Source organism: Ochotona princeps, chromosome 1, assembly GCF_030435755.1.
Source record: "Ochotona princeps isolate mOchPri1 chromosome 1, mOchPri1.hap1, whole genome shotgun sequence".
Taxonomy (NCBI): domain Eukaryota; kingdom Metazoa; phylum Chordata; class Mammalia; order Lagomorpha; family Ochotonidae; genus Ochotona; species Ochotona princeps.
The window spans coordinates 132,736,540-132,808,628 of NC_080832.1; the positions used below are offsets into that span (position 1 = coordinate 132,736,540).

The window sequence follows — 72,089 nt, forward strand, 5'->3', positions numbered from 1 at the left end:
AGGGACCTCATGTGCCGAGGAGACTGAGTGTGCTGGTTGCCCACAAAGTGGCAGCAGCTGGTCAACATTCAGCTTGCTCCACTCACTGGTGAGTGAGGAAAGAAAGGCATTCCTGAGAACCATCCACTGCCTAAAGAAGAAGGGTCAGAGAGAAACCCTCCCCTCCACTCACAAGCAGGGACAGCATCGGTCTCTCTGCCTTAGCAACCCCCAGGACACCAGACACGCACCGTCATCCTAGAAACCTCTAACAACACATCAGGGGCTAAACATGCAAAGTGAGAAGAAAGCAAAAAGACATGGGAAGAGGCAGCAGGAAAGGAAATAATACAGATAAAGGACCTAACACCACCCTAAAAACTGACCAAAAAGATTCCATCAGTCTGAAAGTTGCGAGATGAAGACACAGAGGAACTTCAACATAGGGAATACAAATAAAAAATCATCATGAAACTCTAGAAACAATGAAAAATGGTGGGAAGGATTCAAGGAATTCAAGCATATCATCATGACAGAAAAACTAGGTCCAAAATGAAATAACAGGGCTAAAGAACACAACAGAAATGTTCATTAGCCCAACAAATGAATGCTGCAGAAGAACATCAGAAATAGGCTGGGCTGCTTGTGGATAGCTGCTGACATCTCAGCTAGGGACAGGAAAGATGATGCGCAAATAGGACTTCACATCCTGCTGGCCATTTGATGCTAGAGCAGGGAGCGGGCTGGGATGCTTGGCAGGTGGCTGGTGATACCCTGGCTTGGGTGGGAGGGATGGCACACGATGGGACCCTTCACCCTGCTGGCCATTTTTGGCTAATGGGGGGAAGGGCATGCACAGCCTAGCTGGGCTGCTTGGGGGTGGTCAGTGAAATCTCGGCATTGGTGGCCCGAGCACCAATGGCAGTGGGCTTTGATTTCTGCCTCTTGGTGGCAAACTCTGGGGCCTTGGGTATGTGAATTACTACCTAGGGACATCCATGGATAAGGCCACTGTAAGTGTATGTAAAGAATGAATCCTGAAGGACTCCCAGTGACAATATCACTGTACTTGCAGGTAAGTGATGGGACTGAGACCTGGGGGTTTGGAGGGCAGACACCAGATCTGTATGGGCCAAACCGATGGTCTTGTTAGCATGGAATGTCACTAATCACCACACACTGGCCCACACAAAAGCAACAGCTGGAACTGTCTAGCAGGGAGCCCTGTACCTGACTGAATGTCAGAACAGGGATGGATCACATTAGGCAGGGCCATGAGACTAATCAGCATGCAAGGGAATAACGTCAATGGCTAAATTCTGTGGGGGATATGTGGGCCCAACCATGTGGAAATACAAATCCAGCTGGTTAGCTCAAGAGTTGGGATGGAGATGGGCTGAGCTAGGTGTGACCATGGCACCTGCTGGCCCTCAGAGGTGCTGGGGCTGGAAAAAGGCTGGGGAGGTCCAGGCTGCAGCACCCACATGTGCATCCTTAAACAGGGTATGGGGAGGGCTGGGCCATCGCATTCACCAGCTCATACAAGGCCAAGATGGATGGGGTAGGGTATACTTGGCAAGGGCCTACCACCCACTGGCATGTGTGAGATCTGGGTGAGAGATTGGGACAATTGGAGCATGTTGAAAACACCCATAGTGGGACACAGCTCCTACTGGTGAGCATGTGGTTCATACCAGGGGGTCAGGAATGCTGGGCAAGGTAGTACCATCTGTTGGCAAATGGATGGGTTGGTTTTGGAAGAGGGCAGACCAGCAGAGCCAAGCAAACCTTAACCGACTGGCAAGTGCACAAAACAGTCTGGAGAGCAGCTCATGCTGGGCTGGGTTTTAACACCTATTGGTTTCATGAGTCAAGGATGGGAACAGACTGAGCAAGTTCTATCAACCACCAGTGAGAGTCGGGACTGGGGTCAGGTCAGATTAAGCTAGGCTACAGTATCAGAAGGCAAAGGCCAAAATAAGGGAGAGGCTATGCTAAGTTGCATCAGAGCAACCACTGGCATGAACAAGATCTATTGCAGGGAACAGGCCTGTATAAAGGGCAAAGGGAATACCCTGGCTGGGTTGTGGTTCCCACTGGTGATTGCGAGGGCCAGAGTGGGGGCTGCTGTCAAGATTGGGCAAGGTTGTAGTGTCACTCAGCATGAGTGTGAATTTTGTCTGGGGTTTGCCAGTCAGGGTTAGACTCCAACACCTACTGGTGCATGTGAGAACCAGGGTGGGGGTGGGACGGGCTGGGCTAGGTCTTTTCCTTGATGAGCCATGTGTGAGCTGTATCTGGGTGTGGACAAGGCTTGGCTAGGTTCTAACACCCAACAGTAAACACTGAAATGGGTGAAGGTCAGTCAGGAAAGGACACTGTTGTTGCTAGGACAGGAGATGGACTAAGTAGGGCTGGCTCATGGACCGAACATTTGGCGCAAGATCTGGCATTGGGGGTTTTTAACGGGGTGGGGTGGGGTTGGGGAGCTCCTCTGTTGGGACACAGTCCCTGCAGGTGAGCTCAACAACCAAGACAAGAAACAGCCAAAACCACGTCAGGGAATGATACCCACCAACATACATTTGGCGCAAGTTGGGATTAAACCAGGCTGGGCCAGTTCACATCACACACTGGAGAATCTGAGCACCAGAATCAAGTGTGGGTCGGGTCAGGTTGGACCCTACTAGCGTGAACTGGAATTGCAGGTGGGCAGGGTCTGGTCAGGCTATAGCACGCACCGGCAAATGCCAAGCTGAGATGTGCCATGCCAAACTGGGCCACAGCACCCAACCATTACTGTGAGTCCCTGGGTGAGAGGGAAAACCTGGTGAGGGGGGTGGCTTTTGGGCTCCCCTGTGGTGCCACTATTCCCACTGGTGAGCATGAGACCTGGGAAGGGGGCAGAATAACCCAGGATGGGCTACAACATCTTTTGGCCCCATATGAGTTGGAACAGGGGAAAGCCATCCTGGCTTGACTGCTCCTAGTGGTGCATGCATAAGTCAGAGTGGGTGTGGGTTGGTTGGGTTTTGCCACAGCATCAGCTGGGCAGATGCTGGCACAGAGGGCAAATTCTGTCAAGGTAAACTGCAGAATCACATGGATAGTGCAAGATCCAGGAGTGGGAGTGGGACCAGTAGGGCAAACAGTGGCACCTCCCTCTTGGGTTGCCACCCCCACTGGTGAGCATGAGAACTGCAACTGCACCAGGCATGGATAGACAGAATGGATCCCCGCTGGCACATGTGTGGGCTGGATAGTAGGTTGGTTGGGTTGAGCTTGGCTTCAATGTCCATTGACATGTATGAGAGTTGAGTCGGATGCAAGACAGACTGGACCAGTCTGCTATACAGACTGGCAAGCACAGGAACCAGGGCAGGAGGCAGTCTTGGTAGGGTTACTGCAGTTCGCTTTGACTGGGCTGCAGCTCCCATTGCTTTGCATGAGGGCCGAGTGTGTAGTGGGTAGGAGCAGGCTGGGCTGCAACACCAATTGGTTTGTGTAGAAGACAGGACTGGAGACACAACTGACCCAGCAATTTCAAGTACCAGCATATGCACATGCTGACTGGGACGATGGACTGTGCCAGACCCTGTTTTGGCAGGCACACGGAAGAATCAAGACTGGGATCACCTCAAAAGATTCCAAATGAATTGTTGGACTCAGAATCCCAACCATGGAGACAATTGCAGGTTCCATGGTCTGACTGTGGAGTGCATGTGTCAGTGCTGGACCCTTCAGTGTTTTACAAGGAGCAGTGGACAGCATATCCAAGTGCACACGGAGGACATGGCAGTACATTGGAGTCTTCAGAGGACACCTGGTATCATAACAGGATGTAGGACAGGAATAAGTTGCTCAGCTACAACAGCCAAGTGTTGGCAGCGAAAACCTGGCCAAATGGAGACTCTGAGGTGGACTACGTCAACCAGTAGATACTGGAGAGATTTCATTGTCCTTGGAGCAGTAACAGTAGTAATTCAGAACTGTTGAACTTGAGCAGAACCATCAGGGACCCTGGGATGGTGCTGGGTGGCTGTCCTCCATCCCAGGATACAGAGGCATTTGCCGGGCTGGGTGTGGCTTCTTCCCTTATTCACTGCTCTTCCTGCAGCTACAGGAATAAAAAAAAAAGAGAGAGAGAATATGGAAATAATGATCACACCCACCTGCCTGTATCCCTCAACCCTTTTCACCCTTTCAATCATGGAAAAATCAAAAATAAGAAAAAAATCAAGTAAAATAAAAAAAATTAGAGATAAAAAATAACTGACTCCAACTTTTTGCTCTTTACATGGGATATGATACTGTTGGTATAGGCAATGGCAGAAAGTCTCACATTTTATTCTCTACGTATATTTATAAGTTTCCTTGGAAGTGTACTTTCATGGAATAATGTTTGACAAATACATCTTGTGCTAGAAAGCAACAGAGGTATTGCTACAATGACATGATACACTTAAATTGAATGTTGGACTTGTGACTGTGGATGAAAGACTTTATTGTTGTAATAACATGGGGAAAATAATGTTGGGGAATGGGGAAGGAGGAGGAGGAAATACAGGGGAAAATCTCCATATATAAAAATCTTATGGAAAATTATAACAATGACAATAAAAAATATGTAAATGTAAGAAAAGGAGTAGATGAACAAGCGACCACATATTAAAAGATGGATAATGAAACTATGTAAGATAAGGATTTTTCAGTGATAGTTTAGCTTTCCTGAATATTATCTTAAAAATCTGATGCTGGGAATATTAAAAATGTATTTTTAGAGTATGCAACTTATTCTCACAGACACTTCACCCATTAGTCTAGTGGTTCTGTGTTTATTATGTAATCATCAATGATGCATCAAAGAATAAGCAGTCTTGCCTCCCTCAGGAAAAAAAAAAGAAAGACAGACTAACACAAATAGAAGATAACCAATACGAGAACACACAATTAATTAAACATCTGGAAGAAAATCTGAACTAAGCCAAGAAATCTCTCCAAGAAACAAACAACACCATCTAAAAGTTGAGCATCAGAATTACAGGAATTCTGGAAGGTGTGGAACAAGAGGCAAGATTCCAGGAAGAACTTCCCAAACACTGGGAATATAAGGGTAAGCCAAATTCAGGAAGGACAGAGAACACCAAACATGTTTGACCCAAAAAGACCCTCATCTAGACACAGCATTATCAAACTTGCCTCAAATGGACATAAGGAAAGAATATTGAAACAAGCACAAAGAAAAGGCCAGATAATATTTATAGAAAAACCAAACAGAATCAGTGCAGAATTCTCCGAAGACACCCTTCAAGCAAGTAGAGAATGGAGCAACATTTTCCTACTCCTAAAACAGAACAACTGTCCACCAAGGATAATATACTCATCAAAGCTCTCACTTGTATTTGAAAATGAAATAAAATATTTCCACAATAAGGAGAATTTAGAAGAATATATCAACACAAAGATGACTATAGAAACGCTCCTTTGAAATGTGAAATCAGAAAAAAAAGGCAAATCATAATCAAAAATTGCAAAGGGGAAGATCTTTTCATTAAAGCCCACAAAAGAAAACAAAATTAAGCAGAAACACCAATACACACACACACACACACACACACACACACACACACACACACACACACATACAAATAGTAGGATTAAATCACAACCTCTCAAGATTAACTCTGAATACAAATGGTCTAAACTCATCAATCAAAAAACATAGATTAACAGAATGGATCAAAAAGCAGGACCCAATTACTTGTTGCCTACAAGAGACACATCCAACAAAGATACAAAGAAGCTGAAAGTGAAAGGATGAGAAAACACATTTCATGCCAATGGAAAGGACAATAGAGCTGACATAGCTGTTCTATTACCAGATGATATAGACTTCACAGTGAAAAACATTAAGAGATATAAAGATAGACACTACACACAAAGATCAAGGGAGCCATTCACCAAGGAGAAATAGCAAAAATAACTGTTTATACACCAAGTACAAGAGCATCTAGTGATGTGAAACAATTATTGATGAGCTTAATGGGAGACACAGATGCCAATACAATAATACTGGGGGACTTCAACACGCCATTAATACAATTGACTGATCAACAAGACAGAAACAACAGAACTTACAAAGATAGATGATAGAACAAATGGACTTAATAGATATATACAGAACCTTACATCCTATGGGCACAGAATATACAATTTTTCAACTGTAAATGGTACCTTCTCCAGGACTGATCACATGATAGAGCACAACACAAGTCTCACTGACTTAAAAAAAACTGAAACATTACCATGCACCTGCTCAGACCACCATAGAGTGAAACTAGAGATCAATAAGTCAAAATACCCCAACAAATTTGTAAACTCTTGGAAGATGAACATGCTTCTGAATGAACAATGGGTTAGAGAAGAAATTAAACAAACAAAATATGTGGGATACAACCAAGGCAGTGATAAGGGGTAAATTTATTGCAGTTGGCGCTCATATCAAGAACCAAGAAAGATACCAGGTAAAAGAGCTAAGTACAAACCTGAAGGAACTAGAAAATCAACAGCAAAGTATTCCCAAGAACAACAGAACACAAGAAAAAATCAAAATAAGAGAAGAAATAAATCAAATAGAGATCAAAAGTACATAAACAAAATCAATGAATCAAAACCTGGTTCTTTGAGAGCATAAACAATCAGAGAGTCCACTGGCCCAACTGACAAAAATAAGGTGGGTGCTGGGAGAAAGAATTAATAGTATCAAAGATGGAAAAAGGAACATAACAACAGATACCTCAGCCATACAGAGAATAACTAGAAACTGGTACAAACACGTATATGCCCACAAATCAGAAGACTTAGATAGATTCCTGGATTCTCACCACCTACCAAAACATAGCTACGAGGCAACAGAAAACCTAAACAAACCTATAATGGAGGCAGAAATCAAATCAGTAATTAAAGCCTCCCAACAATGAAAAGCCTGGGCCCAGATGGTTTCACTGCTAAATCCTACAAAGTATTCCAAGTAGAACTGACCCCAATTCTCTATAAACTTTTCAAAACCATAGAAAGGGTGACAATTCTTACAAACTCACTGTATGTGGCAAACATTACCTTTATAACAAAACCAAATAGACACACACCAGAGAAAGAAAACTACAGGCTGACAGCCTTGATGAATATCTACACAGAGATCTTCAACAAAATACTAGCCAACAGAATACTAAAATAAATCAGACGGGTCATTCAACCAGACCAAGTGGGATTTATCCCTGCCATGTAGGGATGGTTTAACATCCACAAATCTATAAATGTGATGTATCACATCAGCAAACTGAAGAAAAAATAACATGATAATCTCAATAGATGCAGAGAAATCATTTGATAAAATCCAACACACTTCATACTAAAAACTCCAAAGGACACAGACAAAACAGCAACATTCTACAATATACTTCTATGAGGAAACTGTAAAATATTAAAAAAAAAAAACAAATACAAGAAGACTACAAAACATGGAGAACTATACCATGTTCCTGGATGGGCAGAATCAATATCATAAAAAAGTCCACATTACCAAAAGCAAGAAATATATTCAAGGCATTTCCAAACAAAACACCAAGAACATTCTTCATAGAGCTGCAAAAACTGACCCAAAGGTTCATCTGGAAACATAAAATTCCATGAATATCCAGAAACATCCTGAAGAATAAGAACTTAGCTGGAGGAAACACAATTCCAGACCTTCAGACATATTACAGGGCAGTAGTTATCAAAACAGCCTGATACTTGTACAGAAAGAGAGGGAGACCCCAGTGGAGTAGAACAGAAACACCAGAAGAGAACCCTCACATACACAACTATCTAATCTTCAACAAGAAAACAGGAAGCAATCCAGGAAAAAAAGGTCTTTTCAATAAATGCTGTTGGAACAACTGGATAGCAGCTGGCAGAAGTTAGAAACAAGACCCATACCTTTAACTATACACAAAAATCAAATCTAAATGGATAAAAGATCTAAACCCAGACTCTGAATCCATAAACATTTTGGAAGATAATGCTAGAAATACTCTATAAGATACAGGTGCAGGCACAGAATTCCTAAAAACATCATCAAAAGCAAAGGAACTCCAAAGAAACTTTGTCTGAGGTGTTTGTCTGAGTATGCGCTGGGCAGAACCAGGCTGGACTGCAACACCCATTGGTTAAAGCGGAAGTCAGGGCTGAAAACAGAACCAACTCAGCGATTGCAACCACCAGCTGATTAGGGCGATGGACTGTGCCAAGCCCTGTACTTGCTAGTACATACGAGAATCTGGTCTGAGAACACCTCAGACAAAGTTTCTTTGAAGATCTCCCGAACTGAAATGCTGGACTCAGAAACCTAACCAAGAAAAGATAGAAGACAGAACAGGTCCATCAACCATCTCAGCTATATGTTGGCAGCGAAATATGGGGCAAACAGAGACTCTATGATGCACTATGTCAATCAGTGGATTCTTCAAAGACCTCATCGTGCTTGGAGTGGCGAGACTGGCAGCAATTCATAATTGGTGAACCATCAAAACCACTTGAGCAAGAACCTCGGAGCATGCCCTACATCCGGGACCTGGGGAGGGTGGGAAATTGGGTGGGCCTTCTCCCTTAATACGCTCCTTTAAACATGAAGGAAACAATATGGAAATAATAGTCTTACCCACTTCCCTATAGCCCTTGAACCTTTTTTACCCTAATTAATGATGTAAAGAGTGTCAAAAATATAATAAAAAAAAGCAAAGGAAGTCAAGACCAAAATATACAAATAGGACTACATTAAGCTAAGACGTTTCTGCACAGCAAAGGAAACAATTAACAACCTAAAAAGGCAACCAACAGAATGGGAGAAAATCTTCACACACTACAAAGGAGATAATGGGCTAATTTCTACACAAAGAACTCAAGAACAACCATAACAACAAGACAAACAAATTAGTCAAGAAATGGGCAAACACTTTTCAAAGGAACAAATAAAAATGGCTAACAGGTATATGAAAAAATGCTCAAGCTTCCTAGAAATAAGGGAATTTCAAATAAAACAACAACAAGATTCCACTTAACTCTAGTGTGAATAGCCAAATACAGAAAACCAGCAATGACACCTGCTGGCAACGATGTGGGGAAAAAGGAATCCTACTCCACTGCTGTGGGACTGCGGACTGGTGCAGCCACTATGGAACTCAAGCAACTGAACATTCACCTACCATATGACCCAGCAATCCCACTTCTAGGAATATATCCAAAAAATATGAGAAAGCAATGCACACCCCTATGTTCACCGCAGCACAATCAATAACCATAAAAACATGGAAGCAACCTAAATGCCCATTAACACTAGATAAATGCACGTTAGCACCAGATAAAGAAACTGTGGTTCATCTATCACAAACTGAAAAACAAGAATCACATGATAGTATCAATAGATGTAGAAAAAGCTTTCAACAAAATCCAACACCACTTCCTACTAAAAACCCTAACCAAGGTAGGCATAGATGGAAAAATCCACAACATAGTTAAAGCCATATATGAAAAACCCAATGCCAGCATCATACTGAATGGAGAAAAACTGGAACCCTTCCCACTGAGATCTGGAACAAGACAGGGATGTCCACTTTCTCCACTACTATTCAACATAGCCCTAGAGGTACTCGCTAAGGCCATAAGACAAGAAAAAGAAATCAGAGGAATCCAAATGGGAAACGAAGAAGTCAAACTCTCACTATATGCAGATGATATGATTCTTTATGTAGAAGAGCCAAGAGACTCAATACAGAGACTGCTAGAACTTGTACGAGAGTTTGGTAGAGTGGCAGAGTACAAAATTAATGAACAAAAATCAACATCCATAGTGTATGCGAACAGCCCCAAGATGGAAAAAGACTTAACCAGCAAGATACCATTCAAAATAACAGAGAAAAGTATGAAATATCTGGGAATAAATCTAACCAAAAATGTAGGAGACTTATTTGAAGAAAACTACAAACTACTAAAAAAAGAAATTGAACAAGACCTCAAAAGATGGAGTAACATCCCATGCTCCTGGATAGGTAAAATCAATATCATTAAAATGTTTATACTGCCAAAAGCAATATATACATTCAACGCAATCCCAATCAAATTGCCCAAAACATTCTTCATGGAACTGGAAACAATGATCCAAAGGTTCATCTGGAAACACAAAAAACCACGGACAGCTAGAACCATCCTGAAGAACAGGAAGTTAGCAGGGGGAATCACAGTTCTGGACCTCTGGACATACTATAGGGCAGTGGTTATCAAAACAGCGTGGTACTGGCACAAAGATAGAGAGGAAGATTAATGGAGCAGAACAGAAACACCAGATGGGAACCCACACAGATACAGTCAAATAATCTTTGACAAAAAGTCAAACGACAATCCAGGCAAATGGGAAGGTCTGTTCAATAAATGCTGTTGGGACAACTGGTTAATAGCCTGCAGAAACAAAAAAATAGATCCACATCTCTCACCATACACTAAGATCAGATCTAAATGGATAACAGATCTAAACCTACATCCAGAAACCTTCAAACCTTTGGAAGAAAATGTTGGGAACACACTGCAACACTTAGGGGTAGGCCCTCACTTCCTAAAAAAGACTCCAAATGCAGTAGAAATCAAGACCAAAATAAACAATTGGGACCTCATCAAACTAAGAAGCTTCTGTACAGATAGAGAAACAATCAACAAAGTAAAAAAGCAAACCACAGAATGGGAGAAGATCTTTGCACACGACATAGGTGATAGAGGGCTGATCTCCAGAATATACAAAGAGCTACAAAACAACCAAAATGTCGGAACAAACAAGCCACTCAAGAAATGGGCACGGGAAATGGGCAAACACTTCACAAAGGAACAAACCCAAATGGCAAATAAACATATGAAAAAATGCTCAAGTTCCCTGACAATAAGGGAAATCCAAATTAAAACATCAATGAGGTACCATCTAACGCCAGTAAGACTGGCCCACATGAATAAAAGCACCAACAACACTTGTTGGCGAGGTTGTGGGGAAAAGGGATCCCTACTCCACTGCTGGTGGGGCTGGTACAGCCTCTATGGCAATCAGTATGGAGAATATTCAAACAAATTCAACATACCGTATGATCCAGCAATAGCACTCCTAGGAATATATCCAGAACAATTGTTTTATGAGAAACCAACATGCACTCCTATGCTCATAGCAGCACAATCAGTAATTGCAAAAACATGGAAGCAACCAAAATGCCCATCAACAGAGGATTGGATAAGAAAGCTATGGTTCATCTACTCCATGGAATACTACTCAGCTATTAAAAAAAACAAAATGCAGTTTTTTGTGGCCAAATGGGCCAAACTGGAAACCATAATGCTAAGGGAAATGAGCCAATCCCAAAAGGTTAAATACCACATGTTTGCCTTAATTTAAGATGATATGATGTTATGTATAACATGTTATATTATGAATGTTATATGTTGTGTATAAACTAAAACTGAAATGTAAGTGAGGTGGTCACAGAAGGTGGCTGGGAACTCGCATTTACTTTTAACATATTGGTTACTCATTACTATGTCAATTAATTCCATAATGATGTAAATTTTTGCTGATGGTATATTGGAGCTTTCAATTGATTGGGATGATACTCTGCTGGCTCTGTCTTCAGACCAGAGAGGGTATACCTAAGAAGCCGTTGAACTTGACTGGACAATAAGATGCTGGACTCCATGTGTGGTATACGCTTGCAATGGGGGAATCTCAACTGAACTTGAGCTGTGGTTATGCAACAAGGTGGAGGAATCCACCATGGTGGGAGGGTTTGGGGAGGGGTGGGGAGAACCCAAGTACCTATGTAACTGTGTCACATAATACAATGTAATTAATGAAGCAAAAATAATAAATAATTAAAAGAAAAAAAAAAAGAAATCCTACTCAGCTACTTTTAAAAAAATGCAAACAAGAACCAAAAAAAAAAAAAAAAAAAAAAGGAATAAAACTATATACAGTCAAATGGACCGAACTGGAAACCATTATGCTAAGGGAAATAAGCCAGTGCCCAAAGGACAGACATCATATGTTTGCTCTAATATAACACCCATTAAAAATACAAAACAACAACAACATCACAGAGGAGAACAAATAAGCACACATAACCCCAAAATCGAAGGATGTAACAGAGACCAGAAAATCAGGAATCAAGGAAAACCAACAGCATGCATTTCTACAAAAGAAGGCAGGTATATGTCATATCTATCCAATTGTAAGAAATTGTGCCCTGATGAAGCTCAATGCTGACATGGCTAGGGGAAGTTTAGCACATCATCTCAGGAAACAGCTCTTTCCTGTTTTTAATTTACACTAATACGATGTCAGATCTAATTTATCTGTGAATTTTAGCTTTTTGCACTTCCTAGATGTTTGTACCTTTTTCAAGAAGATATTGTGGGGCCCGGCGGCGTGGCCTAGTGGCTAAAGTCTTAGCCTTGAACGCCCTGGGATCCCATATGGGCGCTGGTTTTAGTCCCGGCGCTCCACTTCCCATCCAGCTCCCTGCTTGTAGTCTGGGAAAGCAGTTGAGGACGGCCCAGAGCACTGGGACCCTGCACATACGTGGGAGACCCGGAAGAGGTTCCTGGTTTCTGGCTTCAGATCGGCGCAGCACCGGCCGTTGCGGCTCACTTGTTGAGTGAACCATCGGACGCAAGATTTTCCTCTCTGTCTCTCCTCCTCTCTGTATATCTGACTTTATAATTAAATAAATAAATCTTTTATAAAAAAGAAGGTATTGTGATGTAATTCATTAACCAATCATCCCTAAGAGACTGATTGCTTAAAATCACCTAAGATTATTAAGGTCTCTTTTATCACTCATACTGCCACTTCTCATAAGTAATGATGTTGTAGCCTTTTTTGTATTTTCATTAGTGCCACATGGGTCACACACTGGCATCTATTCCTAAATGAAGATTTTTGACACTCTTTTTCACCATCCTAGCGTCACGTTGATTTCTGTTAAATGTTTGTTAACTTCATGTGGATTAAAGTTCATTATTTCTCCCCATTGTACTGGCTCTATATTTAAGCAGATACATAATGGAAGTGCAGCAGAAATTGGTATGTTCACAGATGGAGACAAAACAAACTATGTCTCTGTGCATACAGTACTCCCAGGGAGATGGCTAATAACATCCTGATGGTTAGATGTTGGACTCTCCTCTCTGACATTAACCATGGCTACATTGTTGAAAGATACCTCAGCAGCAACAAGATGGACTTGTAAAAATTCACAAAAGTTACTCATTATAAAACTGGAGGACAAATCAGTAGGGATGGAGGGAACTTGGTGGGGGGGAGGGAAACCCCAATACCTATTAAATGATGTCATAAAACAAACAAATAAAAGGAAAAAAAAGCAGGGTGCTGCACAGACCAGGTCAGGTTACAGTACTCACTGGCATACATGTGGTTCATTTCTAGGTGTGGGCCAGGCTGGGCAAATTTGTAACATCCATTTTTAGAACTGAGAACCAGGATGGGTTGCAGGCCAGGCCAGGTTGGGTCACAAGACCAACCACCTCACATTAGGGCTGGATTTGGAGCTGGGTGAGTGGACTAGGCTGTATTACATGCCAGTAAGAACTGGAACCAGGTAGCACTTACCCCTCACTTATCAGTATAAAAGCAGAAAACAGAGGAGACTCCAGATAGAGCCTGTCCAGAGTCACCTTGACCCCACATGCCCAACAGTCACAGCAAGTGACTTTAGATGTGCCTCTGGGACTGTTCAAGGTCCTTTTGCCTTTGTGTACTGGCAATGGCAGAGGTGACTCAGAATGGTGAAGCCATGTGCCAATGGCTCTGGGTCAAGTTCTCGGGTCACTTGGCGGCTTAAACTATGTGGGCTTAAACTATGCAACTGGAGATCTGGGTTATGGCACAAATGAGGCCAATTAAGGACCTGAGGCTTTGTGTCCAAGTGAAGAGTGACAACTGAGGGACCTCCATAGATAAGGCCATTGTACTTCCAGCTACATGAGGGAGCGAAAAGGAGAACAGGAAAGACCATTAAGGGTCAGACCAATGCACCAACACATGTGGGAGACCTTAGCTGGGGTAGTTAGCAGCAACCACGACTAAATATCACTCATTGGCATACATTTAAGCAAGGGCTGGGGGCCTACCTAGCAGGGATAGATCATAGTACTCACCAGTGAGAGTCAAAACAGTGAGCAGGCAATATTAGGCTGCATCATGATACAAAACAACACAAGAGAGAATCAGGGGCAGAAAATGTTGGAGGGTTATGCGAACTCATCGCTGTGCAATTGCAATCTCCACTAGCATGTGTAAGATCTGTGCCTGGGAACAGGCCTGGTTGGGCAGCTAAGGGATGCCCCAGCTGGGCTGGGGTTCCCAGCAGTGAGCATAAAAGCCAGAATGGGGGCAGTAGGCTAGGCTGGACATGGTTGCAGTTTCCCTTGGCATGGTTGTGGACTGGGTCTGGTGAGCACCTGACTGGAACAGATTCTAACATCCACTGGTAACCGTGAGAGCCAGGATGCATGTAGAATGTGCTGGGCTAGGCCTCGGTTTACACTGAACCACATCAGAGCTGTGTCTTGGAGTCACCAGGTGGGGTTGGGTTCTGAAATCCAACAGTAAGAACCAGAGAGGGTGCTGGCCAGTTGGACAATGACACTGTTCCTGCCAGGACAAAAAGTAGACAAAGTCAACTTGGGCCAAAGACCCACCAGCATGTGCAAGATCTGCCAGTAGGAGAAGACCTGATAGAGGAGCTTCACAGAACTTCTTTGTCACGATGCAATGCTTGCAGGTGAGTGAAAAAACCATGGCAAATGACCTCCCAGTTCATACTAGGTTACAGTACCTATCTGCATACATGTGGGTCTGCTCTGGGAGTGGGCCAAAGTGGGCCAATTCATAATATCCACTGGCAAATCTGACAATCAGGATGGGGTGTAGGACAAGCTAGCTGGGGCCACAATACCAACCAGTTCACATTAGGATCAGGACTGGGGGCTGTTTGGACTGGCTTTGCTACAGAATTCACCAACCAGAGCATGTTGGACAGAGCCAGGGTGTTGCACCCACTGGTGGGTGCTGAAGTGAGGCAAGCCATGCCAGCGTGAGCGTGGTGGTATAGGGGTCTGTGAGTACCAGGGCCCGGGTTGTCTAATCCAGCTCCTTGGGCCTGTCAGTGCAGGGGACCATGAGACTGAGAGGTGTCGAGGCTAGAGGTCCAGCAGATACCGAGTCACCTGGCCCACGTGCTAGGACCCGCCTGCGAAGGTTTGATCTCTACTGAGGAGAAGACAGAGTGGTTGGAGAAGATGCAGTGGATGGCAGGCTCGGACACACATGGAGGATATGGCAGTCCACTGGAGCCTGTAGAGGACATCTTATGCCACGGCAGAAGAACAATAGAGCAAACTGGAGCTCTACCCTAGCTAAACAATGACTGGAATAACTGGGGCAAAAGGCAACTCTAAGTTTCACTGTGTCAGCCAATGGACATTGGAAGGGTTCCCTCATCCTTGGATCGACATGACTGACAGCGCCTCGAAACTATCAAAATCATTTTGGCAGAACTCTCAGAATATGTGCCACATTGGGACCCTGTGTTGATACCAGGTCGTTGTTTCACACCATGAGATACAAGGGCAATTGGGAGGCTAAGTATGGCTTCTCCCCTTGTCTCCCTTCTTCCCCCAGATACAAGAAGCAGAAATGGGGAAAATGCAAACAATAACCACCTCCACTTTCCCCTAATCCTCAATCCTTCCCACTATGATCAACAATAGAAAACTGACCAAAAAAAAACCCCACAATTTGCAATCAAATACTCACAGAACTTTAAAAACAAATATATAATGTTTACAAAAACAGAAGAAAAATGGAATAGAAACCCCAGAATTGAGTCCCCAGATGTAGAACCAACAAATTTTTGACATGTGGACAGAAAATAACAAAGAAAAAGTTGGTTTCTTCAATAAATGCTGTGGGGACAACTGGATATTCTTTTTTTTTTATTATTTAACTTCATTAATTACATTGTATTATGTGACACAGTTACATAGATACTTGGGTTCTCCCACCCCTCCCCAAACCCTCCCACCATGGTGGATTCCTCCACCTTGTTGCATAACCACAGCTCAAGTTCAGTTGAGATTCCCCCATTGCAAGCATATACCAAACATAGAGTCCAGCATCTTATTGTCTAGTCAAGTTCAACGGCTTCTTAGGTATACCCTCTCTGGTCTGAAGACAGAGCTAGCAGGGTATCTTCCCAGTCAATTGAAAGCTCCAACATACCATCAGCAAAAATTTACATCATTATGGAATTAATTGACATAGTAATGAGTAACCAATATGTTAAAAGTAAATGCGAGTTCCCAGCCACCTTCTGTGACCACCTCACTTACATTTCAGTTTTAGTTTATACACAACATATAACATTCAAAACATAACATGTTATACATAACATCATATCATCTTAAATTAAGGCAAACATGTGGTATTTAACCTTTTGTGATTGGCTCATTTCCCTTAGCATTATGGTTTCCAGTTTGGCCCATTTGGCCACAAAAAACTGCATTTTGTTTTTTTTAATAGCTGAGTAGTATTCCATGGAGTAGATGAACCATAGCTTTCTTATCCAATCCTCTGTTGATGGGCATTTTGGTTGCTTCCATGTTTTTGCAATTACTGATTGTGCTGCTATGAGCATAGGAGTGCATGTTGGTTTCTCATAAAACAATTGTTCTGGATATATTCCTAGGAGTGCTATTGCTGGATCATACGGTATGTTGAATTTGAGTTGTTTGAATATTCTCCATACTGATTTCCATAGAGGCTGTACCAGCCTGCAGTCCCACCAGCAGTGGAGTAGGGATCCCTTTTCCCCGCAACCTCGCCAACAAGTGTTGTTGGTGCTTTTATTCATGTGGGCCAGTCTTACTGGCGTTAGGTGGTACCTCATTGATGTTCAACAGCCATAGTGTATGCGAACAGCCCCAAGATGGAAAAAGACTTAACCAGCAAGATACCATTCAAAATAACAGAGAAAAGTATGAAATATCTGGGAATAAATCTAACCAAAAATGTAGGAGACTTATTCGAAGAAAACTACAAACTACTTAAAAAAGAAATTGAACAAGACCTCAAAAGATGGAGTAACATCCCATGCTCCTGGATAGGTAAAATCAATATCATTAAAATGTCTATACTGCCAAAAGCAATATATACATTCAACGCAATCCCAATCAAATTGCCCAAAACATTCTTCATGGAACTGGAAACAATGATCCAAAGGTTCATGTGGAAGCACAAAAAACCACGGATAGCTAGAACCATCCTGAAGAACAGGAAGTTAGCAGGGGGAATCACAGTTCTGGACCTCTGGACATACTATAGGGCAGTGGTTATCAAAACAGCGTGGTACTGGCACAAAGATAGAGAGGAAGATCAATGGAGCAGAATAGAAACACCAGATGGGAACCCACACAGATACAGCCAAATAATCTTTGACAAAAAGACAAACGACAACCCAGGCAAATGGGAAGGTCTGTTCAATAAATGCTGTTGGGACAACTGGTTAATAGCCTGCAGAAACAAAAAAATAGATCCACATCTCTCACCATACACTAAGATCAGATCTAAATGGATAACAGATCTAAACCTACATCCAGAAACCTTCAAACCTTTGGAAGAAAATGTTGGAAACACACTGCAACACTTAGGGGTAGGCCCTCACTTCCTAAAAAAGACTCCAAATGCAGTAGAAATCAAGACCAAAATAAACAATTGGGACCTCATCAAACTAAGAAGCTTCTGTACAGCTAGAGAAACAATCAACAAAGTAAAAAGGCAACCCACAGAATGGGAGAAGATCTTTGCACATGACATAGGTGATAGAGGGCTGATCTCCAGAATATACAAAGAGCTACAAAACAACCAAAATGTCAAAACAAACAAGCCACTCAAGAAATGGGCACGGGAAATGGGCAAACACTTCACAAAGGAACAAACCCAAATGGCAAATAAACATATGAAAAAATGCTCAAGTTCCCTGACAATAAGGGAAATCCAAATTAAAACATCAACTGGATATTCTTACAGATGGAAGAAACAAGGATCCCATGCTTTTCACCTTATATAGAAATCAGCTCTAAGAGGATCAAGGACCTAAATCGAACCATTAGAGGACAACAAAGAGCGTACTCTACAAGTTGTCCCTGTAGGTTAACACAAGAAAAGTCACCAAACGCACAGGCAGTTGCAGTGAAGGAAATCACCAACAAATTGAAGAGGCAACCAACAGAGTGAGAAAACAAAATCTTTGTGTAATACACAACAGATAGGAGATTAATAACCAAGATTATCAAAGAATTTCAGAAACAACAACAAAACAGGCAACCCTTTTAAGAAACAAGTCAAGAAAATGAGCAAACATTTTCCAAAAGAACAGATTCAGATGGCTAACAGACAAATGAAAAATGTTCAGGCTCCCTAGCTATTAGGAAATAGAAAACAAACAAACAAAAAAAACCCTACATTGAAGTTTCACCTAACACCATATGTTCTCTCTGTATGCAAAATACAAAACTAATAGATACATAGATAAACAAGCATACGTATATATATATATAAAAGCATATATAGATATAAACAAGCATATATATATATAAGCACATATATATATAAGCATATATATATATATATTAATAAGTTTTAAAATAGAGGCTAGCATACAGGGAAGTGAAGATATATTGCATTATGCATCTTTGCTATCAAATAAGAAATGGATTCCCAATGAAACTGTTATATGTCTTCTGACACTATGAAGCAGGACTTTCTACCACTGTCATACATGAAAACAGCAGAATGATGGACTTGTGACTATCATGAAGGACTACACTGTTGTAATATATATGGGAAACAGGGAAAGTTGAAATGAGGAGGGTAATAAGAGAAATCCTTGAGCCTATGGAACTGATTAATAAAAAATAAATATTTAAAAGGGGGTACCTGGAGACCCCCTGGAGACAGGGAAGAGGTGGTGATGACGGAGTGGTGTTGTAGTGAACAGAAAACGCACCAGTCACCGGTAAGTGGCGATCTGGACTCCAGTGACAATCAGGGATCCAGTTATAGCCATGGATCGGCTCTTGCACCAGCCAGGAGGGAGGTTGGATTTGCACTGGGAGCTCAGGAGGCGAAGGCCGACTGAGATTGGTGAATCCCGTTGAATACCTTGGCCCAGCAATGAGCAGAGGAAGAGCAAAAGGGCAGTGAACTCCATGGGGCAGAGCAGTGGCAGGATGGAGCTCACAACACAGATATCAGGCACCAGAGTGGGCGCATTTCTGGGTGACTGTATTGAGCTGATCCCATGGGAAAGGCAGTGCCAGCTCCATGTCCTGCAGGTTCATTGTGGTCCCTGGATCTGAAAGCCAACAGGCCCGCTTCTACAGCAGTGCCCCACCAGGTGCCATCTTGTGTGTTGTATAGAGAGTGTGGAATTCAGGGAAATGTCCAGGGTGCACTTGATTCTAATCAATTGTACTGAGCTGAGCCCATGGGGAAGGATGTGCCAGCCTTGCATTCTGCAGGGTCTGAGTGGTCCCTGGATCAGATAACCAACAGTCCCAGATCTGAGTCAGTGCCTCTCCAGGTGCCATCTTGCACAGAGAGGCAAGGGCTCAGGGATCAGAAGGAAGAGTGGTAAACTGCACATGAGCTACATCAGCAGAGCTCAGAAGCCATTTTCATGGGACCAGGCACTGTTAGACTAATGGGAAGACAGCTGAGCTGCACAAGGGCTAAGCTGGGAACAAAATCACTTCCAGCTTAGAGCACTGCACAGGCTCCTCAGACTAAACAGGTCCATGGTGGCACTCTACAGACTCCAAACAGGGTAACTCCAGGTGGCACTTAGACTTAACAGCCAGCTCGTGTAGACAAGATCAGAGTCAATGACAAACCAGTTGTTTGTGACAGCTGGCATCGTCCTAATCCAGTATACTGACTGAACATAAAAACTGACTTGTACACCTAAAGATAATACATCTTAGAAATCTGCAATAAGAAGATGCCAATGACAATAGCAATGTCAAAGTTAAAAAAGACAGAGGCACAATCAATGTTACCAAACTCCCGGTAAAGGAACAAAAGTCTCTACCACCATCAGAGTTAACTAAGGAAGATATTGAGATATTGGGGAACAGAGAGTTCAGAAAACTCATTATATAGCTTCTGACCAACACAGAGAAGCAAATAATATAGTAATTCAAGCAATTTAAGGAATATGTTACACAGAAAATGAATCAAATGAAAGCTGACATTTCAGAAGTTAAGAATACATTGGGACATAATAAAAATATAGTGGAGAGTTTCAAAAAAGAATGAGTAAGAAAGAATCTCAGAATTGGAAGAAAAAGCTGGAAGCATAACTAGGTATACAAAGTATTCAAGAATCAAAAGACATGATTAAAAGGCCCAGCATAAGAATTATGAGAGTTGCAGAAGGCACAGAAAGAGAAGCTGGGATTAACTGTGCTTTTAATGAAATGATAAATGAAATGTGTCCTAATTGGAAAATAATATAGAGTCACAGAATGCTCAAATGACTTGATCAAAATTGAACTTCACCACGACACATGATAATCAAGCTCTCTTCAGTTGAATAAAAGGAAAAAAAAATCCTTAAATATTCATGCGACAAAAAAACAAGTGACCTATAGCAGAACCCAAAGCAAACTAACAGAGGACTTCTCAGAGGAAATGCTACAGGCAAGACTCTAAAAGGGAAAAATTTTAACCAATATCATATCCTACGAGCTCTCCTTTGTCTTTGAAAATGCAATAAATTTTTTCCACAATAAAGAGAAACTGCAAAAATTTGCCTCTTCCAAGCCTGCCCTACAAATAATACTCAAAAGATTTTCTCCTGAAAGAAAAAAGGAACAGCAACTACTAAATCAAAGGTAAATGTGGAGACCATCTCACTAAAAGGCTAACAGAAGTCTCAATCAAAAAACAACCCATTGTTAAAATGATAGGAACAATTGTCACCTATCTATATTAATATTGAATGCAAACGGTTTAAAAGTATCAATCAAATGCCATAGATTAAAAGACTGGATCAAAAACAAAACCCATCTATCTGCTACTTACATGAGACGCATCTCATCAACAAAGATCAAAGGAAACTGAAAGTGAAAGGATGGAAAAAGATATTCCAAGCGAATGGTAAGGAAAAACGTGCAGGGATTACCATTCTTACTTCAGCTAATATAGACTTTGATGTGAAAAATATTAAAAGAAATGAAGAAGGACACCATATAATAATCCAAGAATCCATTCAATAAGATCACCATAATAAATGTATATGTGCCAGATGTCAACGCATCTAGCTACATGAAACAAACATAAATGGATTTAAAGGGAGAAATGGACTCCAATACAGTCACAGTGGGGGACCTTAAAGTCCCATCAACATCAATGGACAGATCAAGAAAACAGAAACTCAGCAAGAAACAACAGACGTTACCCAGACACTAAAGCAAATGGACATAGCTGATATCTACCATCCTTTTATCCTATAGACAGAGAATACTTTTTTTTTTCATCAGCACATGGAACGTTCTCCAGAACTGTCCATGTTATAGGCCACAAAACAAGCCTCAGTAAATTAAAAAAAAAAGTCAAAATTATACCATGCATCTTCTCAGGCCATCATGGAGTGAAGCTAGAGTCCAAGAAATCAAAACACCCAAGAAGGTTTGCAAACACATGAAAACTGAATGATATGCTGCTACATGAGTAATGGGCTAGAGAGGAAATCAAAGGGGAAATATAGCAATTGCGTGAAACAAATGAAGGTATTAACAAACATATCAAAACTTATGGGACACAATCAAGGCATTATTATGAGGGCATAGGAAATGAACAGACATTTTTCAAAAGAACACATTCAGATGGTTAACAGACATATGAAAAGATGCTCAGGCCACCTAGCTGTCAGGGAGATACAAATGAAAATCACATTGAGGTACCACCTAATTTCAGTTAGACTGGCTTACATTCAGAACTCTACTAACAACACATGCTTGTGTGGATGTGGGGAGAAAGGCACCCTCCTTCCCTGCTGGTGGAGTACAACCACTATGGAAAAAAGTATGAAGAGTGCTTGGAGACCTGCAAATAAACCTCCCATGTGACACACCATGCCTAAGGATATACCCAAAAGAAATGAAAACTGTATATGAGAAGGGGATGTATAATCGCGTAATCACGGCAGCACGATCTACAATAGCAAAGCTATGGAAACAATCCAGAAGCCCATCCAAAGAGGAGTGGTTATAGAAACTGTGGTACACATACCCCATGGAATATTATTTAGCCATTAAAAAGAATGAAATTATACCATTTGCAACTAGATGGTCCCAACTAGAGACCATTATGCTCAGTGAAATAATTCAATCTCAAAAAGACAAATAGCATATGTTCTCCCTAATACAAGGAAACCATCATGTAAAACAGAATGTATAGTGATGGAGTAAGACTATCATATCCAGATGTGAAGACACAATGCAACATGCACCCTTACTTCCAAATCAAAGATGGACTTCCAATGAAACTGTTGACTATATGTAGACAATGAGATGATGTGCTGTCTGACATTGTACCAGCAAGCTTGGAGCACACTTAAATAACAGAGTGATGGAATTATAGCTTCTTATAAAGAACTAAGCTCTCATAACAATATGGGGAAAATCGGTGGTAGGTGGGGTGGGAATTTTGGTGGGGGAAATTGTACTATAAATTTAAAATTCAAAATAAAAATACAACAGAGAATTAAATGTGATGTAATAAAACAAATTCTGGTAGCAATCCCTCCCCCAAAAAACACAACTTCAACAGGAGCCAAAGAACACATCACATCAAATCCCATTTTCTCTGGCTCTCCAAGGAATGATAACTAGTCCAGATAATATAACCAAACAACTCACATTTTGATGAACTAGGTGCTAGACAAAACATGGAAGGCAGTGTAGACATCATGCAGGCAACAGGCTGTGGCTTTGGTTTCCCAGATCAGCACTTCCACCAGTGTCTTGATTTCACATGTCCCAGGGATTGTCTGCTGGGAGAATTCCTGTAGACACTGCAGCAGCTGCTCCAAAGGCAAGCAAATGTCACATCAGTCATAGATATCTGCTCCCCTTCACAAAAGAAGCTGCTGTGTGTACTGGACTCTGCTATCGATGGTGCCAAGACCTGGGGCATAGATCAATACAAGGGAAGGTCAGCGGACACTGCCCACCAATTCCCACAGGCCTCCTGCAGTCTTATATGCTGGACATGCTATAGGATACACTATGGGGAAAATAACCCTGTTACCATTTAGAAATACTCTTCATGGGACCCATTAAGTCATCAGTTTCAGCTTTCTGTCTCCTGTAGACCTTCCACCTCCCCCTGGAGCATGGAGGCCACTGTCCATGCAAATCTTTCCTAGGCGCATGGGGTTTTGGGACTCCCATCCTCCCTACACCCTGATTCAATCCCTGGTCCCATCTCTCACATCCATGTCAGGCACCAGCAACAAGATCTGAGGAACTGAGTATAGGGATATCGGTGCCATATATACTGCCTCTCCAGTCCCAATATGACCCCTTGTCCCCAGCCTCAGGTCTGCCAGACTGCCCCAAGCTGGCCAGGCCCAGGCCCTAGCCTGGGCTCTCCACGTCAGCCAGAGCCATGCACTCTCACTAGGGTTTCTGTGGGGCTGCATGATCCAGCCTGGTCCAAGGACCACTGTGCTCCAGGAACCATCCGACTCACCTTGAAATGCACCTGACACACTGGTGTCCAGTTTGGGAGAATACTGCTACCTGGCACTCGCTTGTCTAGCCCCAGCGTGGCACCTTCAGGTGGCTACATCTCAAGGAGTCTGACAGCTCTGGTTTTAATTTCATTTCCTCAAAATGTGTTTCTTTTCTACTACTAACTTCTTGAGTGACACATAGGTCATACAGGAGCATCAGCTTCCTCAGGAAGTTTTTTTATTTTCTTTTCCATTTCTTCAGGGAAATATTGGCCATTCAGTGGTATATTATTTAAATAGATGTAACTTAAAGTTTTTTATTACTGTTCCTGTTGATGATTTTGGTTCACGGCTTTTCATTTTAAGGGAAGTATAATAAGTGTGTAGCAGAAACTATCAAAACCAGTTGTGAAGATGTGATGCAGTATGCATCCCTACTTCCAAACCAAAGATGAACTCTGAGCAAAACTTAGAAATATGAATTGACAATAAGATGCTGGACTCTCTGCCACTGTTCATACCCGTGATGTAAGCTTAGAGTTAAGTGTCAAAATGATGTTCATGTGACTTTATATAATGGACTATACTACTGCAATAACATAGAAGAAATCAGTCACAGAAGAGGTCTTGGGGAGGAAGACAGGAAACCCTAGAGCCTAGGGGAGCACACTGCAAAATAACAATACAATCAACAACAATAATAGCAATCACAGAAAAAAAATGAAACCATAACCAGTTGAAATCTTCTGAGAAAGCCTCCAAGAACCCAGGAGAAAATCCTGAAGAGCTGAAATGGGAACAAATAAGTGTAGGAACCCAATAAACTAATGCATCATAAGAGTGATGGTGCATTTTTTTTCTGCAAAAGCTGTTTATCAGTAGCCAGCTAAAACACAAGTTGTCCACTGACTGACTCCCTGGCTTGCAAGCATAGAAATCACATCATTTTGCAGACCCTCTTTCCTTATGCCTATGTCACCCTTAGTCTTCAAAAGTCCCTCACTGCAGGACAGCAACAAGGACTTGTACCACTGTGAGTGTCTACAAAATACAGAGCTCAAAAGCAATAACCTACATGCTTTCCTGAAATACCATAAGTGCAAATAGTAAAGCAAGAACAAGGAGGAAACAGAAAGAATTGAACTGAAGTGAAACAGAATGGATAAACCACTACAGAAATTCATTCATGTCTAAAATGGACAATCAATCAGTGAAACTGAGAAATTATTCTCAAGAGTAAACAAGCAAAAATGAGAAAACACTTTTAAAATTAGATCAGAATCAAAGAAAGGAAATTTCTGCCAGCCATACCCAACAATAAATAACTAAAAACAGAGAAAGAAAGGAGGGAATCATGAGCACTGATGCCATCACGGTTCAACATTTCAAGATTTTAGGCAGTAGAGGTAACATAAATGCACCCAAGAAAGACAAATTTGCGAAAATTCAGTCCAGTGAAAGACAATCTGAACATAACTGTACCTCACAAAGAGACAGAAGACATGTTTAAAACCAGACGGTTTCATTTCTGAAAAGACTGAAACATTCAGAACATCAATGAAACTATAGAGTTCCAAACCATTCCAAGGAAAAGCAGGCAGAGAAAAAGCAATGGGATTATAAAGTTATTATATGAAAGCATCACTTGTGAATATTTGCCAAATTGTCAACACGTTGCAAAATACAAAAGCATAAACACTGTGTACATTTGGTGAATACTTCAGAATTACTCCAGGAATGCAAGGATGACATGGAAAAAAATCAATCAGTGTAATAAATCATATTAACACAATAAAAATTTATAAACCTGCAAATCTCCACCGACAGCAAAGGTATCTGAGAAAAGTCAAGGCCATTCAAATAGCGAAGCAAGATAATTTGCTTCAAATCACAACCCAGAGAACAACTTCATAATGATGATGAAAACACAAGTCCTCTGTGATATTAAAAAAAAAAAAAGAAGGTAAGAATGGAAGAAAAATCACCTCATCACATCAATCTCTCCTTAAAAGATCTCAATACAACTAATATTATACATAAACAAAATAAGTTCATTTTTTTCCTCCTAGGCCAGGTATACGACAAGCAATTCAGTGCTCTTCTTTCCATTGTTTTACGAGTTTTCAAGCAGGGAATCTGGAGGTGAAAAAAATGAAATCGAAAGCAACCATTCTTGGAAAGAGGTAGAATTAACTCCTTTCTCCAACAGCATAACCTCACACACAACAACGATCAGCTGCTGAGGAAAGGCACAATACACTATATAGAAAGGCATAGCAAGACCAGTAGAAGAAAATCTCAACAGGAAATGAGAAGAAACTTCATCACTCACCAAGAAGGGTCACCATCCTGCATCTGGAGATCTGCAGCTTCAGATGCTTCTGCAACCCTGAGTCCCACGCTCAACTCAAGGAAATCACCAGCAAGGGGCTGCAGCTGGTTGCTGCCCAGCTCGCACACACTGAGAGCTGGGTGACATCCATGGCTCCAGAGAGGTGTAGCAAAGAGGAGATTATAGCAGTTGGTCAAGTGGCTGCTCTTGGAGAAGCCTCGGCCAGTGGTGCCAGTGTCACATATGGGTGGCAGTTCATGTCTCAATTGCTTCACGTTGGATCCAGTTCCTGGACAGAGCAGCGGAGCACGGTCAAACCCTTCAACCTCGAAAACCACAAGGGAGATCCAGAGAAAGCTTCTGCTTCTTGGCTTCAGAGTGTCTCAGCCGCAGCCACTGTGGCCAAATGCAGAGTGGAACAATTTTAGACCTCTCTCCTCTGTTGATCTGTCTTTCATGTAAAACACAAGAATGAATCAACAACCACATACACAGAATGAATATGTAAAGTACACACCTCACAGATCTTGTAGACAGCAGAATAGAGGTGTGCAGCAAAGAATCCATGAACCCAGGGTACCACAACGGCACCTCCATCTAATCCTGGGTCCCTTTGCTCATGGCATGCATTAGTGGCACTGCTTTGTAACATAGATGTTCCACTTCTGATCCAGCATTCTGTTATGGCCTGGGAAAGTGGTGGAGCATGGCCCAAGTCCCTGAGACCCTTCTAGACCCATGTGAAACACCTGGGGGAAACTACTGGCACCCAGGTTCAAATTGGCTGTGATCTGCCCAACATGGCCCTATGCGCAGTGAACCAGCAGATGGAAGATCACCCTGTCTCTCCTTCTCTCTGCAACATCTGCCTTTCAGGGGAAAAAAATGAATGGATCCATAAACATCTAGTACAGGAACACAAAGACGATGCACTAAAGTATACACTTTGAACAATATGGAGAAATCAGATGGGAAATATTACAAGTCTATGATACATACAGGACAATCACAAAATGGCTACCACAATGTTAATAAAGTTCCAGAAGAGAAAGAAAAAATGAATGGAAACGTGAACACAACATTTTAGAATTAATGGCTAAAACTGCCAGTATTGACAAAAACAAAACCTCACATATTCAAAATGCTCAACAAAACCCCAGATCCTGAAGTAGATAACAAAACTGCTCAGATCTCATCGCCATCAAGCATCCTTGACTCAGAACAGGACACACAAGGCATCCCCTGAAGGGACAAGGTTCCAAACCATGCCTGCTAGGATGGCACTCATTCATCCTGCACTTGAGGCAGAAAAAGCCACCTTGATGTTATGAAACAGGAAGGAGAAGTCTGCAGACACACAGGGCAGTGAAATAAATAACGTTGTGAGATTAAGGAAACCTGTGAAGATACTGTTCCTGCAGACAAAAATGTTATATGAAGGGGTGTCACTGTAACACAGTGAGTGAAGACAACCTGTGATGATGAGATCTCATAAACGTGCCGGTCTCATGGCAGCAGCTTCCACTTCTGATCCAGCTCCCCGCCAGGGCCTTCAGAGGTAAAAAGAGATGACCCAAAGGTGGGTGCCCCTGCCACAATTTTTGAGACACCTGCAAGAATCTCCTGGATCTCAGCATCAGCCTGAATAATCCCTCTCCATTGTGGCCATCTGGAAGTGATTCAGCAGATGGAACTGGTGTGCGCATGTGTGCGTGTGTGCATGTTTGTGTGTGTATGTGTGTCTTTATTTCTACACATAAAATTTTCAAATAAATAATCTATTAAAAAAAACACATCCTCCTAGGATAGAAGTTGCAATAATAGCAGCAACAATCTTGGAACATGAGAAATGAAGAAAGAAAACAACATGGTAGGCACCTGGTATAAACCACAATCTCCTCAAGACATGTTGAGGCTGGACATAAAAACTACTATTACATTTTCTTATTGGGTTTCAGTGCTTATCCTGGCAACGTGTGACAAATGCATCATCAGCAAGTACATCAAAGGCATAAGATTTTCACATTTTGTCAGAATTTGATAAAGTCCTGATTCTAATAAGCCTGGGATAAACTTAAGGAATCCCTGACAGAAGTTAAGTAAAAAGCATCCCAAGAAGATGCTGTCAAACTCTCAGTGCATATGCAAAATGACATACTAAAAAAATGTTCAAGTGGCCTAAAACAATGCAGACTGGGCAAAATGGAGAAATGAAACTAGAACACAGCAAAACTGAAACTGAGTCCCAAATCCTAATGCCTCTGATAGAGGTGATTGGAGCCAGTCTTTCTTGCTTGGCACCCATTTCCTCTGTCTCTGAACTACTGCCAATCCTGACTTAAAAGAACTCATTACATTAACTTAGAGGCATACACACCTCTTCACCCTAAGCAACATGAATCTCAAGACTCAGAATTCAGTTCTCTCCTCTACAGTAAATATCTCAATGCTAGACCTCACTTTGAGCTATCTATGAAGTACCTCACACCCTGATCAAACTAAGCAATCCCCATCCACCCACATGCCCCAGGCTGACATGTGCCCAATCTGTCAGCCCAGCATCCTCAGAACACACTGGCTATCTGAATGCTGACAAAAAGAAACTCATAACCACTGTAAGCCAACCAGAGACACACACACCTGATAAATCAACGAGGATGTTAATGTAAAAGTGTAATCTCTATGGCGCCTGAGAAATGAGCTATATCTGTCTTTCTGCTAAATGCATAATACCACCCTAGTGCTCATGAGACTTGCTGTGTATTGGGTGAGTTTGTATCACACAGCCAGAAAACAAAATGGTCATTTTAAACTGAAAATTGAGGAGAACAGCTGGAACACACCACGTAAAACACAGAAATTGTTTCAAAAAAATACATGCCACAATTACAGCTCTCCATGAAAGTCACTTCAAATCGAATGGTGTAGGAAGGTTAATATAAAAAGACACGGTAAGCAAAATCTTTTGAAAGAACAACCAAGCGAATATATTCATATCAGAAAATGTAAATTGCAGAGAAAATAAAACTGCTGGAAGAAAATATGAACTTTACACGACAAAGAAAGGGAAAATTCACCATGAACAGAAAAACCCTGAATACACATTTTCCTGACAACAGAGCGCCTACATAAAAGACAGAAAACCTATACATACATAGATACACACATACGAGGTGGGGGGAGAGAGAATGAACAGAGGGAAGAATCCATACATTTGTAATTGCAATAGAGTCCTCAATACTTCTCGCCCAACAACCAATAATAACACTAACAGACATAAAATTCACAAAGACACTGAAGAATTCAGACATTCAACCCAGTAACTGGACCTAATTCAAAAACAGCAGAACACACACTCATTTCAAGTTCCAAAGAATTATTTACCAACACAGACCACTCCCTGGATCATGAAACCAACTGATTAACTGAAGTGATTTAAAATCACACAAACTATCTTCAATACCTAACTGTATGAAAGTAGGAGCTTTAGTAACACCAGGAACTGGGCAAACCTCCCAAAAATGGGAATTCACACAATAGAGTTCACTTGTGAATTCAAAACTTAATAAAGCCATAATGCTTACATCCATACCTAATATACACCCTAAAGATAACAACATTCATAGATACATAATGCTTACACAGATATAAATAACAAAATCTATACCTTTACAATATCCACAAACATACATATCTGCACTCATATTCATACACACATATGCACAAATACCCCATTACTTGCCCTGGTTCCCTGCCTGTCTCAATCCACACCCTGATTCTCTCTTGTCTCTCTCCCCTTCCCCATTGCTCTTTCCCACTTCCACATGCCTAAACACATGCTTACCTAAGTATATACATAATTGTATACCTTTGAAAAAACAGACATGCCTAAAGTCACAAACACACACAGAAATTACACATGTACCTTTAAAGCTACCTATGCATATATAAGCACGTACATATATACATAAGCACATACACATATACACGAATACCCCATTCCTCACCCTGCCTTCCTTTCCGAATTCATCTCCACTTATATCTCCCATCCCTGTCTCCATCGCTCCCCCATCCCCCATGTCTGCTCGATCCCCAAGCCCTCTCACATACCCACACCCCTTCCCACATGTAAACACAAGAATTCACAAATACACAACTATATAATCTCATACATGCCTACATTCATACACATATATCTACACAAACATGTACCTATATCATTTATATATAAACACACAAATATAGGTACACACATATAAATATACATTCACACAGATACACACATGAATACTCCATTCCTTGCCATGGCTCCCTTTCTCCACCCCCATCTCCCCTTGGCTCTACCTTCCCCATCACTCTCTCTACCCTTCTCCTTCCCTCTCTGCCTGTGCCCCGTGTCCATTCTAACCCTGCACCCCCTCAATAACCATGCCGCTTTCCCCTACCAAAAGACATGAATACACAATACATACATATCTATAGAAACTCACATATGCCTACATTCATACACAAGTACATAAATATATACCTTTATAATACACACACACACACACACTCATACACCAACATTCACACACCTACTTATACACTAATACCCATTCCTTGCCTGGTTCCCTGCATTTCCACACACCGTTTCCCCTTGTCTCTCGCTCTCTACTCACTCTCTCCCTATCCCTGCAACATCTCACACACCCTCATCCTTTCCCCACACCTAAACACAATACACAAATACACATATATACTCACACAAATTCATACATGCCTACATTCATACATAATTTCATAAATACAAAGCTTTATACTGTATACACACACACACACACCTACATTCAAACACACATATAGGGGAATACCCCATTCCTTGCCCTGGTTCCCTGCCTTTCCCCAACCTGTCTTCCCTTGTCTCCACCTTCTCCATCTCCCTCTCTCCCCATTCTTTCTCCCTCCTCTCTCTGTTTCCCATGTCCTCTTTAACCCTGCGCCCCTTTCACAGTCTGCCCTCCAAGCCAAGCCCAACTCAGGCTCCTGCAGGCCCAGGCACACCAAGGCCTCCAGCCGCTCCCTCAGAGCCTCCTGCACACAGGCACTTCTGGGAGGCCCTGAGCACAGTCCTGGGCTCAGACCACAGGAAGGAGGCCTGGGCCTCTCCACCAGACCAAGCCCCAGAAGCCCTGGGAGCCTCCCTGGCCCCTCTCACACAGACTCACCTGCTCCGTGCTGACCCTGGCCATACTGCTGCTTCCCAGGTTCAGCCCGCGGTGTCCTGGGTGGCTCCTAGCAGGCAGCGGCCCATGTCCACAGCAGCCGACCCGGTGTTCACGTCTGCGCAGGCACCACACACACTGTGCTGGGCCCAACATGGCGCTCATCCGGGTCCCAGAGCACAGCACAGCGCAGGCGCCATCCCCGGCGCATGCCCAGGCTGCAGCACACCGCCTCCCTCTCCCAGTTCCATCTCCTGTCAGGCTGCTTGGTGCGTGGCAGCCACAGAGGCAGCAGCACTTGGCACAAGGACTTGGGACTCTGCTGCTGCCCACAGGGGAAACCCCATGGGGCTCCAGGCCCCTGACTCTGGCTGGCTTACAGTGAGCCAGGGCAGCCATTTGGGGGAGTGAAGCAGATGTGGGAACTCAATTTCCTTCCCTCCTTCCCTAGTCCTATTGAAGACATACATCAACATGTACATACATGCGTACACACACACAAATATATGTATAACTTTAGAAACACTTGCATACATACATACATACATACCTAAGCAATGTCTACATGAATAAACATAGGCATAAATACATAGGTAAGCACATATACACATATACAGCTGCACAGCTCGAATTTCAAATAAATTCTCTATAATCTGTTGTCATTTGCTTATTTTCTTCTTATGGGAAAGGCGTTGTTTTTAGATTTTTTGCACTGGAAATTCAGATACACAGAGACAGAGAAGATCTTCTGTCCACTCATTCACTCCCCTAGAGTCCACAATAGCCAAAGCTGTGCTCATCTAAACACAGGAATCAGGAACTTTTTTCAGGTCTCCCATGAGGTGCACGGTCCCAGGATTTTGGGTCATCCTGGACTGCTTTCCCAGAGCACAAGCAGGGAGCTGGATGGGAAGCAGGGCTGCCACAATTAGAACTGGCACCAATGTGGGATCCTGGAATGTGCAAGGCAAGGACACTAGGCACTAGGCTACAACACTGGGCCCAGAAAGCTATATTTTACAGAGAGATGGAAGATAGAATGATCTTCCCTCTTCTGGTTCACTCTCCAAGTGTCTGCATTACCTGGAGCTGACCTGCTCTGAATCAAGAACCTGATGCTTCTGCTGGGTCTCTCACACAGGTGCGAGGTTCCAAGGCTTTGGGTCATCTTTGACTGTTGTCACAGACCACCAGCAGGGAGTTGGAAGGGAAGTTGAGCAGCTGGGAGACGAACTAGCACCCATATGGGACCCAGAAGCATGCAAGATAAAAACTTTAGCCGCTAGGCTACTGCACAGGCTCCAAGATGGTCTCAGCTAAATAACCATAATCTCAGTGGCAACGTACACCAGATCTTCTTCTTAGGACACACATGTGATTCCATCTAAGAAAAGCTTGGGTTGAGACACTGCACTGCCTATACATTTTGTGAACTTTTCCAGGTTACATATTCCTATATCACACAAAATCACCTAGCAGGTACAGAAGAGCTAAGAGTTCAAGTCTGGAAGCCATGAGTGCCAGCTCCTTGACTGCTCTGGCCTCCATTACCTGTTCCCTTAGAGCAGCAAGGGCCCTAGAGTGGGGCACATTGTACAGAATCCATCACTGATCACGAGGGTCGGAGCAGGATTTTCATTTAGTACAGAGGCTGCGGAGCCTCCTCTCTATCCTTGAACTGTTCCATTCCACATGAGGCCTGGGTAGGGATGGGCTCATCCCTCCTCTCCAGGCATGGCAGGTGCACTTCTCCTGGTGAACAGCACTACCCTGGAGAGCACATTCTGAAGCCAGTAAAGACTTGCAAGGAAGGCTCTGTCTGCAAGGGAATGTATCAAAACTGACTTAGGGTACATCTGAGAAAAAAAGTGTGGATAAAGTTCTTGCCTTGTACACACTGGGATCCCATAAGTGCACTGATTCTAATCACCAAGGACCCACTTCCCATCCAGCTCCCTGCCTGTGGCCCAAAGCTTGGGTACCCTACACTTGATGTGGGAGACCCAGAAGTTCCTGGTTTCAGATCAGCTCAATACTGGCTGTTGCATTCACTCCGGGAGTGAATCGAGGTACTGAAGGTCTTCCTTTTCCTTTCTGTCTCTCCTCCTCTCTGTATAGCACACATTTCCATAAATATAAATAACTCTCAAAAAAAGGAAGAAAGGTAGAAAACAGTAGCTGAGATTGATATGGTATCAAAGCATATAATCATCTGCCCACAGCACAATTGTCCAATTTGTGCACCATTTCTAGTCTTGGCTGATCCACCTTTGATCCAGCTCCTTGATCACAACCTAGCAAAGCAGTGAAGAATGACTCAATTCCTTGGGTCTCCACACCCACAAATGCAACATGGAAGAAACTTTTGTCTTCTAGCTTTGGATCAGCCCAGCTTCAGCCTTTGCATGCATTTGGGCAATGCACCAGCAAACAGTGTATAACTTCGAAGTAAATAAAGTGTTAATAAAGGAAAAGGAAAAAAAAAAAAGGAACAGGCTGGCTCAGTTTCAAAGCATACTAAACCTCTGCCTGTGGTGCTGGCATTAGAAATTTGTCCCAAGGCAGGTCTCAGCTGCTCAACTTTCTATCAACCAATGTCATCCACAATAAGTGTCAGGTCATGTCTCAGCTGCTCTACGTTCTATCAAGCCTCCTGCTTGTGTTCTCGGAAAAGTCACAGGTGATGGCTCAGTGTCTTGAACCCAAGCCCTGTTGGGTGGTACCGAGAGGAAACTCCTGGCTCCTGGTTTGTACTTGTTATTCTCCAGCTGTTTGTGCCAATGGGGATTGAACCAGTAGGTAGAAGATTTCTCTATGTTTGTATCTTTTCCCTCTCTGTAAAATCTTTCAAATAAAAACAAATCTTAAAAAAAAAAGTGGTTACAGAAAAAATTAAAAAAGAATTCCTTGCTTGCACAAATCATGGGCATGGCAGTGTAGCTAGAGGAAGCTTCAGCTGTCAGTGTTGTCTTCCACAAAATCAGTTGGGGGATGTTGGAGGCCTTGCAAGGACAAAGAACATCGGGGGAACATGCAATTGATGCACAGTCAGCAGTCACCTGACAAGCTGAGCACCAGGCACCAGCCAAGATGGATGAGAATGCTGGTTTTTTCTCTACTTGGAAAGACTGCTAAACTCATCTATTCATTGTACCTTAGAAATTATAGATCTCTGGGGCCCAGCATGGTAGCCTAGTGGTTACAGGCCTCTCCTTGCATGCACCAGGATGTCATATGTGTGCCAGTTCATGTCCTGGATGCTCTATTTCCCAGCCAGCTCCCTGCTTGAGCCCTGGGAAAGCAGTAGAGGAGAGCCCAAAGCATTGGAACCCTGCACCCCCATTGGAAAACAGGAAGAAGTTCCTGGATCCTGGCTTTGCATCTGCTTGGCCACTGCAGTCATTTAGGGACAGAACCAGGGATGGAAGATCTTTTTTTCCTTTCTCAGCAAATCTGCTTTTATGATAAAAATAAATGTCTTTAAAAATCGCAGAAATGACAGAACTCCTTCATCATGTTTGGTGTCTGAGTTTCATTAGATAAAAATAGGTTAAAACAAAGAAAATAAAGAGAGGTGTATCATAAACACCAACAAATAGGGTGTGGGTGTTGGATAACACCACCTGGGAGGCCACATTCTGCAGCAGAATCCCTGGGTTTGGATCCAGTCTCTGGTCTCCATTCCAGCTCCCTGCTGATGTGCATGCTGGGAGGCAGCAGGTGGAGGCTCAAGAGACTGCTCCCTGCCAAACATGGGGAGATGTGTTCTGTGTTCTGAACCTCTGCCTTTGGCCAGAACTGGCCCTGGGCACTTTGGGCATTTGGGGAGTGAGCCAGTAGATGGAAGATTATTCTCTGTCTCTTTGTCTCTCTGTGGTTTTCAAATAAGCAGAAAACATTTCTAAACAATTTCCACCTAGGACCTTGCATGGTAGTCTAATCACTGAAGTCCTCACCTTGCACGCATCAGGATCCCATATGGGTGCTGGTTCTAATCCTGGCCGCCATGCTTCCCACGCAGCTCACTGATTGTGGCCTGGGAAAGCAATCAAGGATGACCCAAAGCCTTGGGACCCTGTACCATGTGAGAGAACTGGAAGAGGATCTGGGATCCTGGCTTTGGTTCGGCTCAGCTCTAGCCATTTATAGCCACCTGGGGAGTGAATCAAGTGATGGAAGATCTTCCTCTCTGACTCTCTTCCTGTCTGATATTTGAATTTTCAATAAAAATATGAAATTTCTCATCTAAGTATCTCTTTAGGAGAAGCATGGAGTGGTCACCCACCTTGTCATTGCTCAACAGTAACTACAGCAGGTGCTTTTGTCATGGATGGCAGTGAATGCTTTGCTGCCTCCTGATTCTGACTTGGCAGAAATGACTTCTACTCATTAGCAGCTAGTTAGTAGTCTACATGAGGTTAACCTTGAAAAACAAAAACTAGAGTCGTAGGGCAACTGCCCCCACACAATGGAAAACATAAGACTTTCTTCTGAGCCAAACCTTTAGTGAGTTTTCAGCTACATACAGAATGCAACACCTCGGTGGTGGTGCTTGTTGGGCATAATTTCACAGACTTGTTTCATTTTGTTTTGTCATTTTTTTTCTCCTGAAAACAAAGAGACAGCATACCTTCCCATATACTGCTCTCCCAAATGCTTTACCAACTGGGGTTTGGTCAAGGCCAAAGCCAAGAACTCAGCCCAAGTCTTCCACATGAGTGGCAGAAACCCAAATACCAGGTCGATCCATCACCACTGCCTCCCAGCATTTACATTAGCAGAAAGCGCCAGTCAGGAGTGGATGTGGCTATTGAACCAGGAATCCAGAATGGAAAATGGGCTTTTTATCTATTAGGCCAAACACACAGCTTCTACAAACTTTAGAGTAGCATTGTACATTTGGTATATTTTCCTAGCAATCACTTTCTGTTAGGCGCTGAGACTGTGGAAGGTCAGGTTACTTGCTGAAGGTTTCTGACTTGCTAACATTGGAGTTGGACCATAAAACCAGGGTTGTGACACCATACCCTATGAGCCATACTCTGGTTCATCCCAGGTACAAGCTTTACATCCATGCAACTGTCAGTGTGGAGCTGGGTAACTGCTGTATGCATTTTTATCACCTCAGCTGTTGTCATTCTCTCTCTCTCTCTCTCTCTCTCTCTCTCTCTCTCTCTCTCTTTCTCTTTTCCCCCAAATCCTGCATGTTCTGCTGATTTAACAAAAGTTAATATTCATTTGCTTTTAGTTGAAAGGCTGATTTAGAGAAAAAAGACACAGAGAGAAAGATCTTCTGTCCAATGGTTCGCTTCCCAAGTGGCCACAACTGCTGGAGCTGAGTCGATCCAATGCCAGGAGAAAAGAGCTTCTTCCAGATCTCCCATGCAGGTCGGTGCAGGATTCCAAGGCTTTGTGCGGCCCCCTACTGCTTTCACAGGCCACAGACAGGAAGCTGGATGAAACACAGAGCAGCAGGGACATGTACTGGTGCCCATATGCAAGGTGAGGAATTAGCCACCTGGTGTCGCACCAGGCCATTTTAATTTCTAAAGTTAATTTTTAAACACTTCATTGTGATTTCCAGAGACAATCCTAACAATAGCATGATATCCATTCTTTCTCATTGCAATCTTCTCCTTTTATTTCTTTTGCATAATAAGATTTTGATTGACATTATAGTAACTAGGCATTATATTTCACTGAATTGGGATATACAGGAAAACCACTACTCATACAACATTTAAATAAAAGAAAATTGACAAAGACATTGTGCCACGTACTCCTTTCTACTAAGTAGATCTGCTCCTTTGGACAAAGGAGAGCACAGGTGAGATTCCCTGAACCAATCGACTATCTCTCTACCAGTATAACAGCCTTGAACACTGGAAGTTATTCTGATTAAAATAAAACATCCAATTAAGAATAAAAAGGTAAAACAATTCCTTTATTCTCTTTCTCCTCTCATCATTGCAGGACTATCCAGAAATGGTAGCTGTTCAAACCCCTTTGTATACAGACTGTGGTGTGGTGATGTGGGAACAAGGGCTTGACTCATACCTACCTAGTCACAAACGAGCTACAAGACCCTGTTCTCTGTTCAACTGGGTACCATGCTAAAAGGTGGATTCAATAAAAACAGACTCACAAAATACCTGACCATGTCTCAACAACAAAGTCGTTCACGTCTCAGTCAAATGCCAACTTGTCAACACAGCTTTCTGGAACCACCACTATGAAGCAACCGCAACTCTCCTCACTCATGAACACATGACGAGTTTGATTGTATTCTGTTACCTACTGGACCACCTGTCCACTTTCTGCCTTGCTGGCTACTACAGACTTCTGGATGGAGAGCTTGTCCTTGGTGGCTGTTGAAAAACCAGTCAATATGAGAGTCATGGCTCTGGTTAGGGACATGGAGGTAATTGTAGAGGGGTGATGAGGGGACATCCCAGGGGTGTAGCACACTGACCCTGAACCTGTAGAGCTGTAACTCTTTATGATGGACTATACCACTACTGCAATATGTGGGAGAAATCAATAAAGGACGGATAGGAAACCTCAGAGACTAGGCAAGCACACTACCAAACAACAACAGTAATAGTAAAAAGTAACAGGAAAAATCAAAACATAACCAGCTGAAAGCTTCTGAGAAACCTTCAAAGAACTCAGGAGAAAATCCTGAAGAGCTGAAATGGGAACAAATGAGTGTCGGTACCCAATAAACTAATGCATCACAAGAGTGGTGGTGCGGCTTTTTTGTTTTGTTTTGTTTTGTTTATTTTAGTTTTGTTTGTTTTATTTTTGCTTTTTCTTTTCAGCATAAGCTGTATATCAGTAGCCAGCTAGAAACACAAGTTGTCCACTGACTGACTCCCTGGCTTGCAAGCATAGACTTGTACCACCGTGAGTGTCTACAAAATACAGAGCTCAAAAGCAATAACCTACATGCTTTCCTGAAATACCATAAGTGCAAATAGTAAAGCAAGAACAAGGAGGAAACAGAAAGAATTGAACTGAAGTGAAACAGAATGGATAAACCACTACAGAAATTCATTCATGTCTAAAATGGACAATCAATCAGTGAAACTGAGAAATTATTCTCAAGAGTAAACAAGCAAAAATGAGAAAACACTTTTAAAATTAGATCAGAATCAAAGAAAGGAAATTTCTGCCAGCCATACCCAACAATAAATAACTAAAAACAGAGAAAGAAAGGAGGGAATCATGAGCACTGATGCCATCACGGTCCAACATTTCAAGATTTTAGGCAATAGAGGTACCATAAATGCACCCAAGAAAGACAAATTTGCTAAATCTCAGTCCAGTGAAAGACTACATGAACATAACTGTACCTCACAAAGAGACAGAATTAGTAAGAAACCAAAACTCCATGAAGACATGTTTAAAACCAGATGGCTTCATTCCTTAAAACTTACTAATGTTTAGAACATCAATAAAACTGGAGTCACAAACCATTCCAAGGAAAAACAGGCAGAGAAAAAGCAATGGGATTATAAAGTTATTATATGAAAGCATCACTTGTGAATATTTGCCAAATTGTCAACACGTTGCAAAATACAAAAGCATAAACACTGTGTACATTTGGTGAATACTTCAGAATTACTCCAGGAATGCAAGGATGACATGGAAAAAAATCAATCAGTGTAATAAATCATATTAACACAATAAAAATTTATAAACCTGCAAATCTCCACTGACAGCAAAGGTATCTGAGAAAAGTCAAGGCCATTCAAATAGCGAAGCAAGATAATTTGCTTCAAACCACAACCCAGAGAACAACTTCATAATGATGATGAAAACACAAGTCCTCTGTGATATTAAAAAAAAAAAAAAGAAGGTAAGAATGGAAGAAAAATCACCTCATCACATCAATCTCTCCTTAAAAGATCTCAATACAACTAATATTATACATAAACAAAATAAGTTAATTTTTTTCCTCCTAGGCCAGGTATACGACAAGCAATTCAGTGCTCTTCTTTCCATTGTTTTACGAGTTTTCAAGCAGGGAATCTGGAGGTGAAAAAAATGAAATCAAAAGCAACCATTCTTGGAAAGAGGTAGAATTAACTCCTTTCTCCAACAGCATAACCTCACACACAACAACGATCAGCTGCTGAGGAAAGGCACAATACACTATATAGAAAGGCAGAGCAAGACCAGTAGAACAAAAAAATCTCAACAGGAAATGAGAAGAGACATCATCACTCACCAAGAAGGGTCTCCATCCTGCATCTGGAGATCTGCAGCTTCAGATGCTTCTGCAGCCCTGCGCCCCACGCTAAAGTCAAGGAAACCACCAGCAAGGGGCTGCAGCTGGTTGCTGCCCAGCTCGCACACACTGAGAGCTGGGTGACATCCACGGCTCCAGAGAGGTGTAGGAAAGAGGAGATTATAGCAGTTGGTCAAGTGGCTGCTCTTGGAGAAGCCTCGGCCAGTGGTGCCAGTGTCACATATGGGTGACAGTTCATGTCTCAATTGCTCCACGTTGGATCCATTTCCTGGACAGAGCAGCGGAGCACGGTCAAATCCTTCAACCCCAATAACCACAAGGGAGACCCTGAGAAAGCTTCTGCTTCTTGGCTTCAGAGTGTCTCAGCCACAGCCATTGTGGCCAAATGCAGAGTGGAACAATTTTAGACCTCTCTCCTCCTCTGTTAATCTGTCTGTCATATAAAACACAAGAATGAATAAATAACCACATACATAGAATGAATATGTAAAGTACACACCTCACAGATCTTGTAGATAGCAGAATAGAGGTGTGCAGCAAAGAATCCATGAACCCAGGGTACCACAACGCCACTTCCTTCTAATCCTAGGTCCATTTGGTAATGGCATCCATTAGCGGCACTGGTTTGTAACATAGATGCTCCACTTCTAATTCAGAATTCTGCTATGGCCTGGGAAAGTGGTAGAGCATGGCCCAAGTCCCTGAGACCCTGCTAGACCCATGTGAAACACCTGGGGGAAACTACTGGCACCCAGGTTCAAACTGGCTGTGATCTGCCCAACACGGCCCTATGCGCAGTGAACCGGCAGATGGAAGATCAGCCTGTCTCTCCTTCTCTCTGCAACATCTGCCTTTCAGGGGAAAAAAATGAATGGATCCATAAACATTTATTACAGGAACACGAAGACGATGCACTAAAGTATAAAGTATGAACAATATGGAGAAATGAGATAGGAAATATTATAAATCTATGGTACATACGGGACAATCACAAAATGGCTATCACAATGTTAATAAAGTTCCAGAAGAGAAAGAAAAAATGAATGGAAACGTGAACACAACATTTTAGAATTAATGGCTAAAACTGCCACTATCTGCAAAAACAAAACCTCACATATTCAAAATGTTCAACAAAACCCCAGATCCTGAAATGGAGAATGAGACTGCTCAGATCGCATCACCATCAAGCATCCTTGACTCAGAACAGCACACACACACAAGGCATCCCCTGAAGGGACAATGGTCCAAACCATGCCTGCTAGGATGGCACTCCAGGAAGAAACAACTACCTTACAGCTCTAAAACAAGAAGCTGAATCGTGCAAACACACACACCAGTGATATAAAAAATGCTGTGAGATTAAGGAAACCTGTGAAGATACTGTTCCTGCAGAGAAAAATGTTTACTTGATGCGTTTTCACTGTAACACAGTGAGTGAAGACAACCTGTGATGATGAGATCTCATAAACGTGCCGGTCTCATGGCAGCAGCTTTCACTTCTGATCCAGCTCCCCGCCAGGGCCTTCAGAGGCAACAAGAGATGACCCAAAGGTGGGTGCCCCTGCCACAATTTGAGACACCTGCAAGCAGCTCCTGGATCTCAGCTTCAGCCTGAATAATCCCTCTCCATTGTGGCCATCTGGAAGTGATTCAGCAGATGGAACTGGTGTGCGCATGTGTGCGTGTGTGCATGTTTGTGTGTGTATGTGTGTCTTTATTTCTACACATACAACTTTCAAATAAATAATCTATTCAAAAAACACATCCTCCTAGGATAGAAGTCGCAATAATAGTAGAAACAATCTTGGAACATGAGAAATGAAAAAAGAAAACAACATGGTAGGCACCTGATATAAACCACAATCTCCTCAAGACATGTTGAGGCTGGACATAAAAACTACTATTACATTTTCTTATTGGGTTTCAGTGCTTATCCTGGCAACGTGTGACAAATGCATCATCAGCAAGTACATCAAAGGCATAAGATTTTCACATTTTGTCAGAATTTGATAAAGTGCTGATTCTAATAAGCCTGGGATAAACTTAAGGAATCCCTGACAGAAGTTAAGTAAAAAGCATCCCTAGAAGATGCTGTCAAACTCTCAGTGCATATGCAATATGGCATACTAAAAAAATATTCAAGTGGCCTAAAACAACGCAGACTGGGCAAAATGGTGAAATGAAACTAGAACAAAGCAAAACTGAAACTGAGTCCCAAATCCTAGTGTCTCTGACAGAGACTGACTCAAGCCACAGTCTTTCTTGCTTGGCACCCATTTCCTCTGTCTCTGAACTACTGCCAATCCTGACTTAAAAGAACTCATTACATTAACTTAGAGGCACAAATACTTCTTGTCCGTAAGCAACATGAATCTCAAGACTCAGAATTCAGTTCTCTCCTCTACAGTAAATATCTCAATGCTAGACCTCGCTTTGAGCTATTTCTCAAGAACCTCACACCCTGTGCAAACTAAGCAATCCATATCCATTGACATGCCCCAGGCTGACATGTGCTCAATCTGTCAGCCCAGCATCCTCAGAACACACTCGCTATCTGAATGCTGGCAAAAAGAAACTCATAACCACTGTAAGCCAACCAGAGACACACACATCTGATGACTCAACTAGGATGTTAATGTAAAAGTGTAATCTCTATGGCGCCTGAGAAATGAGCTATATCTGTCTTTCTGCTAAATATATAATACCACCCTAGTGCTCATGAGTCTTGCTGTGTATTGGGTGAGTTTGTATCGCACAGCCAGAAAACAAAATGGTCAGTTTAAACTGAAAATTGAGGAGAACAGCTGGAACACACCACGTAAAACACAGATGTTTCAAAAAAATACATGCTACAATTACAGCTCTCCATGAAAGTCACTTAAAATTGAATGGTGTAGGTAGGTTAATAAAAAAGACATGGTGAGCAAAATCTTATGAAATAACAATCAAGTGTCTATATTCATATCAGAAAATGTAGATTGCAGAGCAAATAAAACTGCTAGAAGAAAAGATGAACTTTACAAAACAAAGAAAGGGAAAATTCACTATGAATAGAAATACCCTGAATACACATTTTCCTGAGAACAGATTCCCCTACATGAAAGACAGAAAAGATATACATAAATACAAATACACATATGAGGGGGAGAGAGAATGAACAGAGGGAAGAATCCATACATTTGTAATTGCAATAGAGTCCTTAATATTTCTCACCCAACAACCAATAATAACACTAACAGACATAAAATTCACAGACACTGAAGAACTCAGCCATTCAACCCAGTAACTGGACCTAATTCAACAACAGCAGAACAAACACTCATTTCAAGTTCCAAAGAACTATTCACCAACAGAGACCACTGCCTGGATCATGAAACCAACTGATCAACTGAAGTGATTTACAATCACACAAACTATCTTCAATACCTAAGTGTAATGAAAGCAGAAACTTCAGTAACACCAAGAACTGGGCAAACCTCCCAACACTGGGAATTCACACAATAGAGTCCACTTATGAATTCCACCCACATCCTGTCTTGCCTCTCCCCTTCCCCACCTCTCTTTGCCACTTCCACATGCCTGAACACATGCTTACGTAAGTATATACATAATTGTATACCTTTGAAAAAACATAGATGCCTAAATTCACAAAACATACATATATTAGTACACATATACCATTAAAGCTACCTGTGCATTTTTAAGCATGTGCATCTATACAGAAGCACACAGACATATACACAAATACCCCATTCATAACCCCTTGTCTCTACCTTCCCCATCACCATCTCTACCTTTCTCCTTCCCTCTCTGCCTGTGCCCCATGTCCACTCCAATCCTGCGCCCACTTGTCCATCCCACTTTCCCCTACCAAATGACATGAAGACACAAATACATATCTATGTAAACTCATAGATGCCTACATTCATACACAAGTGCATACATACATACCTTTAAAATACACACACACACATATACACCTACATTCACACACATACATAAACACTAGACACTACTGACATACATACATATACACTAATAATCCATTCCTTGCCCTGGTTACCTGCATTTCCACACCGCCCTTTTCCCCTTGTCTCTCTCTCCCTACTCCCTCTCTCTCCCTATCCCTGCAACATCTTACATAGCCTTATCCTTTCCCATAACTTAAACGCAACAATACACAAATACACATATATACTCACATAAACTCACACATGCCTACATTCATACACAATTTCATAAATATAGAACTTTATACTACATACATATAATATATATATATATATATATATATATATATATATATATATATATATACCTACAATCAAACACACATGTATGGTTATACCCCATTCCTTGTCCTGGTTCCCTGACTTTCCTCACTCCATCTCCCCTTGTCTCTACCTTCTCCATCTCCCTCTCTCCCCATTCTTTCTCCCTCCTCTCCCTGTTCCCCATGTCTCCTCTAGCCATGCACCCCTTGCCCAGTCTGTCCACTTAGCCAGGCCCACCTCAGGCTCCTGCAGGCCCAGGCACACCAAGGCCTCCAGCCGCTCCCTCAGAGCCTCCTGCACACAGGCACTTCTGGGAGGCCCTGAGCACAGTCCTGGGCTCAGACCACAGGAAGGAGACCTGGGCCGCTCCACCAGGCCAAGCCCTAAAAGCCCTGGGAGCCTGCCCTGGCCTCACTGACAGCCTCACCTGCTCCGTGCTGACCCTGGCCACGCTGCTGCTTTCCAGCTTCAGCCCGCGGTGTCCTGGGTGGCTCCTAGCAGGCAGCGGCCCATGTCCACAGCAGCCGACCCGGTGTTCACGTCTGCGCAGGCACCACACACACTGTGCTGGGCCCAACATGGCGCTCATCCGGGTCCCAGAGCACAGCGCAGCGCAGGCACCATCCCCAGCGCATGCCCAGGCTGCAGCACACTGCCTCCCTCTCCCAGTTCCATCTCCTGTCAGGCTGCTTGGTGCTTGGCAGCCACAGAGGCAGCAGCACATGGCCCAAAGACTTGGGACTCTGCTGCTGCCCATTGGGAGACCCCATGGGGTTCCAGGCCCCTGACTGTGGCTGAATTTACAGCCAACCAGGGCAGCCATTTGGGGGAGTGAAGCAGGAGATGTGGGAACTCAATTCCAATCCCCCTCCTTCCCTAGTCCTAATGAAGACACACATCAACATGTACATATATGCGTACACACACACAGACAAATACATATATATCTATACCTTTAGAAACACTTGCATACATATATGCACACCTAAGCCTTGCCTACATGAATAAACACATGCACAAATAGATAGGTAAGCACATATATGCATATACAGCTACACAGCTCTAATTTCAAATAAATTCTCTATATAATCTGTTGTCATCTGTTTATTTCTTCTTATGGGAAAAACATTTTTTAAAGATTTGTTTATTTTTGTTTGAAACTCAGATAACAGAGAGGAAGAGAGACAGGGAGATTTTTCTGTCCATTGAATCACTTTCCCAAATGTTCGCAAGGTCCAGACTGCACTGATCCAAAGCCTGGAGCCAGGAGCTTCTTCCAGTTCTCCCACTAACATGCAGGGTCCTGGGCTTTGGGTCATCCTGTACTGATTCCCCAGACTCCAAGCAGGGATCTGGATGAGGGGTGGGCTCTCAGGGTTAGAACTGGCACCAATTTGGGATCCTGGCATGTGCAAGATGAAGACTTAAGACACTAGGCTATCACACTGGCCATGGAAAGGAATATTTTACATAGATATGGAAAGACAGAAAGATCTTCACTCTGCTGGATCACTCTTCAAGTGTCTGAAAAGCCTGGAGCTGAGCTAATCCAACAATAGGAACCTAAAGCTTCTTCTGGGTCTCCCACACAGCTGCAGGGTACCAAGGCTTTGGACCATCCTAGAGTATTTTCCCAGACTACCAACAGGGACTTGGAAGTGATGCAGAGCAGCTGGGACACCAAGAGGTGCCACATGGGATTCAGACACATGCAAGATGAAGACTTTAGCCACCAGACTACCGCACAGGGTCCAATATATTCTCAGCTAATAAGAATAATCCTAGAGAGAACACAAACCTGATCCTGCCTGCTAGGACCCACACATGATTTCCAATGGCTCCATATAAGAAAAGCTTTGATGTGGAGATAATATATTCCATCACATTTCCTGAACGCATTCCGGAAAAACATGAAACTTCAACAAAATCACGCAGCAGATGTAGAAGAGCTAAATGTTCACTTCTAGAAGTCAGGCGTGCCAGCTCCCTGGCTGCTCTGGGCTCCATTACCTGCCCCATTAGAGCAGAAAGGGCCCTAAGACAGGGCGGTTTGTGCAACTAGGTTACTGATCACCAGGGTTGGGGCAGGGTTTTCATCTAGCACAGGGGCTGCAGAGCCTCCATTCGATACTGAGACTGTTCCATCCCAGGTGAGGCCTGGGCAGGGATGGGGGTCATCCCTCCTCTCCAAGCATGGCAGGTGCACTTCTCCTAAAGAACAGCACAACCCTGGAGAGCACGTTGTGAAGCCAGTAAAGACTTGTAAGGAAGGATCTCTCTGGAAGGCAATGTATCAGCAACTGAGTTTGGCACATCTCAAAAAATCCATGGGGCACAGTGCAGTAGCCTAGCAGCTAAAGTCCTTTCCCTGCATGCATTGGGATCCCATTATGGGCACTGGTTCTAATCCCCAAGGACCCACTTCCCATCCAGCTCCCTGACTGTAGCATGGGAGTGCGGTCAAGGACTGCCCAAAGCGTTGAGACCCTGCACCGAGTGTGAGACACAGAAGTTCCTGGCTTCAGATCAGCTCAATACTGGCTGTTGCATTCACTGTACAAGTGATTCAAGGTTTTGATGATCATCCTTTCTGTCTCTCCTCCTCTCTGTATAGCACACTTTTCAAGAAAGAATAAATAAATATCAAAAAAGGGAAGGAAGGAAGGAAGGAAGGAAGGAAGGAAGGAAGGAAGGAAGGAAGGAAGAAAGAAAGAAAGAAAGAAAGAAAGAAAGAAAGAAAGAAAGAAAGAAAGAAAGAAAGAAAGAAAGAAAGAAAGAAAACAATCCATGGCTGAGGTTGATATGGTAGCAAAGCATATAATCATCTGCCCACAGCACGGGTGTCCAATTTATGCACCATTTCTAGTCTTGGCTGCTCTACTTTTGATCCAACTCCTTGATCACAGCCTAAGAAGCAGTGCAGTATGACTCAATTCCTTGGGTCTCCACACCCACAAAGGAGACTTGGAATAAACTCCTGGCTCCCAACTTTGGATCAGCCAACTTTGGATTCAGTCATTGCATGCATTTGGGTGACACACTAAAAAACCAGAAAATTTCTCTTTCTCAGTAAAACTTTCAAGGAAACAAATCATTTATAAAGGAAAAGGAAAAAGAAAAGGAAAAGACTGGCTCAGTGGTAAAACATGCTAATTGCCTGTGGTGCTGGCATCACAAATAGGTGCCAGGTCATGTCTCAGCTGCTCTACTTTCTATCACGCTCCCTACTTGTGGTCTGGAAAAAGCAGCGGTGATGTCATGGGTTCCTTGAGCCCTTGTACCAATGGATGGGACCAAGATGAAACTCCTGGCTCCTGGCTTTGTACTTGTTCATCTTCACCTGTTTTTACCTTGGGGAGTGAAGCAGCATGTAGAAAATTTCTGTCTCTTCCCTCTTTGTAAAATCTTACAAATAAAAATGAATCTTTCAAAAAAATTAAAGTGGTTCCAAAAAATTGAAAAGGAATACCATGGCTGCACAATGCATGGGTATGAGAGGGTGGCCAGAGGGTAGCCACAACCTGCAATGCCAAGATCTCATAGGAATGCGGGTTTGAATCCCAGCCACTCCACCTCTGATCCAGCTCCCCTCCAGTGGCCTGGGACAAGCAGCACAAGATGCTCTAAGAACCTTAGGCCCTGACCAAACTAAGCAATCACCATCTACCTGCAGGCCCCAGGCTAACAGACACTCACTCTCTTATCCCAGCATCCTCAGAACACACTGGCTATTTGCATGGTGATCAAAGCTGTTCTCACCAAAAGGAAATGATCAACAAAGTGAAATAGCAACTGATAGAATAGGAGCAAATCTTGCACAACAGATATGAGCTAATACCCAGGAGCTTCAGAAACTCAATGACAGAAAATAATCTCTGGGAAAAAAAAATGGACAAAGGATTTGAGCAGACATTTTTCAAAAGAACAAACAAAATTGCCTGACAGACTTGAAAAAAAAAGACTCAGGATACCTAACTTTTAGGGAAATATATATAAAAACTATACTGAGTTCAATCTAACTCCAGAAAGACTGGCCTACATTACAGAATCTACTACAAACACCTGCTGGCATGGAGGTGGGATGGATGAAACCTATTCTACTCCACTGTTGGTGTGAGCGTAGGCTAGTGCAACCACTATGGAAATCAGTATGGAGACTACTAAGACAACTGAAAATCATCTACATATGACCCAGCTATCCCACTCCTGGGAATATATTCAAGGAAATGAAATCTGCATATGGGAATGTGGCCTGTAACCCTGTCTGTACTGTAGTAACATAATGTACAATTGCGTAAACATGTCTATTAAAAGAGGAACAGATTAAAAAAAAAAAAAAACAAAACCAAAAAACAAAACCAGTGGTAAATCTACTCTATGGAATACTACTCAGACATGAAAATGAATGAACCTCTACCTTTTGCAACAAAATAGTCACAACTAAAGAACATATGCTCAATGAAACAAGTCAATCCCCAAAAAACAAATACCATTTGTTCTCTCTGATATAAGGCACCTTTCATGCAAAATACTAAATCAGTAGATGTATAAGTGAACATGGATAAATTATTATTCCAGGGGGACTTTCAAACTGAGGTAATGGGCTTCCTTTAATCACTTACACACACATTATGTCAAGGTTCTCACTTGCACAAACATGTCAAAGTTCTGCCTTCATCAGCAACATCCTGGTCCCTGCCTCCATCTTTACAACCAAAAACACAAATAATTTTAAAAAGAATTTTATCTAAAATATTCCCCTCAAATTAATATATATCTTGAAAAGGGGAGATTTCATTCTGTTTCAATCACAGAATAAGGAGAATGTAGGCCAACTTCGATAAATTATTGAATCAAAGAGAAACACATTAATAACAGTTTAGTATGTGTGAGGAATGGTTAAAAGACATCAGCATTCATTTTCCAAACATGCATGAAATGTCACTAATGTGTGTTAATCATGTATAATCAAAGAAAATGTCAAAATAAAGTAATGCCACATTCTGTGTCTTCCAATGATTGGGCCACTGGGCTTGTAGTTATGTCAGGGATTCAGGGCTGGGAGCAGGCCTACTTCAGAAATCGGATAATTCTCCTACTAGGCCACAGCTCCCATGAGAAACATAAGAGCCAGGGATAGGGGCAGTTAAAGCCAGGACAACTGCTGCTCCCATTGGCATACATGTGCCTGGGTCTGGGGACAGGCTGGGCTGGACCAGATCATAGCACCCACTGATACACAAGAGAGTCAGAATAGGATATTGGTCATGCCTGACTAGGCTAAGTTGCCCAATACCCATCAGCAAGACCTGAGACTGTGGGCAAGTCATGCCAGTCTGGATTGAAGCACCTTCCAGCACATGTAAGACCCGGGCACTGGGAACAAGTTTGGTAGGGGAACTATGGGGACTACCCTGCTGGGCTGTAATTCCACTGGCAAGTATGAGAGCTGGGACTGTGTTTGGATCTAGCTGAGCAAGGCTGCAGCACACACTGGCATGTGTGAGGACCGGGTCTGGAGGCAGACCAAATTGGGCTGGGCATCAGCACCCACTGATGCTTACAAGAGCCAGAATGGATGTATTTCTTGCCAACTAGGCCACAACACCAGCTGACAAGTGCCAGAACTGAGTGTGAGTCCTGCCAGGCTAGACTGCAGTACCCCTGGGAGTCCTAGACCTGGGACTAGGAGCATGCCAGCCAGGAGAACTGTGAGCACTGCCGTGTCAGGCTATAACTACCACTGGTGAGCACAAGAACAGGACTGGGAGCAGTGCAGGTTGCACAAGGCATTGGCATAGGTTAGGGTTAGGCCTGGAAGCAGGCAGGCTGAGCTAAGCCATGACACACATGGGGATACACGAGAGCTGGATGGGATGTGGGCTGGGCTAGCCTGGCCCATAGCAGAGCCTGCCATGCACAAAAAGCAGGGTTGGAGGCAGGCCTGTGGGGGTTCCTGGGAGTCACCCTGTCTAGTTGTGGCACCCGCTGGTATGTGTTAGGACCAGCTCTGTGTTGGGCTGTCTGAGCTGGGCCAGAACTGACCAGGAAGCTACATCCACTGGTATTTTTATGGGCTGGTGCAGGTGACAAACTGAACCTGACTCCGCTTCTGCTAGCTCACATGAGGGTCAAGTGTGAGACCACCCAAAGCACAGGAAAAAAAGCACCCAGCCACAGGAAAAAATTACAGGATGTTTTGCCTGACCTTTAAGCTCATTTATTGGGACTGGGCCTCCTCAGTTGCTGATGACTAAGCAGTGGGCAGCATGCCCAGATGCACATGGGGTACATGACAGCCAGTTCATCTAGGCCAGCAGGGGATGCTGACTGCCCTGTCAGTCGAAGGAAAGCTGAACAGGTTGGTCAGTTCTCCTGGCCAAGCTTTGCAGGAGGTTCCTGGGTCTGTGGATGCACTAAACTGAACATGGTCAACCAACAGACATTGGAAAGATTTTCTCAACCCTAGAGCAAGGAAACCAACAATTTCTCACAACTACTGAAATCTCTCAAGTAACATTCTCAGAACATACTTCTCCTCATTAGGGTGTCTAATGCATCTCCTAACCCTGGGTGCTGATGCAGTTTGACTACACAGAGCAGTCCTGCCCCCTCATGTCTTGCAGACACAAGAGGGAAAAAAATGCTTTTCAAACATTTGTCTCACTTACCTTCCTCCATACCTGACCCTCCTCACCCTTACCAGCGACCCCAATGGGCATACATCCCTCTGGGTTATGTAAACAATAGTAAAAACAAAATTTAAAAAAATGTTAAAAATAACATTTATGTATATGTACCAAATCGCTAAACAGGCTTTACCAAATATAACACAGCAGCATAATACAATGTGTACATGTGGTGAACCACTCAGAGTTCCTCCAGGAATGCAAAGATTAAAGAGCACAAAAATCAATCCAGGTAATCAATCACATAGAAGAAAAAATTATAAACCTGGAAACCATCTCCATTGATTGGAAAGCTACCTGACAAAGCCTAATGCCTTTTGTATAAGATTTTTCAAAATTTGTTTTAAAAATCATGCCACAACACAGAAGAACTTTGTAATCACAATAATAAAAATTAAACTTACCAGGGCCCAGAACAATAGTGTAATGGTTAAGATCCTCGCTTTGAATGCGCCAGGATCTCATATGCACACCGGTTCTAATGCCGGCAGCTCCACTTCTCATCAAGCTCCCTGCTTGTGGCCTGGGAAAGCAGTGGAGGATGGCCTAAATATTTGGGACCCTGCACTGGCATGGGAGACCCGGAAAGAAGTTCCTGGCTTCCGGCTTCAGATTGGCGCAGCACCAGCCGTTGCAGCTACTTGGGGAGTGAATCATGGGACAGAAGGTCCCTCCTCCTGTCTGTACATCTGCCTTTCCAATAAAATAAAGAAATATTTTTAAAAATTAAATTTATTGTTCTCTGCAATACTAAAAAAAAAGAAACAGTACACAATCACTCAACAAAATAAGAATGGAAGATAAACCACAGCTTTGTATCAATCTTCCTTGAAAAAACTTATGCAGAGCTAACATCACATATAAATGAAATTGCTGAAAACTTTCTTCCTAGACAAGCATTTGAGTGCCCATTACTTCTCTCCACTGTTTTGGGGATTCTGAAGTAGGACGATTGGAGGAGAAAGAAAGGAAATAAAAAACAATCCTCTCTGGGAAAGAGTTTGTAGAATTATCTCCATTCTCCCACAGCACAATGTCATGTACAGAAACAAAATGTAAGGAATTTCAGAGTAAAGGAATGATATGCTAAACGTCACAGCAAGGCCACTCCCACAGAGAGGAATCACAAAAGAAAAGGAGACAAATTAACACTGTAGCTGGGCTAAGAGAAAAAGACTCAGCCCCAAATCTTTTGAAACAACATTCAAGTGTCTGTACTCACTTCTGAAAAAGCAGCTTGCAGAGCAAAGAAAACCCCTAGAATTATAGGTGAAATTTACACAACAAAGCAAGGGCAAATTCACCATGAAGGAAACACCTTGAATGAAGCACATGCTTGCTCCTGACAACAGATCTCTGACATACAAGATACAAAAACTAAGAGAAAAGAGGAAGAAATATACTCATTTAAAATTGCAGGCAGGTTTTAATATTTCTCATTCAACAACAAATAATAATATGAATGGGCATAGAATTAGCAAAGACATTGAACAACTCAACCACTCCTTCCAGAAATGACCTAATTGACACTTAGGAAGGCCCAACTCAACAGCAGCAGAACACACAATCATTTCAAGTTCATATGAACCATTTACCCTAACATAGACCACATATTGGAGAAAACAAACTAAGGAACTAAAGAAAAACTAAAAATCACATACTATATTCTCTAACAAAATGCAATGAAAGTAGAAACCAGTAACAGAAATTACTGGAAAAACCTCCCAGAGCTTGGAAATCAAAAAAACAGGGTTCATATCTGAATTCAGAAAGCAATAAAATGGCAGTTAATTCAACTACGAAAAACTAACCTAATATACATGTAGATGACAAAAGAAAAGAAAATTTGAAAGACTTGTACAAATAACCCAAATGCAGATTTGAAAAAAGAAACACCTAGAGCTAGCATACGTACATGGTGACAAGCAAACACGCATAGGTTTGACAAAACCGAAGACAATACCCTAGTTAGCCATGCAAAAGAAGGAACCTGATGAAGTTACATTACAAGATTCAAAGACTCAAAATAAAACCAAGGAGAGTCAGGGCCAGGTGCTATGGACAGGGAGTGAGCAGAATTCATGCACTGCTGGCTGGAAAGTGCAGCAGCACCCATACATTGGAAGGCAGAAATAAAAACCGAGCATGCGCAGCCAATGCCACATCCTTCCAGTGTGTGGGTGTGTGTATGAGAGAGAGAGAGAAACAGGATGCTGCAGTCAGTGTTCTGGTGCACAAACTTTCACTGAGGATCTGCATTTGGCACAGCTATGTAAACTGTGTCCATAATAGAAGAAACCACTGAACACCCCACAGTGGGAAGGAATGAACCAGCTATGAATACAGAAAAGAATGCAGTGACTTTCATAAAGATAATGCTGACCCACAAAAGTCAGACACACTTATCTTATGTTTGCACTCAGGTAAAATCAAAGAGTAGGCACAAGAATACTGGGATCAGTGTTGTGCCTTTGCAGATTAAGCCACTGCCTGGGATTCTGGCATCATATATGAACCCTTCTGCATTCCTGGCTGCTCTATGTCCAATCCAACCTTCAGACAGCAGACGATGGCCCACATGCGTGTGGCTCTGTAACCACACAGAAATACCAAATGAAGCCCTTGATCCCTGGCTTCAGGAAAAACCCCAGGCTAAGCTATGGTGCCCACTTGGATGGTGTCCACCAGGGAATGCAGGCACACTCTTTACTCCACTCCATTTGCTCTAATATTTCCTTTAAATTAAGTTTTAAAAGAAAGAAAGAAAACATGACTTACTATGAGACGTCATACTGCCAAAGCCGTGACTGGAACAGGGCATAAGATGGATCTTGGGTTTCTCTAGGTTTCTGCTTTTTCTTGCATCACAGCACTTACACCATGTGTGATGAGCCTGAAAATTCACCAGATTACATGTGCATTAATTCAGCCATGGCTGCCTGTTCCTGCCCCCGGGTGTTCCTCAGTACACTTAGAGGAGAGGAGCTGGCCACTTCTTCTCACTGTAATCCCCTAGGGCACCTCTGGCTTAATGACAGCAAACACTGTCAGGAAAGTCCTTCCCTCTCTGTCTCATTCTTCCTCTCCCCCCAACACTCCCACACTCTCTCTCCTCTAATATCCCCATTTCTCCCCACCCTCATTTCTTCCCTCTTACTCACCTCTCTCTTTCTTTCTTTTCTCTTCTCCCTCCTCTCCCTGCCTTCCCCTGACACATGCAACCCCTTCCTGGTTTCTGTTCCCACATACCATTTGGCCCCAGTTTAGGCCTCTACTTACCCAGGGATACAAGAATATCCAGCAGTTCTGTCTCCAAGTCTCCTGCAGAAAGAACATTCTGTCAGAAATGGAAGTTCATGCAATCAAAACTTCCAGAAGGAATAATAGAGGAGACTGCCCTGGAAAATTCCAGAAACCAAGGAGTACACTCAAGTGCCATAGGCTGAAGCCTCACCTGAGGCAGGCCTGGCCATTGCTGTGCTGGGTTTTTCCCAGGGTGCCCAGCAATTATGAGGGTTGTTCCTCTCTGCTTGCCCAGGGACCGTGAAGGAAGAGTTCCGTAATGTGTAGAAGGGGCCAAGTCTCTGGCTTTATTTTGAGTTTCGGTGCCTGGTACAGGCACCTCCTACTATTGGTGTGATGGCACAGTAGATGCTGCTGAGCTCTGCCACATCCCACCACCCAGTTCCTGTCAGCCACCCCCACACGTGGGAGCCATGGAGGCAGGAGATGGCCCAAATCCTCAGGTTTCTGCCACCCACGGGGGAGACCCACAAAGAGATCTGGCACCCTGGCTTCAGCGTGGCTCAGTATGGCCTGTGGCAGCCACTTGCAGTGAGAGAACCAGAAGATGGAAGAACTTGTATACACTCTGCCTCACTCTGTTGTGTTTCAATAAATACATAAACACACATCACACATAAATATATCACTAAGTACAAACATATAACTAAGTACAAATACACCTATATCCATACATACTCATGTAAACACATGTAAATACATCATACACACAAAAAGAATATACATATATACATACACCTACATGAATGCATGAGTTCACACTTGTAATTATTTGTTGATTGCATAAATAACTACACATAAACACATATACCCATATAAATATATATATATAATCATTAACCAAATGCATGTGAATACATATGTAAATACAAATATAGGTATACATGTATACACATATATGTGTATATATAGCCAACACATTCATACAGAAATACATATATACTTATGTAAAAACATATATACTCATAAACATATATATATATAATTACACATAAGCCTTTATAAGTACCTGTATATATACTTAAGCACACATACATATATACACCCCCATTTCTTGCCCTGGTTCTCTTTCCTCACACCCATTTCCCCTTGACTCTCTCTTTTCCCAATCTCTCTCTCTCCAACTTCGTCCTCCCTCCTCTCCCTGTGCCCCTAAGTCTCCCTCTTTACCCATGCCCCCTCACAGACTTACACCCCTTTCCATGGCTCTATTCATATGCAATTACATAAATATATATCTTTATAATATATACATATACATACCTACATTCACACACATACATATACAAGAATACCCCATTCCTTGCCCTGGTTCTCTGTCTTTCCCCACCCCGTCTCCCCTTGTCTACCTTCCTCATCTCCCTCTTTCCCCCTTCTTCCACCCTCTTCTGCGGTCCCTCCATGTACCCTCTATACCCACACCCCCTCGCACAACCACACCCCTTGCCCATATCTAAACACACGAATACACAAGTAAAAGCTCACAATGCCTATTCACACATATAAATACATAAATATATACCTTTAAAATACAGACATACATATACACCTATATTCATATACACATATATGTGAATATCTCATTCCTTGCCCTGGTCTCTTGCCTTTGCACACCCCTTCTCCCCTTGTCCCTCCCTTTGTTAATTGATAAAATCATTTTTAATATTTTTATTGGAAAAGCAGATTTACAGAGAGAATGAGAGACAGAGAGAGAGTTTACATTTGCTGGTTCACTCTTTAAATCGACAGAATGGTCCCAGTTGAGTCCATTCAAACCCAGGAGTTTCTTCTGGGTCTCCCACATGGGTGCAGGGTCCCAAGGCTTTGGGCCTTCCTCTACTGCTTTCCCAGGCCAAGTAGAGAGCTGAGTCTGAGGTGAAACAGCTGGGACTTGAACTTCCTCCCCTATTGGATCCTGGTACATGGAAGGATTAGATTTATTGCCCCACCCTCTACCCTTCAGATGGCCAGAGGACCGTGCAAGAGGCCCCCAAACCTGGCCCCAGAAAGGCACCCAATCCCCTACACCCAACTAGGGCTGTGGAAGGTGCCCTACCCCCAACCTTTCAAGGAGTCTGGGGGACTGCCCTAGGGGTCCACCTGACCCTGCCAGGGGAAGGCACCCTGACCCAGCAGGGAAACATGACCTCATCCCAACCCTTCCAGGGGGCCTGGGACCCACTGGAGCAGATGCTGCCCCAGGCCGGAAATGGCGCCACTGGAGCCCCTACCCCTGCTCCGGGCCCAAAAAGGTGCCCTGATACCCTAACCTTCCAGGTGGTCTGGGCCCACCCTTGGGGCCCCCGAAACGGGCCCCGGAATGTGCCTCCACCCCCTGTCCTTCCAGGCAGCCTGGATCCATCTGGAGCCACCCCAACCCAGGCTGGAAAAGGCGCCCTACCCCCTATCCTTCCAGGAGTCTGGTGCCCGCCCTGGGGCCTCCCCAAAACGTGCCATGGAAGGTGGCCCGATCTACCTACCCTTCTGAGTGTCCCCTGATCACAGCCGGGGAAGGCGCCCCCGACCCGGGCCAGGGAAGGCACTCCCACCCCCTAGCAGTCCAAGCGGCAGGGCGCCCACCCGAGTGTCTCCTACCCTTCCAGGCTGCAGGGCCTTCGGAGCGGCCCCAGGCCAGTGCCGTGGATCTGGATTACCTCTTTTTCTACAAGATCTTGTTTTTGTTAGAAATTTAGATAGACGTAGACTAAGATTCTTTGTCATTCACTTACGGTTTAGCGTGCGTCTCTTCTTTTCTCCCCTTCTGGCCGAACTGGAGTTTGGCCATTTGCTGAGCACGCTGGGGTCACAGAGGTGACGTTCCCACGTTGACGACGGGGTCACGCACACGCTGGGGTCACGCTGGCGTCAGGGTCGCTCTCACAGATCAGTCTACGCCAGGACTCCAAGGTGAGCGGTCATGCAGAAGCCCAGGTAAACCAGAGGCACAATAGTTAATGTGAGGCCCCGGGTTGGGGTGGAGGGTCACCAGGACAGGGTGGAGTGTTACCAGGCAGGGATAGTGCTTAGGGCCTGACCTCGGCAGAGGGTCACCGGCGGGGTAGAGGACCCTAGGTAGGACAGAGTGTCACCAGGCTGGGGCAGAGGGCTCCTGCCTGGGGTTGGAGGGCTCGCGGCCAGGGTGGAGGGTCACTGGGCTGGAGCGCAGGATCACTGGGTTGGGATGGAGGGCTCACGGCTGGTCTAGGGCTGCCAGCAGAGGCGGAGGGTCACCTGGCTGGGATGGAGGGTTACCTGCCTGGGTTGGAGGGCTCCTTTCTTGGATAGAGGGTTTGTGGCTAGGTTGGAGGACTACTGTCCAGGACAGAGAGTCACCAGACTGTGGTGGAGGGCTCGTGGCCAGGGTGGAGGTTGCCGGTCTATGGTGGAGGGTTTCTGGCTGGGACAGGGGCCCTGCTGGTGTGGAGGACCTGGGTCCGCGTGGTGGTGCTACACTGCACTGGAGGGTCCTGGGTTGGTGGATGGCCTGACCAGTTCAGAGGGGCTGGACTTGGGTGTCAGGGCTCATTGGGGCTGGATATAGAATGCTTAGATGACCATCTCTTTCCTTGAACAGGATGTCCTGCTGAGCATGAAGAGCATGCCAGGTGTTCTGAAGTGGATACTGAGGTGCCAGGTGGATACTGAGGCCCCAGACACCAGAGTCACACCCCAGGATGAGCTTGTTCGAAGGACCTTGGGCCCAAAAGGACTATGCAGACAAACGGAAGCCCAGGTAAGCACAGCACAGGTGATAAAAGTGGAGGGGGCCCGGCTGGGGTGGAGCATCTGGGCTTGGGCAGAAGGGCTGCACTGGGGCTAGACAGGCTGGACCCAGGTGCCCTCAGGTTTTCCCTCACAGGACAGCTGTTGAACAGGAGCACCAGGGTAACCAGGGTTCCAGTGCCTCATCCATGGACCAGCTTGACTGCAGGGTTTCCATTTCATAAGCATTGTAGTCCCTGACTCTGGGTTGACTGTACAGCCGCATGGAACTCCTAGGTGAGATGTATGGTCAGGATGGCACAAGTTGAGGAGCCAGGCTGGGGCTGGAGGATTTGGGCTCGGGGGGTGGGTGATGCTGGGGCCGAGGGGCTTTACCTAGCAAGAGATACTGCACTGGGGCCAGATATGCTTGACCCACGTGGCCATGATCTTTCCCTGCACAGGACAGCATTTGGGCAGCAGGAATGCCCTGGTTTTCTGTGTGCTGGAGTCCCATGCCAGCATCATGCCCATGAACAGCTTGGACACTAGGTTTCAGTTTTTAGAGCACTATAGTCCCTGGGTCCAAGTGGATGGATCTGCCCCGCAGAGCCCTACGTGAGGTGTGAGGCGCATATAATAAAAGTGAACAGGCACCATGCTGGTTTTGAAGGGCTGGAATAGGGCTGGAGGTGCCATGCCAGGACAGAGGGGCCTCACTGGGACTAGGCAGGCTGGGACCAGGCAGTGGTTGCCCCCACGTTCAGTTCCACTTCTGTCTTTGATGCCACAGAGCCGAAAAGGCACAGGTGTCAATGCTGTGTGAGGTGGTTCTAATCAATGTTACAGATCTGCAGGAGCGTCCAACTGTGGTTATTGCCACTGGACACAGGCATGGGATGGAGGCACGTGGATGGTTTGCAAGGAGTAGATGAGCTTTGATGCCCTGCATGACAAGGATAATTTGGCATGGGCAGCAAACTTCAGGTACCAAGTTGGGGGACAGGGCTGGTGGGAGCCAGGAATTTCAGGTTGGTGACTTAAAGCGTCCTATGGAGAGCATTTATAAATGGTAGTAGGGATTCTGTAGCATGCCCAACATGTAACACTGTGAGAGTCCTTCAGGAACTCATGGCCAAAATCTACTGTCCCTATACTGGTATCATCCAGTACCACTAGATCTTGGCGTCCTCCGGAGTAGCATCCAGCAGACAAAGCAGATCCTTTCCTATTGTGAGGGGCAACAGGTGTCTAACAACTGATGCAGTGTGTGCTTGCCTTTGAAACAGCTCCTGCAGTTTCTCCAGGAATTTTCCAGAAGACCATATCTAGGACACATGAAATCAAGAAGCAGGTGAACAGGCTTATCTGGGAAGCCAAAATTACAGACTGTCGCCTGCACAATATCTTCAGTGACCTCTATGCTAACACCCATCTCATCGAAAATGTGAGTTGTTCTGTTTCTTGCTTTGATTAGTCACCATTCTGTGGGGAGCCAGAGATAATGGGATTTGATGTGTTCTGCTCTCTGCCATTGAAGTTTCTTTTTAGGATTAATGACTGGTTTTTGACTAGTAGTAACTTTATTTTGTTCCAACTGCTTGAAACAAATCTCATCGTAAGTTGTTCTCATGGTCTCATTTCCCCACCCCTTTTTGAGGTGATCTGCAGCTGTACTACGTTGTAGGGCACTCAGACAAGCTGGGTGTGGTGCTCTGCCAAGACATCTGTACCTGTTCTGATCCATTAGACACCAGAGTGTGGCTTTATCTATTGGTTGGGGTCATGAGATAATGATCAGTTATCTTGAAAGGCTCTGATGTCTGCTTGCGGTGTTGTCAACTTCAGATTTATGATGGTTTGGAGCCTGTGAAGTAAAAATATCTATGGGCAGGTTGCTGAGCTTCAGTCCATGCACGGTTTTATTTAAGCATGTATTATGTTTGCACTAAACACCAGGAATCCCTGCATAAATTAGCCTATGGGAAAATTAGACATGCGAGTTTTCTTTTGTACCCAGTGTGGGTATACAAGATGGGTTCCCAATATCTCCCCCATTATTCTTTTATTAAAGATTGCTTGTTCTCCCCATGCCCATTTGACTTACTTGGTGTTTTCTTTTTTTTTTTTTTATAAATTATTTTGCATTATGTGACAGTTTCATAGGCTCTGGGAATCCCCCCACCCCTCCCCCTCCCTTCCCTCCCCCCTGGTGGATTCCTCCACCTTGATGCAGTATTACAGTTCAAATTCAATCAAGATTCTTTCCTTGCAAACATATACCAAGCATAGAGTCCAGCTACTTATTGTCCAGATGGGTTGAACAGTTTCTTGGGGAGACCGTTTCTGGTCCAAAGTTAGAGCTGGTAGAATATCATCCCAGTCAATTAAGAGTCCCAATATAACATCAACAGCAATTTGCAATATTGTGGAATTCATATGGTTTTGAGTAACCAGTATGTTAAAAAAAAAAAAAAGCAAGTCCTAACCACAACCTATGATTAGCTCATTGACATTTCAATTTTAGTTTATATACAGGACCGGCTGCTATATACCTTAAAATGGCTATAAGGTACCATTCAGCTGTCTCGTGTCTATTTCATTTTAGTATTTAGCCATTTGTTGTGTTGAAGTATAATTTTGCTGATCTTGGCAGATTTTAGGATAATCTAGACTGGCTTGTAACTCTAACAAGATATTTGTCGACATTTAAGGTGCAGAACATTTTTTTTGGGGGGGGGTGTGCAGAAAAATCCTCAACACCATGGTGAGGAGTAACTAATCTTTGTGTCCCACCCAGCGAGGCATGAGCGAATCCACGCCAGCTCTTTCCTGTCAGATTTCAAGCTCTACTTTCTGTTGTTTGTCTATTTATTTTAGGTTTTTTTAGTTTGTATGATTGTTTGTTTGCTATGAGGGGTTTTCAAAGTGATCCCGATGGTCACTGCGAGGGAGGGCGGGGGTCCAGAGGTGGAGCCAGGCTCTCGGACCAGAGAAAGCTCTCCTCCCTGGTCCCGAAGGACATTTATTGTTCTTCTGTTTCTGCGAACCGCTCAGGGCTTCTGGTTGTCTTGACCTATACCGAAGCATGACTGAAGAGGTCAGAAATTCAGTTCTCTCATCTGAGCACCTGAGGGCAAGAGTGCTGCTTCTACCCTGCCTTTCCTTCTGCCTTTTCTGGAATTTCACCTTACCCCAATATGTCAGGAAGGGGTAGGGTTCACTGTAAGGGGCAGGACTTGAGCATCAAGCTCATACTATTCAATTTTATTAGAACGGCAAATTTATAGAGAAGCGGATACAGAGATAAAGATTTTCTGTCTCTTTGTTCACTCTGCAAGTGCCTGCAACTAGAGCTGAGCTGATCAGGAACAAGGGCTTCTTCCAGATCTGGTACGAGGGTGCAAGCTAGCAATGCTTTGGACTGTAATTGAGTGCTTTCCCAGGCCGCAAGCAGGGAGCTTGGTGGGAAGTGGAGCAGCCAGGACAAGAACCAGTGTCCATATGGAATCCCAGCACATGCAAGGCAAAGATTTAGCCACTAGGCTATTCTGGTGGATGCTACCACATATTAATATTCTTTTTGTGATCCTGCAGGAGATAATTAGTATTGGGTATTTTTTCATTTTTGTATTATGAGATTTCAGACTAAATAGTGACATTGTAGGGAAGTGAGAATTCATACTGCGAAGGAATGTGTTATAGTAAACTCACCCCAGGAACCATGTTCAACAGAGATTAACATAAATGTAGCCCTTATTCATTATTTTATCTACACTGTAGGACATAACCTTCTGGAATCTCAAAGCTGGGTGTTAAGAATTGTATGTCTGTGTCGGGGACCTGGGATGGGTGGCAGGCTGGGTGGGGTTTTTCCCTTTATCTCTTCCCTTACTCCAGATACAGAAAATATGTGTTTGTGTATATATGCCTATTTATGCCTATTTATGCCTATATGTGTGTGTGTGTGTGTGTGTGTGTGTGTTTGTATAAATGTGGAAACAGGGTCTTACCCAATTTCCTGTAGCCCTTAACCCTTTGTGCCCTAATCAACTATGTAAACATTACCTAACTAAAAGAATTTTAAAAAATAAAGTTAAAGGCCAAAAACAAAGAAAAGAAAAAAAATGTGTCTGGGACCCGGCATGGTAGCATAGTGGCTAAAGTCCTCACCTTGCACATGCCAGGATCCTTATAGGCGCTGGATTTAATCCTGGCTGCTTCACTTCCCATCCACCTCCCTGCTTGTGGCCTGGGAAAGCAGTCAAGGATGGCCCAACACCTTGAGACTCTGCTCCCACATGGGAGACCTGAAAGAATCTCCTGGCTTCAGATTAGCTCAGCTGCAGCCGTTGTGGCCGCTTAGGGAATAACCAGTGGACAGAAGATCTTTCTCTGTATCTCCTCGCTGTATATCTGCTTTTTAATAAACAAATGTTAAAAAGAAGACATGTGTGTCTGCATTTGGAAATGATCCCACTAACACACCATCCAGAATAGTGGGACTGGGGCATTGTGTAGAACTCCTCCACCACTGTTCCCTGTCCCCACTGACTCCTGCCAACTCCATGGGTATTTTAGGTTAAAGATGGGAGTGCTGGGTGAATTATGAGAGACTTGGTAGGCTTGCCACTTTTATATTTAAATAAAAATATCTTGATTGATGGTGGCTTACTGCCTCTGTAGGGTGGGGCTAGGGATAGGGCAACCGTTAGCATGGCTCTGCTTTATCTACGGTGTTGATGGATAAGGACAAGCCTGCCTGACAGGGTCAGGCCTGTGAACCATCTCTGCAGGGAGCTCTTTTGGTCACCCTGGAGCTGCCGTGGCTGGAACTGAGCTGATCTGGAGCTAGCAGCTGAAAGTTGTTTTTGACCTCCCACGTGGATGTAGTGGCCCAAGGACTTGGACCGTCCTCAGCTGCTTTCCCAGACCACAAGCAGGGAGCTGGATGGAAAGTGGAGCAGCCAGGATATAAACTGGTGCCCATATTGGATTCTGATTCTTGCAGAGTGAGGATTTTTCCACTTACCCACCATGTCAGATCCCAAAATAAATAATATTTTAAAAAATAAAATGGCATTACTAATAGTATCTACCTTCTAGGATTGTTACAAGCATTGCACGACGTAGGACTTTTAAAGCCCTTAGGACTGTGTTAGCCATTGCTATTATTGCTGCTATTATCATTGCTATTGTTACTTATATTACTAATGATGTTAATATAAGTTGGTAATTGGATAATGAGGAAATTATGCAGGTATCACCACATGAGTAAAACCAAATCTGCTGGCTTAGAGTCATGAAGTTTGCAGTTAACCAGGGTCAAGTTTAGATGCAGCAAAAATGATAGTTATTGACAGTGAAAACCAGTTCTTTATACTTTCAGGGGGTTCCATAGATGCTAGTAACAGTGATTGGAGTCCATTAACCATCTGCTCTTTGCCAGGTGCCCTTGGAATTGCTGTAAATTTGGAATTTTTAATTCTGTTAACAAATCAAACAAGTGGCATCGCTGTTCTGTAGATAGAGAGACTCCACCTACGTAGAAACTCCCTGTCAGCCTGAGACCTGCGTTAAAGATCCTGCTAGGTAAAGACCCTTCCTTGCCAAGTGGTGCTCGTTCCTTTCTTCTACTCTGCACCTAGAGGTGTTCCATCCATGTCACCTCGTCCCTGGAACCCCCACTGCTCTTACTGTTCTCTGCCCACATCCCAATTCCCAGCTGGTGCAAATATGCCATCTATGCCATGAGACTCTGCCAACTTTAAAAACTTGTAACTTCTGGTCATGGATAGACTAATGTTTTATTCCTGTTTAGGTCATTCATTTTAGAATGGGATTGGTGACCTGACATTTTCTTGTCACAATAATTTACTGCTACTACTGGTGTTACCGCCACCATCAACACCGTCCCCTGCTTCTCATCCTCCTTTTGTTGTCTCTCTTGCTAAGTAAACTTTATTTTTGAAGCATTTTTAAACTTTTATTGTAATTATATTTTAATTTTGGAATTTTATCATATAATTTTGTATAGTCTGGGATTCCCCTCCCTGCAAGCTCCACTCCCCGACTGATTTTTCCCATATAGTCACAACAGTACATTTCGTTATAAGGAGTTAAAAATACATCCTATCTGTTATTTAAGTGTGTCCCAATATTGCTGGTACAGACAATATCAGACAGTCCATCATCCCATTGTCTAGATAAGTCTAACACTTTCATTGGTAGTCCATCTTTTGTTTGCAAGAAGGGATGAATGTTGCATTGTGCCTTCACATCTGGATATGGTTGTCTCTGTTACTCCATCACTATACATTCCAATTTGCATGATAGTTTCCTTATATTAGAGAGAAAATATGCTGTTTGTCTTTTTGCGATTGACTTATTTCAATGGTCTCTAGTTGGGACCATCTAGTTGCAAATTGTATAATTTCATTCTTTATAATGGCTGAATAATATTCCATGGAGTATATGTACCACGGATTCTTTCACCACTCCTCTTTGGACTTTAGTGAGGAGGTCTTCCCTTTTGCCATCTTTTGTTTTAAGATTTATTTATTTTGTTACAAAGTCAGATACACAGAGAGGAGGAGAGACAGAGAGGAAGATCTTCCATCCGATGATTCACTCCCCAAGTGAGCCACAAAGGCCGGTGCATGCCGATCCGATGCCGGGAACCAGGAGCCTCTTCCGGGTCTCCCACACAGGTGCGGGGTCCCAAAGCATTGGGCCGTCCTCCACTGCTTTCCCAGGCCACAAGCAGCGAGTTGGATACCCTTTGCCATCTTTGATTATGATTACTCCCTTTCTTTCTGATTTTTAGCACATTCATGAAGAGTGTTTCTAGAGTTGGCTTAGTGTTGATGTATTCTAGTTTCTCTTTACCATGGAAGCATTTAGTTTCATTCTCAAATACAAATGAGAGCTTTGCTGGGTATATTATTCTTGGTTGACAATTGTTCTGTTTTGGGATTTGAAAAATGTTACTCCATTCTCCTCTTGCTTGAAGGGTCTCTTATGAGAAGACGACAGTGATTCTGATTGGTTTTCTTCTAAATATAGTCTGGTTTAGTGCTTGTTTCAGCATTCTTTGCTTGTAATCGTTGGAGGGGAACTTTAAGACAACATATCTGAGTGAGGTTCTTTGTGGGTCATATCTGTTTGGGGTTCTATGTCCATCCTGGATTTGGGTTGCTTTTTATGATCTCGGTGTTTTGGAAGTTCTCCTTTATAAGTTCATTGAATACCTCCTGCAGTGCTGTCTCTCTTTCCACTCTTTTAGGAAGACATGTAATTCTAATATTTGAATTTTTGATGGCATTGTTGAGTTCTTGTATACATTTGTGGCTTTTCAGATTTTCTTCCAGATGCTTAGTGAGTTGTGTGTTCTTGTTTTAGTAGTCTTCTGTTTCTGATATTCTGTCTTCTGCCACATTCATTCTGTTGGTTAGGCTTTGTCCTCTGCTTTTTAACCCAATTATTTCATTTTGGACCTGTTTTATGTCTGTGATGATGTGATTTTTATTTATTTTTATTACAAAGTCAGATATATAGAGAGAGGAGAGACAGAGGGGAAGAGCTTCATCCAATGGTTCATGCTCCAAGTCACTGCAACAGCCAGAGCTGAGCCGATCTGAAACCAGGAGCCATGAACTTCTTCTGGGTCTGCCATGTTGGTGCAGGGTCCCAAAACTCTGGGCTGTCCTCAACTGATTTCCCAGGCCACCAGCAGGGAGCTGCATGGGAAGCGGGGCTTCCAGGATTTGAACCGATGCCCATTTGGGATCCAGGCATGTTCAAAGTGAGGCCTTTAGCCACTAGGCCACCATGCTGGGCCCAGATGATGTGAATTTTGCTTTGATTATTATCATCATCATTAGTATCATTTTACCCTGGGCCCCCTTAACGCATATTTTGCCCCGAGGGTAAACCTGCCTTTCTTCATCTCCAATGGGCAGGCACCCTCAGAGTGTTCCTGGAATCAATTTGTGACACAAAATTTTGCTTGAGTCCCTGGTTCCTCTGGATGGTGTCTGCCTTCACCCTCTTAGGCTGCAGATGCAGTTCACAGTCTCGTGAGTCTTTCATCTACATGCCACCTGCCTCCATCCTGCCAACTCCTAGGTGTTTTGGACAGCTTTCCCAACGATTCTCCTCCTTCTGCCCTCTCCTCCACTGAATCCCATTTCCTTCCTTCTGAGTCCTTGGTTACTTCAGCCTACCATAGTCATCCATCTTCTTTTCCTGCCCCATATTGTTACAATAGTGTAGTACTTCATAAGCAGCCAGAAGTCCATCATTGTTGTTTAATTGTATTCTGACATTGCTAGTACAGACTGGCAGAAAGTCCATCATTTTCTCAAAATATCCAACAGCTTGAATGGGAATCCATCTTTGATTTGGAAAGAGAGATGCATACTGCATTATATCTTCACAATTGGACATAATAATCTATTACACAGTTCTATACATTCGCTTAAATGAGATGCTATGAAAGAAAATAAAAAACAGGAATAAAAATAAAAGATTTACAGCACCATGAAGTTTACTAACTTACTACTGAATAACCAGTGCATTGATGAAGAAATGAAAAGGAAAACACAAAAGATTCTTGGAGAAGAAGATGGTACTGTGTGATTCATGAGTCAGTGAAGATTTCAAGGAGAGAAAAAAACTATTTTGAAAAAGTGAAAATAAACACAATATCAAAACCCATGGATTGCAGCACAAACAATATTGAAGGGTTATTGATCTTACAATGTGCATGAAGTTTGCCTTATATCAGAGAGAACATATTGTATTTGTCCTTTTGGGGTTGACTTATTTCACTGAGCATGATGGTCTCTAGTTGGGACCATCGGGTTGCAAATTGAATAAATTCATTCCTTTTTTTTAAAGATTTATTCATTTTATTACAGCCAGATATACACAGAGGAGGAGAGACAGAGAGGAAGATCTTCTGTCCAATGATTCACTCTCCAAGTGAGCCACAACGGGCCGATGCACGCTGATCCGAAGCCGGGAACCTGGAACCTCTTCCGGGTCTCCCACATGGATGCAGTGTCCCAATGCATTGGGGTTTCCTCGACTGCTTTCCCAGGCCACAAGCAGGGAGCTGGATGGGAAGTGGAGGTGCCGAGATTAGAACCGGCACCCATATGGGATCCTGGGGCTTTCAAGGCGAGGACTTTAGCTGCTAGGCCACGCTGCCGGGCCTAAGTTCATTCCTTTTAATGGCTGAGTAGTATTCCATGGATTAGATGTACCACATTTTCTTTAACCACTCCTCTTTGGATGGGCATCTGGGTTGTTTCTATGTCTTTGATATTGTATCTTGTGCTGCTAGAAATAGAGGATTACAGATCCCCTTCTTATATGCAGATTTCATTTCCTTTGGATATATTCCTAGGAACGGTATAGCTAGTCCATATGGCAGGATTATTTGGAGTTCTCCAATCACTCTCCATAGTGGTTGTACTAGTCTGCATGCCCTCCAACAGTAAAGGAGGCTACCTTTCTCCCCACATCCACTCCAGCAGCTGATGTTAGTACAATTCTGAATGTAGGCCAGTCTGACTGGAGTTAGATGGTACCTCAATGTGGATTTCATTTGTGTATCTCTGACAGCTAGGTGGCCTGAGCATCTTTTCATATGTCTTTTAGCCATTTGAATTTGTTCTTTTGAAAATGTCTGTTCATTTCTTTTACCCATTTTTTCAAAGGATTGTTTGCTTGCTTGCTTGCTTGCTCGCTTGTTTGTGTACCTGTGGCTAGATTCCTGAAGCTCCTTGTAGAGCCTGGATATTAGTCCCTTATCACTTTTGTAGTGCACAATGATTTTCTCCAATTCTGCTGGTTGCTTCTTCACTTTGTTAATAGTTTCTTTTGCTGTACAGAAGATTTTTAATTTGATGTAGTCCCATATCTGTATTTTGTCTTTGGCTGTCTGTGCTTTTATTATCTTTTCCAAGAAGTCTTTCTCCATTTCTCTATCTTGGGGAGTGGTTCCTATGTTTTCTTCTGATAGTTTGATAGTTTCTGGATGCAGATTTAGGTCTTTGAACCATTTAGAGCTGATTTTTGTACAAGGTAACAGGCGTGGGTCTTGCTTTGTACCTCTGCAGACTGCTATGCAGTTGTCCCAACAGCATTTGTTAAAGATTTGAAACTTTTCTACTGGGTTATACTCAGTTTAGTTGTCAAAAATTAGTTGACTGTACATGTGTGGGCTCGCTTCTGGTGTTTCTATTCTGTTCCATTGATCTTCTCTGTTTCTGTACCAGTAGCAGACTGTTTTGATGACCACTGCTCTGTAGTATGTCTTGAGGTCTGGAATTGAAATTCTTCCATCTTGATTTTTATTCTTCAGGATAGCTTTGGCACTATGCATGGTCTCTTGTGTTTCCAGATGAGCTTTTGTATCTTCTTTTCTATTTCTGAGAAGAATGCTGTTGGGATTTCAATTGGAATTGCATTGAATTGGCATTTTACTTTTGGTAATATGCACATTTTGATGATTTTGATCCTTCTGATCCAGGTACATGGTATGTTTTTCCATTTTTTATTGTCTTCCTCTATTTCTTTTTCTGCCGTTTTACAGTTTTCATCTTAGAGGTCTTCTACATATTTGGCTAAATTAATTGCTAAGCATTTAAGATTACGTTCCAATATTTTAAAAGGGGCTGTGCTTACAAATTCTTTCTTAGCCATGAAATTGTTGGTGCACACTAGTGCCATCAATTTGTCTTTATTAATTTTGTATCCTGCCACTCTGCCAAAGTCTCTTATGAGTTCCAATAGTCTCTTGATTGAATCTTTTGGTTCTCCTCTTTAGATGATCATGTCATCTGCAAATAGGGATAATTTCAATTCCTCATTTCCAATTTGGATTCGTTTAATATCATTTTTTGCCTAATAAATCTGGCAAGGACTTCTAATACTATATTGAATAGCAGTAGTAAAAGTCAACATCCTTTTCTATTTCCCAGATCTTAGCAGTAAAGTTTCCAGCCTTTCTATATTTAATATGATGATGGCATTGGATTTTTCCTAAATTGCTTTGATTGTGTTGTAGAATGTTCCTTCTATGCCTGTCTTACTTATGGTTTTCGGCATGAATTGGAATTGAATTTTAGCTAACATTATCTCTGCATCCATTGAGATGATCGTATGGTTTTCTTTCTCAGTTTACTGATGTGGTGAATCATATTTATTGATTTGCAAGTGTTGAACCATCCCTGCATGCCTGGTCCAGGTGAACTGATCTGCCGGATGTACTGTTGGATCCTGTTGGCTAGTATTTTGCAGAGAATCTTTGTGTCTATGTTCATCAAGGATGTCGGTGTATAGTTTTCTTTCTCTGTTGTGTCTCTGTGTGGCTTTGGTATTAAGATGACATTGGCTTCATAGAAAGAGTTGGGAAGAATTGCCTCCCTTTCTGTTGTTTGGAAAATCTTACAGAGAACTGGGGTAAGTTCTTCTTGCAATATTTGCTAGAATTCAGCAGTGAAGCTTTTCTTGGTCATGAAGGCTTTAATTACCAGTTAAATCTCAGTTCTGTTATAGACGTATTGAGATTGTTAGCTGCTTCTTGATTCAGTTTTTGTGTATTGCCTGTGTCCAAATGTTATCCATTTCTTCTTGGTCTTCTGATTTGTTCATATGCAGTTGCTTGCAATAGTTCCCAATAATTCTCTGTATCTCTGAGGTATCTGTTGTTATATTTCCTTTTTTTTTTTTGTCTCTGATGCTGTTGCTGCATATCTTCTCTCTCCTTTTTTGATTAGTTGAGTTAGTGCAGAATCTATTTTGTTGATTTCCTGAAGAATCAGCTCTTTGATTTATTGATCTTTTGTATTGTTCTTTTGGTCTCTATTTGGTTTATTTCCTCCATTATTTGGTTCTTTCTTGTCTCCTATTAATCTTGGGATTGCTTCCCTGTTGTTTTTCTAGCTCATTTATCATTCAATTTTCATGTATTTACATGTCTTCTGGAGTATTCTGACTTGTTGGTGTATACTGTCACTCCATGGTGGTCTTGGAAGATGCATGGTATAATTTAAATTTTAAAAAAAGTTTCTGTGGCTTGATTTGTCGACTTGTAAGCATGATTAGTATAGGAAAAAATCCCATATACTGGGGGATAACGTGTACTCTCAGTCTGTAGGATGGAGCGTTCTGTAGATATCAATTAAGTTGATTTGCTCTAGTGTCCATTAGATAGCTGGGTACATGGTAGATCAGTTTTCAGTCATCTTACTTACCACACTGACTTCCATGGTGCCTACACTAGCCTACACTCCCACCAACACAGAGTTGGGTACCTTTTCTCCAAATCCATGTCAACACATATAGTTAGCAGATTTATGGAGAAACATCATTCTCACTGGAATTAGGGCAACCTCAGAATGCTTTTTATTTGCAGTTCCCTAATAGCTTGAAAGCTTGAACATTTTGCCATGTCTACTACCCATTGAAATCTGCTCTCTTGGAAAAAATGCTCATTTCCTTGGCCCATTACTTAAGGGTTTGTTTTGCTGTCACTGAGTTTCTGAAGTTCTTTGTAAATCCTAGATATTAGTCCCTTTGAAGTTCTTTGTAAATCCTAGACATTAGTCCCTTATCTGTGTTGAAATGTGCTAAGATTTTATTTCTCAAGCTGTTGTGTGCCTCTTCAATTGGTTGAACATTTTCTTTGCTGTAAAGAAGTTTCTTAGTTTGATGTAGTTCCATTTGTTTATTTTGGTTTTAACTGCCTGAGCTCTTGGCAAGGTTTTTTTTCCCCTAAGATTTTTTTTTTAAATTTTTTGTTACAAAGTCAGATATACAGAGAGAGGAAGATCTTCTGTCCAGTGATTCACTCCCCAAATTACTGCTATGTCAGAAGCTATGCCGATTGGAAGCCAGGAGCCTTAGAACTTCTTCCAGGTCTCCCACTCAGGTGCAGGGTCCCAAGGCTTTGGGCCATCCTTGACTGCTTTCCCAGGCCACAAGCAGGGAGCTGAATGGGAGGCAGGACTGCTGGGATTAGAACCAGCACCAATATGGGACTCTCGTATGTTCAAGGTGAGGACATTAGCCACCAGGCTACCTTGCCGGGCCCGGAAAGGTTTATTTTCTTTTTAAAGATTTATTTTATTTTTATCTGAAATTCAGATACATAGAGAGTAGAGACCGAGAGGAAGATCTTCCGTCCGATGATTAATTCCCAAAGGGACACAACGACTGGAGTTGAACTGATCTGAAGCCAGGAAGCTGGAGCCTCTTCCTGGTATCCCACATGGGTGCAGAAAACCAAAACCTTGGGTCATCCTCAACTGCTTTCCCAGGCCACAAGCAGGGAGCTGATTGGGATGCAGGACTGCCGGGATTAGAACCGGCACCTATGTGGGCTCTTGGGTCTTGCAAGTCTAGCACTCTAGCCGCTAAGGTACCATGCTGGGACCTCTTAGTAGGTTTTCTCACAAGTATTCACCTACACCTGTATGTTGTAGAATGCTTCCTATGTTTTCCTTTAGTGGTGTGATCTATGCCCTTGATCTACTTAGAGCTGATTTTTTGTGTAAAGTAAATGGTGAGGGCCTTATATTTTCCTTCCTTAAGCAGATACTCAATCATCCCAATGGCAGTTGTTAAAGAGACCAACTGTTTTTCACTGGGCTATTTTTGTCCACTTGTCAAAGATTACTTGACTGTACTTGTGTGAGCTCACTTCCAAGTTTCTATTTATTCCACTGATTTTCTTCTCTTTACTTCATATAAGAAAAGTTCCTTAAATATTTGGAAAGTATTTCCTGTTTTCAAGTTGCAGAGTTGTACACATGATTTTCTACACTTTTACACTAGTAAGTCATGGATAAAAGAAAACCATTGTGTGTGGGTCCCACCTGGACCACTGTTTGTGTAAATAACATTTTGTTGTAACATAGACATGACCATTTGTGGTGTGTGGGAATTGGCTGTTTTCTGGCAACAGGTGAATAGAGGATTGTGGCAGAGGTTGCATGGTCTGCAAAACCCAACATTTTGCCAGTTGGCTGACTCTTGTGTTAGAACCTATATTAGTCATGTCTTGTAAGTCACAATTTACAATTTTACCCATATGTAATTATACTTTGCAGATTTTCCATGTAATTTCCCCTCGCATCTGTTCTGTTTTCCTAGAACTAAGGAGCACATTATATGTTTTCTCCCTGCTTAGGAAGCTTTTCCTTTGCACAATTACATGCCATGTTAGCTGTCACTATAAATTATGACTGTTGTATATGTGTACTGTAGATTGTATCCTTCCTAACACAAGCATAACCACACTATTCCATTTAATACATTGAGCCTTGAACTCAGATTTGCCTCCTATTAATTTGGTGAGACTCAGCAATCTTATGGGTTACATGTGCCTGCTCTCCTCATGAATCCTTTGTTCTATGAGTCCTAATGATTTAGTGTGTCTTTTAAAAACATC

At 43.0% G+C, this 72,089-nt stretch overlaps 1 long non-coding RNA gene across 1 annotated transcript; it reads right to left on the reverse strand.

The window, feature by feature from the left end:
- Positions 1-3,991: 3,991 nt before the first annotated feature.
- On the reverse strand, positions 3,992-39,696 carry LOC131481887 (uncharacterized). The gene is made up of 4 exons (XR_009246623.1): positions 39,637-39,696; positions 35,689-35,826; positions 23,043-23,213; positions 3,992-4,084 (listed from the first exon to the last, which is right to left on the reverse strand). It is a non-coding gene; the product is annotated as an uncharacterized LOC131481887 (long non-coding RNA).
- Positions 39,697-72,089: the final 32,393 nt, after the last annotated feature.